Below are 72089 nucleotides of genomic sequence, written 5' to 3'. Positions count from 1 at the left end.
CCTGCCACCCCCACCCATATGGCTGATGTTGCCCATCACCCCTGCCACCCCCACACACAGGGGACCTGTTGCCCATCACCCCTGCCAACCCCACCCATAGGGGACCTGTTGCCCATCACCCCTGACACCCCCACCCATATGACTGATGTTGCCCATCACCCCTGCCACCCACACTCACAGGGGACCTGTTGCCCATCACCCCTGCCACCCCAACCCATATGGCTGATGTTGCCCATCACCCCTGCCACCCCAACTCACAGGGGACCTGTTGCCCATCACCCCTGCCACACCCACCCATAGGGGACCTGTTGCCCATCACCCCTGCCACCCCCACCCATAGGGGACCTGTTTCCCATCACCCCTGCCACTCCCACCCATAGGTCTCATGTTGTCCATCACTACTGCCACCCCCAGCCATAGGGCTTATGTTGCCAATCACTACAGCCTCCCCCACCCATAGGGGACCTGCTGTCCATCACCCCTGCCACCCCCACCCATATGGCTGATGTTGCCCATCACCCATGCCACCCCCACTCACAGGGGACCTGTTGCCCATTACCCCGCCACCCCCACCCATAGGTGACCTGTTGCCCATCACCCCTGCCACCCCCACCCATATGGCTGGTGTTGCCCATCACACCTGACACCCTCACTCACAGGGGACCTGTTGCCCATCACCCCTGCCAACCCCACCCATATGGCTGATGTTGCCCATCACCCCTGCCACCCACACTCACAGAGGACCTGTTGCCCATCACCCCTGCCACCCCAACCCATATGGCTGATGTTGCCCATCACACCTGCCACCCCAACTCACAGGGGACCTGTTGCCCATCACCCCTGCCACACCCACCCATAGGGGACCTGTTGCCCATCACCCCTGCCACCCCCACCCATAGGGGACCTGTTTCCCATCACCCCTGCCACTCCCACCCATAGGTCTCATGTTGTCCATCACTACTGCCACCCCCAGCCATAGCTCATGTTGCCAATCACTACAGCCACCCCCACCCATAGGGGACCTGCTGTCCATCACCCCTGCCACCCCTAACCCATATGGCTGATGTTGCCCATCACCCCTGCCACCCCCACTCACAGGGGACCTGTTGCACATCACCCCGCCACCCCCACCCATAGGTGACCTGTTGCCCATCACCCCTACCACCCCCACCCATATGGCTGGTGTTGCCCATCACACCTGACACCCACACTCACAGGGGACCTGTTGCCCATCACCCCTGCCAACCCAACTCATATGGCTGATGTTGCCCATCACCCCTGCCATCCCCACTCACAGGGGACCTGTTGCCCATCACCCCTGCCACCCCCACCCATATGGCTGATGTTGCGCATCACTACTGCCACCCCAAGCCATAGGGGACCTGTTGCCCATCACTACTGCCATGCCCCCCAATAGGTCTCATGTTGTCCATCACTACTGCCACCCCCAGCCATAGGGCTCATGTTGCCCATCACTACAGCCAGCCCCACCCATAGGGGACCTGTTGCCCATCACCCCTGCCACCCCCACCCGTATGGCTGATGTTGCCCATCACCCCTGCCACCCCCACCCATAGGGGACCTGTTGCCCATCACCCCTGTCACTCCCACCCATAGGGGACCTGTTGCCCATCACCCCTGCCACCCCCACCCATAGGTCTCATGTTGTCCATCACTACTGACACCCCAGCCATAGGACTCATGTTGCCCATCACTACAGCCACCCCCACCCCCACCCATAGGGGACCTGTTGCCCATCACCCCTGCCACCCCCACTCAGAGGGGACCGGTTTCCCATCGCCCCTGCCACCCCCACCCATAGGGGACTTGTTGCCCATCACCCTTGCCACCCCCAGCCATATGGCTGATGTTGCCCATCACCCCTGCCACCCACACTCACAGGGGACCTGTTGCCCATCACCCCTGCCACCCCAACCCATATGGCTGATGTTGCCCATCATCCCTGCCACCCCATCTCACAGGGGACCTGTTGCCCATCACCCCTGCCATCCCCACCTATAGGGGACCTGTTGCCCATCACCCCTGCCACCCCCACCCATAGGGGACCTGTTGCCCATCACTCCTGCCACTCCCACCCATAGGTCTCATGTTGTCCATCACTACTGCCACCCCCAGCCATAGGGCTCATGTTGCCAATCACTACAGCCACACCCACCCATAGGGGACTTGTTGCCCATCACCCCTGCCACCCCCAACCATATGGCTGATGGTGCCCATCACCCCTGCCACCCCCACTCACAGGGGACCAGTTGCCCATCACCCCTGCCACACCCACCCATAGGGGACCTGTGGCCCATCACCCCTGCCACCCCCACCCATATAGCTGATGTTGCCCATCACACCTTCCACCCACACTCACAGGGGACCTGTTGCCCATCACCCCTGCCACCCCAACCCATATGGCTGATGTTGCCCATCACCCCTGCCACCCCCACTCACATGGGACCTGTTGCCCATCACCCCTGCCACCCCCACCCATATGGCTGATGTTGCCCATCACTACTGCAACCCCAAGCCATAGGGGACCTGTTGCCCATCATCACTGCCACGCCCACCCATAGGTCTCATGTTGTCCATCACTACTGCCACCCCCAGCCATAGGGCTCATGTTGCCCATCACCCCTGCCACCCCCACTCACAGGGGACCGGTAGCCCATCACACCTGCCACCCCCACCCATAGGGGACCTGTTGCCCATCACCCCTGCCCCCCAGCCATATGGCTGATGTTGCCCATCACCCCCTGCCACTCCCACCCATAGGGGACTGTTAGAACCGGCCTTGTGGCATGGCCATCCCGGACCCCTAGCCACACACCCTGACCCGTGCACCTCATTCAGCCCCCGAGCACACGGCCTAGCCGGTCCTTCAAGCCAGAACCCACACACACCCGACCTGGACTTCCCCGTCCGTGCCCTCCATCTTCCCAGCACCACAGGGCCCGCATGCCCACTTCATGCACCTACGAAGGCCGCCCGGCTCCAGCGTGACCCAGGCCTAGAGGCGCCGCCCTGGCTGGAGGACATCGCGCTTCCATGGAGTGAGAGAGGGAGGAGCAGTTTCCATCACACCTCCGACCTCCCCTTGGGAGATGGGTTTCGATCGGCCCTCCGGCCTCCCTGAGGGCTGGCTCCACGCCTGCTGTGTGTCTGGGACTCCTCCCGATCCGGCCCTGAAAGGATCAAAGGACGACATGGCAGGAAACTCCAACAAGCGACCCCCAGGTGCTAAGACCCCTGCCTACACAGACTCCGGACATCAAAGAGGAGTTGACCTATAACAAGGGGTGCTCCGGGACTATCTGGCAGATTCGACTCTGGAATGACGAGAGCCCTGCTGACGTGGTCGCGGCTCCCTTGTAACCTTGGAACACCTGAGCCCTGCTGAGTGTCTCGCGGTTCCCCTGAAGATCGTAAGACCTCCGACCTTGTGCTTGAGCCCTGCTGAGTGACTCGCGGCTCCCCTGAAGACCGTAAGACCTCTGACCTTGTGCTTGAGCCCTGCTGAGTGACTCGCGGCTCCCCTGAAGATCGTAAGACCTCCGACCTTGTGCTTGAGCCCTGCTGAGTGACTCGCAGCTCCCCTGAAGATCGTAAGACCTCCGATCTTGTGCTTGAGCCCTGCTGAGTGACTCGCGGCTCCTAGAGACTCCCTCGGTCCGGCTGGACCCCAATGACCACCGCGTATCCCCCAGCTCGAGGATTGTGAGCTGTGCGCCGGGTACGTCCCTGCATTGATCCGTATCCCCAAAGACTGTCCCGCTACCCCCTATCCCAACCGAGACTCTTTGAGCCTGTGCTCTATTTGTACATATCCACCTTGTTGATCATAAAGATCCTACGAAGCTGATTAGATAAAGATCTGTTCCCCATAGCATACAGTGTGGTGTCTCTTTGTCCTGTGGTGCAGTGTGTACGATCCTAGATACGAGACTCTTTCCCTGAGGAGTCTCCCGCCAGTGCCTGGCTACGATACCCCGAGGGTAGGTCTCAGGGTGCTCAGGTACCCTCCCTGTCTCCTCTGAGGTCGCCTTCTAACAGGGACCTGTTGCCCACCACCCCTGCCACCCCCACCCATAGGGGACCTGTTGCCCATCACCCCTGCCACCCCCAGCCATATGGCTGATGTTGCCCATCACCCCTGCCACCCACACTCGCAGGGGACCTGTTGCCCATCACCCCTGCCACCCCCACCCATATGGCTGATGTTGCCCATCACCCCTGCCACCCTCACTCACAGGGGACCTATTGCCCATCAACCCCTGCCACCCCCACCCATATGGCTGATATTGCCCATCTCTACTGCCACCCCAGCCATAGAGGACCTGTTGCCCATCACCCCTGCCACCCCCACCCATATGGCTGATGTTGCCCATCACCCCTGTGACCCACACTCACAGGGGACCTGTTGCCCATCACCCCTGCCACCCCCACCCATATGGCTGATGTTGCCCATCACCCCTGCCACCCACACTAACAGGGGACCTGTTACCCATCACCCCTGCCACCACCACTCACAGGGGACCTTCTGCCCATCACCCCTGACACCCCCATCCCTATGGCTGATGTTGCCCATCACTACTGCCACCCCCAGCCATAGGGGACCTATTGCCCATCACTACTGCCACCCCCACCCATGGGTCTCATGTTGTCCATCACTACTGCCACCCCAGCCTTAGGGCTCATGTTGCCCATCACTACAGCCACCCCCACCCATAGGGGACCTGTTGCCCATCACCCCTGCTGCCCCCACCCATATGACTGATGTTGCCCATCACCCCTGCCACCACCACTCACAGGGGACCTGTTGCCCATCACCCCTGCCACCCCCACCCATAGGGGACCTGTTGCCCATCACCCCTGCCACCCCCACCAATAGGGGACCTGTTGCCCATCAACCCTGCCACCCCCACCCATAGGTCTCATGTTGTCCATCACTGCTGCCACCTCCAGCCATAGGGCTCATGTTGCCCATCACTACAGCCACCCCCACCCATAGGGGACCTGTTGCCCATCACCCCTGCCACCCACCCATATGGCTGATGTTGCCCATCACCCCTGCCACCCCCACTCACAGGGAACCTGTTGCCCATCACCCCTGCCACCCCCAGCCATAGGGGACCTGTTGCAGATCACCCCTGCCACCCCCACCCATATGGCTCATGTTGCCAATCACTACAGCCACCCCCACCCACAGGGGACCTGTTGCCAATCACCCCTGCCACCCCCACCCATATGGCTGATGTTGCCCATCACCCCTGCCACCCCCACTTACAGGGGACCTGTTGTCCATCCATCACCCCTGCCACCCCCACCCATAGGGGACCTGTTGCCCATCACCCCTGCCACCCCCACCCATAGTGGACCTGTTGCCCATCACCCCTGCCACTCCCACCCATAGGTCTCATGTTGTCCATCACTACTGCCACCCCCAGCCATAGGGCTCATGTTGCCAATCACTACAGCCACCCCCACCCATAGGGGACCTGTTGCCCATCACCCCTGCCACCCCCACCCATATGGCTGATGTTGCCCATCACCCCTGCCACCCCCACTCACAGGGGACCTGTTGCCCATCACCCCTGCCACCCCCACCCATAGGGGACCTGTTGCCCATCACCCCTGCCACCCCCACCCATATGGCTGATGTTGCCCATCACCCCTGCCACACCAATCCAAATGGCTGATGTTGTCCATCATCCCTGCCACCCCCACTCACAGGGGACCTGTTGCCCATTACACCTGCCACCCCCACCCATATGTCTGATGTTGCCCATCACTACTGCCACCCCCAGCCATAGGGGACCTGTTGCCCATCACTACAGCCACCCCCACTTACAGGGGACCTGTTGTCCATCCATCACCCCTGCCACCCCCACCCATAGGGGACCTGTTGCCCATCACCCCTGCCACCCCCACCCATAGTGGACCTGTTGCCCATCACCCCTGCCACTCCCACCCATAGGTCTCATGTTGTCCATCACTACTGCCACCCCCAGCCATAGGGCTCATGTTGCCAATCACTACAGCCACCCCCACCCACAGGGGACCTGTTGCCCATCACCCCTGCCACCCCCACCCATATGGCTGATGTTGCCCATCACCCCTGCCACCCCCACTCACAGGGGACCTGTTGCCCATCACCCCTGCCACCCCCACCCATAGGGGACCTGTTGCCCATCACCCCTGCCACCCCCACCCATATGGCTGATGTTGCCCATCACCCCTGCCACACCAATCCAAATGGCTGATGTTGTCCATCATCCCTGCCACCCCCACTCACAGGGGACCTGTTGCCCATTACACCTGCCACCCCCACCCATATGTCTGATGTTGCCCATCACTACTGCCACCCCCAGCCATAGGGGACCTGTTGCCCATCACTACAGCCACACCCACCCATAGGTCTCATGTTGTCCATCACTACTGCCACCCCAGCCATAGGGCTCATGTTGCCCATCACTAAAGCCACCCCCACCCATAGGGCACCTGTTGCCCATCACCCCTGCCACCCCCACCCATATGGCTGATGTTGCCCATCACCCCTGCCACCCCCACTCACAGGTGATCTGTTGCCAATCACCCCTGCCACCCCCATCCATAGGGGACCTGTTGCCCATCACCCCTGCCACTCCCACCCATAGGGGACATGTTGCCCATCATCCCTACCACCCCCACCCATAGGTCTCATGTTATCCATCACTACTGCCACCCCCAGCCATAGGACTCATGTTGCCCATCACTACAGCCACCCCAACCCACAGGGGACCTGTTGCCCATCACCCCTGCCATCCCCACACATACATCTGATGTTGCCCATCGCCCCTGCCACCCCCACTCACAGGGGACCGGTTGCCCATCACCCCTGCCACCCCCACCCATAGGGGACCTGTTGCCGATCACCCCTGCCACCCCCAGCCATATGGCTGATGTTGCCCATCACCCCTGCCACCCCCACCCATAGGGGACCTGTTGTCCATCACCCCTGCCACCCTCACTCACAGGGGACCTGTTGCCCATCACCCCTGCCACCCCCACCCATATGGGTGATGTTGCCCATCACTACTGCCACCCCCACCCATAGAGGACCTGTTGCCCATCACCCCTGCCACCCCTACCCATATGGCTGATGTTGCACATCACCTCTGTGACCCACACTCACAGGGGACCTGTTGCCCATCACCCCTGCCACCCCCACCCATATGGCTGATGTTGCCCATCACCCCTGCTACGCACACTCACAGGGGACCTGTTGCCCATCACTACTGCCACCCCCACCCATAGGATGGGTGGTGTGCAACACATCCAGTATACTCCAACATCAGGTATGTCCGCAAAATACATCCCCCCTAACATCATGTCAACAGTGTGTAGTCTGTGACAAATGCCCACAACAGTGATTATTGCTACGAGCATACAATGTAAGTAACAGCACATGTGTGACCAACACATGAGTGTGACATACCCAAGGCAAGCATCGCCATAGCACTGTGGTAATGTAAAAAGAATACCCCCTCACTGTGTAGAACACAAGTTAAGTGGGGGCTTCCAAAATGCAGCAGATGTTGAGCATTGTAGTGATGGGGACTAAAGCCCCCCTCATCACAGTGACCAAAATGTAAGTGTTATCATGGTCAAAACTGCAAATAACAAACAGCATGTATGATCCCTGCTCCCAACACATCAAACATTTCTGGGGCAAACTAGTGGTTGTGTCCCATACACACAGATATGTGGTGAGGCCAACAGTGCTGTGAAAACATAACACACTCTCGGCCATGTGCAGACAAGCACCACACATGGGTGCTGACAATGCATACAGGGTACAATAACACAACAGCAGAAGTGACCATCACCAAGCATGCACACATCTCGAAAATAGACACACCAATCAAAACAACATGTGTAGACTGGGGGTGTGAGATCCCAAACTCACATGCCATGCCAGCAATGGCACCTAACAACCAGGATGAATGAGCACAATGATGTGATATGACTCACAGGGACAGCATGCAAAATCACAGAAACAGCATCCAAACAAAGGCCCAAAACAGCAATACCAATGCACTGGTGCAGATGCACAAACACAAACAGGCAAACTCACACTGCACGTCTGACACAGCATGTGGTTGTTTGTGTGTGTGTCACAGTATCCCCAGGCAACTACACAACACATGAGGGAGGCTGAACCACAGTGACACAGATGTGGACACAGTGCCACACAAAGTAAACCATCATTGGGACACCCTCAGTGGGCAATTAGGCATTGGGAGATGAGAGGGACCACAACAGACACATGTGACACAAGCTGGAATGAATACCAACTAACACAGCAATAGACTGACACACAACACCACTACCCCCAGGGACCAGAAATTGGGATGACACAAGCATGCATGACACCTCCACTGTGATGACAAAGGCAGATGTCGTACAAACTGGGAATACCAGACATGTGTCCTTTGCCACAAACGTACATCACACATACACAAACACAAATCACTCAGCATAGCCCCTCATCCATGGACAAACGGGAGCTAGGGGACCAGCCATGCAAACATTCACATCAGTCCACCCTCAACACCACACACCCTGAACTGCAACAATGTGTATCTGTGAAGCCCACATGGACAGGTGACATTGCACATGCACCCATGACAAACACAGGAATGTTGGGAGGAACTAAGGTGCGCAGACACATCACACAAGGACAGTTCACAACCCTGGGGAATGACAGACATACTGCACAGTATGCGGTACATGGCCAGGACCTCAAAGCTCACGTAACCTTCAGAATCCCTGCCACAGTCCTAGGACAATACAGATGCCAAGGAGAACCACAAGGCACACATGCTGATACCTGCCAGCATCGCAGCCATGAACCCAACAAGTGGAAGCAGTCACACACACATACAAATGTCTCAATCACTGAAAACTACCACCTAGGGGCACCTACATAATTTAGCAAATAAACAGGTGCCTTGAGGAACCCTGACTGTGTCCCATCTGTGTCTGACAACATCATCACCACTCAGAACTGACAAATCCCAATGATGATACACCAATTAACAGTAGTGTGTCATGCACCCACACATCTGGTAGCCCATTGCAAAAGTAGTGGGATGAACCCAGTACCACTCAGCAAGCATCAACAACAGAAACATATCAAGGGAACACTGTCTGTGTATGAACAGGGATGTGGACACACACACATGCTCATACAACACACACCATGGGCCCAGGCCATGTCACTGGACAAAACACTTACTTGAGGGGAGCCCAGCTGTGCCAAACATATTCACCGCAAGTCCCACTCATGTCTGCAGAACACTTGGTCAGTCAGCCATCAGTTACCACACAATGAAGGCTCTGGTCACAACAGCCTAGGTACGTGAGTCTCCCCTAAGTCATCTGCACATACCCAAAACATATTTCTACCAAGTTGCACAGAGGCCCCAGTTGCTCCTATTACAATGATGCCTACACCTGTAGGTCCTGTGGTGATGAGCACAAAGTATGTGGAAGTGACAAACTGGACAATGTGAAGCACATCATATGTGCAGGGGTTCAAGCCACAGATGTGACCATGCAAATTAAATGCTCACAGAGAGATGTCCACAAATAGTAGATCCTGACACACCCAGGTAGCTGCAAAGGATGACATGGATACCCACCAGAATAGGATACATATCTCATGGACCACAGGGAGTACCTCACAGCAACACATCAGAATTCAACATTGTAAACAAAGCATCACAGGTGCAAGGGCATGTTAAACATCATCAACATAATGTACAGCGAAATCTAGTTCCCAGGGAGAAAGAAAAAAGCTTTATTCAGCATTTTAAAAGTTAAACATCTGTGCAAATAAAAGGCCAATGGCCAGTCCATGTCCAAATGCCAAGGAGTGAAGTAGAGTGACAACTGTCACACGTTGCTTGCCTGCACTGCTAAGGACCGGGGTCATCCCCTCGGAGGGGCATACATGGGGGCAGGCCAGGCACTGCAGGGACAGGATCAGGGCGCAGCAGAAGGAGGCAGTGAAGAGGTGGGGGATGCAGGCGAGACACTTGTAACTGCAGCGGAGCTGACTGAAGTGGTGGGTGCTGTCACAACTGTGGGGCACAAGTCAGATGGTGGGGGTGCCGGCACAACTCCAGTGGGCAGGTCAGATGGAGTGGATTGGCTCACCACTGCAGTGCCCAAGTCAGATGGGGTGGTTGTGGACTCCAAAGCAGTGCCTACATCCATCGAAGCGGAATGGGGGACAGGTGAGGTCGGCAGGGCAGGGGGAGACACGGTCCCCACATCAGTGGCACTAACTGTCTGACCAGGTATGGAGGAGCAAGTGCTAGGGGGGATGGCCTTAGCATTTTGGGTATGGTAAATCTGTGGGTGGGGGAACCCAGGGTAGGGAGTGGTGGGTGAACCTCTGGAGTGGTGGCCTGTGGGATGGAGGACGGAGACATTGCCTTGGAGCTGCGCGGTGGCGGGGGGGTCTTGCTCTTCTGGCGCCGGGGGGACTTGCGGGTGGGGGTCTCTGTCTGACTGTGCCTGGGAGAGGGTGTCCGGGTGTGAGGGGCACTCCCTTCTGTGTGTGGGATCTTCCTCTTCCCCTTGTAATCAGGATCTGCAGGGTCAGTGGGTAAGAGGCCAAGGTCACAGAGGAAGATCTTCAGGGGGGATGGGGTTGCAGGTGAGACAAGGGAAGGGGGCTGGGAGGGAGAGGTCTCGGAGGACTGCAGAGTGGTTGTGGATGACTGTGTGTGTGTCTGCAAAACAGCCCCTGTGCGTGTGGAATCAGTCCTCTGCACTTGCTTGTGTGCACGTCTAGACCTTGGTTTGGGGTTTCTGTGCTTGGGACAGGTAGGGTACTAGGAATCGTGGGTGGTGCAGGGGTAGGAGGGGTGCGGGACTGTTGGAGGAGGGACACTGCTGCCGTCAGGGAGGAGGCAACGGACTGATTGGTCTTCTGTAGGGCAGACATGCCCGAGGAAATGCCCTCCATGAATGACACCAGTTGTGTCATCAGACCTGTGTGTGCATGGAGGACCTTCAGCATCGACGTCTGCCCTACATGGATCTGTTGAAGTAAGTGCACAGACTCCTCACTCAGGGCAGCAGGGGACACAGGGGCAGGGGGTGCGGTGCCTGGCACAAAGGAGACATGGTCACGAACACGGGAGCCCACAGGGACCTCTGGGATGGGAGCCGATGGGAGGGTGGTGGTGGTGGCAGTGGCGGGGACAGCCTCACTAGCTGGGGTTTGGTGGCTGCAGACACCCGCCTCCACAAGGGAGTCATCCTCAGAGCTGCTGTGGCCCTCAGCTGAGGGGGATGGTGCTGTGTGGCTCCACTTGCCTTCCGTGCCACTGGGTCCACCCGACTCCTCTCCTTCTGTCCCTGTAAGGCTCTGTGGCTCCTCCTGGTCCATGGAGCTGTCCCCTCCTGTGGCTGTGGATGTATCTGGATAGGAATAGGAAGTAAGAGAACAACATCAGTCACCTGCACCGACTGCACACACCACAGTGAGTACATCACATCACAGGGCAAGCCCTGGCATCATCAGCTGAACACAGCTCAAAGTGCCAACACTGTTTAGGATAAGGCAATTGTCATTCTCAACATCAACCATGGCACACATATCCCTCCTTGACTTTCACCCATATGTCCGTTGCATGTTGGACGCTAACACCCCAATGTGCCAACATGCACCACCCACACATTAGTTGTACATGCACGTGAACATGTAGGAGTATGTCATAATACACACAGCACATCTCTTGCTACTTACTCAGTACAGGTGTCTGGATGGAGGGATGGGCAGAGACTCATTTCACATGCTTGGGATGCATGCCAGCAACACACACTATGATGTACTCATGTCCTGATGGGCAATGCCACAATGGGGTGCATGGTGCACACTTGAACACTTTGCAGGCTCACTCATAGCAAGATAAATGCCATGGCACCGGGATGCCCTGAAAGTCAGTCAACACTGTCTCCTGTCACAGGGGCAGGGCATCCAGACAACAATAATATATGCACTGACTCACAATCCTAGCTCAGGGGTAAAGCTAACTCTGCAGATGACGGCACACTTGCCCATCCCATGCAAACAACATATCCAGGACCCAGAAGACCCCACATCATGCAAATCATACACATGAATCTCAGAAAACACAAATCCCTGTACTTTAACACATCACAGTCTGCCCTGCATGTAACCCAGCTGCATGAAGGACACAGTTGCGTACACCATTGTGCGCTGTCAAATGATCACACACCTATATGTCACACAGGTCTTGTCTCTCACAGTCACATCGCAGATGTTATGCTGACCCTCTGAATCATGGACACCCCATTTGTACGTAGCAACAAGCCACACCCTAATGACACAGAGGCAGACACCTGAGGGCACATATCACTAAGCACAACCTGCAATTTCATACACAGGAGTGGGATTACAGAGTGTTTCTAAATGCCCTTGAGGGGGCATGACTGGCCAGGACTAAGTGAAACAGTGTTTGGCCCTGGACAGTAGTCAGGTGTCTAAGCAAGTGTGACATACTTGATATACATACTCCTGAGGCCCAAACATTGGAGTCCCCTGCTGCATGGTTTTGTTTGGAAAACCCCAGCCACATGTTGTGAGTCAGACCAGCAATTGGTACACATCTCAACGGCACACACAGATCACATGTCAGATCTCAGGCATTGTGTAGACAATTGACCCACCCATGAAACACACAACAGATTCACGGGAACTGATGCTGACCGGTACCTGAAGCATAGCTGACTGCAGGGACACAGTGCCCTAGTGACACAACCAACAGACTGGAGGGGCCACACCTGTGGAACAGATGAGGAGGGTGCATCACACAAATGAGGAACCTGAGTTTGGGACTACAAGACCTACATAATGTGGAAGTGTGACCAGGACAAAAGACAGCTATTTGCAAGTCATACATAGTACACAGATCAGACATGGACTCACCCCCTTCCTGCTGCTGTCTGGCCTTCAGCTGCCTATCCAGGTCCGGGAAGACCACCGCCAGGATACAGAGCATGTGGGGAGTCAGGGTCCGGTGTCCACCCCTCCTGCTTGGAGGTGACCGCTTCAGCTGGACTCTAGCTATCCTCCGGGTCCAGCCCCGAAGGTCCTGCCACCTCTTCTGGCAGTTGCGATTCCGGCACTTGTAGAGCCCCACAGAACGAACAGCCCGGGCGATGGTCAGCCAGATCTCCTGCTTCTGGTGTGCATCAACCTGTGAGGAGGACAAAGTGAAAAGTAAATTAACACACATGCCCCAGATTTGTGCAGCACACATTTGGATATACATGTCATCATCACAAAGGGAAATAAATTACACAGGTAGTGCAACCATGGGGATGGAAAAATCACATGCATGTCTGACATGTTAACAATGCCTGGATAGTTTAAGCTTGCAATGATGCACTTTAGCAGCAGGAAAACTATTCATTACATGTACCTACACACTTTGGGGGATGGAAGAAGTTAGTGAGAATGCTTGCCATTGGTGTACACACTGCTAGTACTGCTAGTCAGACAACATGCATAAGTAGGAAAGGCAGTGGACTGCACACTCACCTGCTCCCCTGGTGTCCCATAGAGCTTTCTGTACTCTGGAAGAAGCCCGTCCAGCAGGGCCTGGTTCTCCTCCTGAGTGAAGGCTGGGGCCCTCTCCAGAGTACGTGCTACAGCAGGAGCCAGAGAATGCAGAGACAGCAGCAGTGGTAGCAGGGATGTGGTCCAGTAGCATGTAGTGCAGACAAGTGAGCTCCCTGGGGGCCAGCCAGCCTTATATCTGTGCTTCAGAGGCAGACTCTGTGCCATGTGTTACAAGTGATAGGTCCAACACGGTTGCATTCTATGAATCTGGCCAATCCATTCAAAAGTACGACTCGTACACGCCTTCGCATCGTTCAAATCTTCACCTTCATGGAACACGTGAAATTGCAACATTGTTTGTAGGCATCCAACTGAATTTCCAATGCACAACTCGTACAAGTTTTGAATCAGCATTCATCTCCATGACAGTCCTGAGCCAATGGGTGTGGCTGGCTCGTTCAACTGACTGTACAACGTGTATTTTGAATATACACATGCACCCGTCTCCATACGATTCAATGGCCAAGGCGTACGCCTGTCTCGGACCATGCCTGCTTGACATGTATGCATGATAGTCACCCACATTGAACCTCATTGCATTCAATGACAAAGTGTACGCACGGCTCGGACAAAACCCGTGCAATGCGTACGCATTGTCACTCGCGTCGGACCTCATTAGTGTGACTATTATACGGATACAACACACATATACTGGCCAGGGACACCTGTGCACACCTACCACACAACAGCATTGGCCACACAGTGTCCCATGGCATGTAAGGCTGCATTCCCTGGGTGTTTAGGGGGGTCACATATGGTTTGTTGGGTGGCACTTTGTGCAGCCACTCCCAGGCTGTGCACATGTACATGGGGCAGAATCCTTTGTGTGTTGTGCACATTACCACTGTGATGTGCAATTGGACAGTAATGGGCATGAATCACGGACACAGTGTCAGGTTGGATATGTTTAGGACAGGTCACATACACCCTGAGTCCTGGGGGTGATGGCATGTACGTCATAGTGAGACCTGTAGCCACAATACTGATGTGCACCCGCAGTCTGTGTGCATGTTGTGTCTCAGATGTGTCTGATCAAATGTTACCAATGGGTCTCCACATCCATGTGGTATATGCATCAACCTTGATGGGGTGTGTGTCTAAGAGACGTACATATAGGGCCGGCAGGAACAACAGTGGCCAATATCTGTGGAACTTATGCTTGCCTTGTTGTGTGTGTGTGCTACGCCATGTCCATTGCTGTGTTAATGTGGCAATACAGGGAGCCTGGGTTTCTGTATGGCAAAGATCTGCGATGCCTGGGAGACATGAGGCCTCAATTGTCACAGTGGTGTGGTTTTGGAACGTTGCAGCGACACATAGGTTGGGTGACACAACCAGATGATTGGCCATTGCACTACATGGGACTCATGTGGACATGTGGAATTGAGATGTGAGGTGGTGGTCTTGTAGGTGACATATGTGTCCATGACCAACAGCACACACCTCAGTACATTGTGTAATGTCATGAACTAGCATGTGATAGTGATAGTGGTCATGGCCACATGGGTGGATGAACTGACAATCTTCTTTTGTTCATATCTGTACTGCAGGGCACCAGCTGTCCATCGTCCGTTCCCAGACCTTGCAACCATGCAGGAATGCGACTGCATCAGACGGTACCGCTTCACCAGGCTACTTATTGCGGAGTTAGCGGAGCAGTTGGAGCCACATCTGTTACCTGGCCGGCCATACCCTACAGCACTTACCCCAGAGGCGAAGGTGATGGCAGCCCTGCACTTCTTTGCTACTGGTACCTTCCAGTACACTGTGGCTACTGCTGGTGGGCTGTCGCAAACGATGTTCAGTCGGGTGCTATGCAATGTCTTGGAGGGGATGTTGCAATTCCTCGACCTGTATATCAAGTTCCCGAGCCCAGCTGAACTAAAGGATGCCTTTTATACACTGGGGAGGATGCCGAACGTCATCGTATCTATTGATGGGACACATGTTGCCCTGATACCACCACAGGCACATGAGCAGGCATACCGGAACAGGAAGCACTACCACTCGATCAATGCTCTGGTGGTCTGTCTTGCTGACATGTCGATCACACATGTGTGTGCTTGGTTCCCTGGTTCTGCGCACGATGCCTACATTATGAGAAGTAGTCGCATTGCAACGCTGATGTCACAGATGCCAGCTCAGCATGCCTAGCTTGTCGGTGTGTACTGACTGTTTCTCATTGTGTGTGTTTGTCAATGTTGTATTCCGCACTCGGACAAAACTCAGCTACTTGTTCATTTTTGTGTGTGTAGGTGACTCCGGATACCCCAACATGCTGTGGTTGCTGACACCCCTCAGGAACCCTGTGACACCAGCCGAGCTGTGCTACAATTAGGCACATGGTCGGAGCAGGAGGGTAATTGAGTGGGCATTTGGCCTCCTGAAAAGCCACTTTCGCTGCATGGACAAGACCGGAGGGGCCCTCCCATATGAGCTTGCAAAGGTGTGCAAAATAATCCTTGTCTGCTGCATGCTACACAACATGGCGGTGCAGAAGGAGGTGCCTCTCATCCAGGAAGAAGATGACGACGACCAACGTCCGGCACCTGTGGAGGATCCCGGCCTGGGCCAAGATGCCAGTGATGATGAAGATGATGGTGACGTCTGCTCCCAGCTCATCAACAACTTCTTCATCTGAATGTAAGTTTCCAGGGTTGTTATGTGAATGTATTGAGGTAGCCTGGAATGTGTTGTGCCAGCTCTGTTGCTGTCTGAGTGTGTCTGTGTGCCACTTGACTGGATGCGTGCTGAGATGTGTCCATTCAGGTTGTGTGTACTCCACAATAGGGTAGTACTGCTAACTAGTGTTTGTGTAGGTGTCTTGCAACATGTTTTGTGCATGTGTATTGCATTTTTCTCCTGTTCTTCTGTGCTTTTGACTGTATCTTGTCTGTCCTTCCCAGGGTACGTTGCCTGTTGTGTGGTCAACTCTGACCCCCAACACCCAGAAGCCAACACCAGTGTGGAAGTTGACAATTCCCATCAACTGATGTCCCACACATCCCTGGACTTCCATTCTCCAACACATTGGGAGCGTGTGTCCACTGTTACGTAGAATTACCGTGCAACTAGTGTGGAATAAACGTGTTGCTGATGTGTAATGAACCTGTGCTACGCTTTGTTATGTGCGTTGTCTGTCTTCCCACATCTGCGTGGCATCTGCTTACCTCACCTGTGGACTTGTTACCACTGACTGGGCTTGGTGTTGTGTCTGTGCATGGCAATGTGTTTCAGGTCAACATCATTGTGTGTGATGAGTAACATGGCCATGGTGAGTATGTTTTGTGTTGCCATAGTGGTGTGTCTCCCTCACATGTGTCACATCCCCATGACTCACCTTACGTTGGTCACATTGTTGCAGTATTTGGCATTCACTGTGTTGTGTAGCAGATCGACATCTCCCTGAACATGACAAGTTGGAATCACAACAGAGGCAAGTATGGTGTACTGATGAGTTTATTTACAAACATGTGTGGGGAAGTGCACAGGATGGTGGGTGCTGTACAGTGGTTTGGGAATCCAAAGTTCACATTGGAGTTGGAAGTGCTGGTAGATGAAATGTCCAGAGTAAAGTCCACAGTCATCTGATACATTGGCCCAACATGAACCCTCCATGTCATGTGGGCGAGTTGTGTGCGATTGGACAAGGTGAATGGGTTGCGCACAAAGAACATTGTACAGAACAGGTTTAGAGGCCCTGGGGGATGTGCTGGGACATCTGCCTCTCACATGTCCTTCGTCGGACGAACCCTCTTCTTCCGGGGGGGGGTCCTCATGTGCAGGCCTCTGCGGTGCAGGGGACTCTCCGCCAGAGTCCTCCTCCCTCCCTGTGGCACTGGCAGATGGTGTTGCGACAGATGTTGTGGCCACACAGGGGGGTGTGGACAGGTTGGTGTTGATCTGGCGGAGGCATTGTAGTATGTCCCGATGCACCGCAGTAATGTCATCCCACTTGGCCTCCATGCGGGCATGGTGGGCGACCTGCTCATGTTGCATGTCCTCGCGGATCCCCACTACCTGGCCAAATCCTCCGGTGCTATCCTGGTACGCATCTAAGATTATTGCCAGATGGGGGTCATCATGCAGTCCAGACCCCTCTGCAAGGCACGCCTTGTGCCTCCCACCCCTCCCAGCATGCCTCTCCACACAGGCAGGACCAGCGGCAGGACGCCCAGGTGACACTGCGACCCCTTGGGTGGTGTTGCTGGTGGTGTTGGCTGTAGCTTCCGGGGGGTCCTGTGTCCCTGTGCTGTGGGTGTTGATTGTCCTTGGTCTGTCCGTGTTGGCGGGGGTGCCCTGTCGGTGTCCAGATGCTGGAGGCCTGGGTACAGGGGGTGTAGATGTTGATGCTGCTGGTGCTGCCTGATGGCTCACACCGGAGGGGCCAGGTTGGTCGTCGTCATCTGAAGAGGACAGTGAGAGAGTCAGACCAGAGAGCTCAATGTCCACCAGAGTCTGGGACTGGGTATCCTCATCATTTGGTGCTGGGTGCCTAGCACCACCTGTGTTTGGAAGAGACACACAATGTGATTTATGTTTCTACATGCATCGTTGGTTCACAAACTTGACATTTTCTACTTTTCAAACAGATGCCTGCCTGTACTCTGCTTTTTCCCAGCTTGTCACGGACAGAGTTTGATATTGTTGTTGGCCATTTCCCAGCAAGGCCTTGTGCTCCCCACAACAGAGCCCAGTGTCAGACATCTTGTCAGTCTCTTCCCACTCCCTGTGAGGCGATAATGGTTCAGTTTGATCTTGCTGGGCCATGTGGATGGGTGTAGGTTGTCTGTGACTGCGAGTCCCATCATACTCTTGGCTACACCCACCTTCCCAGCATGCCCATACTTCCTCCCTCTTGACTCTTCTTCCCTGCGAGGGGGTGTGACAGCAATGGCAAGATGGCTGACTGTGAAATCCTGGTGTTTGTTAGGCTACAAGTCCCAAGTGAGCCCCTGTGCTTCACACAGCAGCACCCAGTACGGGGTATCTTTTGCTGATATTTCAATGAAGTGTGTGTCAATGCATTGTACACGGTGAGTTGTGTGGAGTTTGTGTTGAGGGGGGTGTCTCCCCATGCTAATTAGTATGGTCAGGGCTGTCAGTCCTCCTTCCCATCATGAAATGTGCTTCCATTGTAGGGTGTGCAAATTGTCTTTTAGGATGTCAGTCAGTGGTGTCCTGCTTCTGATTTGCACACAGGCCCTAGCAGGGCCTTGTGCTCCCCACAGCAGGACCCAGTGTCAGCCATCTTGTCAGTCATTTTCCACTCCCTGTGATGTGGGCATGTTTTAGAGAGGTCTTGATGGGCCAATCAGGAGGGGGAGCATTATCTGTGACTACAGGCCCCATCATGCTTTTGTCTACACTCACTTCACCTGCATCCCCACTATTCCTTCCTGACAGTCAGCTGCACTGTGAGGTGGTGTGTTTGTGGTGTCAAACTGTCTGGCAGGGTGTAATTGGCTTAGTGCCACTGGCTTGCTATATTTATTTGTAGGTTGGCGCATGTCATGACACAGTTCCCAGTCACTATGAGATGGCAGGTATTGTGTTTGTGTGACTGGCATACACATCTTGGGCTGATTATCTATTGGTTAGTGTAGCTTTGCTTGCGGTGCATGGTTTCACTGTCCCCTTGCCACACAATCTTGGGTATGTTGTTTTTGTACTCACCAGGCTCTGGGATGTCTGTTAGGCAATGGACGCTCTCTGGTGGTAGGATGTCCCTCACCTTCTCCTCTCAGGTCCTGAAGTAGACTGGTTTGGCAGGAGGGCCACCGCCGGTGCATGACTCAGTGCGTGATCTTTTTTGATGAGTTTCTTGACTAGGCCTGGGCAAAAATTTCGTTCCGTTCGCGGAAATTGCGATAATTTGACATTTTCGCTTTCCGCGGAGAGCGCGAAAATGTCAAAATTTCTGCTTGCCGCAGCTTGGCGATAATTTGTTTCTTGCTCGCGCTGTAAAATAATACATTCTCGCGCACGATCGCCTTACCTGAATCCCTGCGTACGCCGACAAGTTTTCTTGATCCGGTCGCGTTGTCCATAAGATGTTGGATTGTTTTTAGCCATTTGCGCTGTCTCGCGACAGTTCGCGCCCGCAGTGACGTCATGCGTCGCGCGATCACGTCTTTCTTCTCGCGATCATGCACCGCGAGACAACTCAAAACAAGATGGCCGCGCCCGCAAGCAACCACATGGGTAAGTTGGCGACCCGCAACCATGCAGAAAATCTCGCGAACATGCGGGAAAAAAATTCTGCATCTTCGCGATATTTCCGCTTGTTTGCGATAATTTTAAACATTTTCGCGATAATTTGCGAAAGTGGATTTCGCAAATTCCGCACACCCCTATTCGTGACCCTCCTGCGCACGTCATACCACCTGTTCTGGATGTCATCCTTTGTGCACCTTGCTGGTGCTTGGGCGTTCACCTTGTCCACAATCCTCGCCCACATCTTGGTTTTTTGTGAGATGGGGGTCCTTTGGACCAATGTACCAAACAAATGTGGCTCTACTCTGATGATCTCGTCTACCAGCACTTCTAACTCACTATCTGTGAACTTGGATTCTTCTTTGGAGGCATGGTGATTGGTGGTGGTGGTGAGGGATGTGTGTGTGAGGGTGCACGTGATGGTGGGTTGGTGTTGGTTTTGCTGGATGTATGTGTGTGTGCTTTTGTATGAGGTGCTGATGGTGTGTGAGTTGTGTGATGTGTGAATTGTGAGTGTGTCTGTGGTTGCTGTGTACTGGTGTTTGCTGCTGGCTGTGTCTCCTGTTTGCAAGGGATGATGGTAGTGATTGTAGTCCTTTATATAGTTGGAGTGGTGAGTGTGTCTTTGTCCCATGTTTTTTTTGTGGTATTTATTGGCTTTGTCATTGCTTGTTTGGTCCTTTTTTAGTCTTTTTTCCTTTGTGTTTTGTAGGCATGAAGGAGACGTTCATGTGACGGAAACTGACGCTGCTGTTGCCTCGTGTGGGCTTCTCCGCCTCGTTCACGCTGCCTGTCTTCTGTGTTTTGTACGCGTCGGTCTCTATTGCTTGTGTGCCGGGTTGTCTGTGCGTGTCGGTCGTACGGCTTGTTCTCCGTGCGAGTCGGTCTGGTTTTGCATGCATTGCATTGTACTGCGCAAATCATACATCACGGGTACGGGCCGGTCGGCTTCATTCCGGGTTCGTGTCGGTCAGTGATATTCGTGTTGGTTTTCCGGCTGGATCACTATTTTCCCTACTGCTCGGTTGTACGGCTTGTATTCCGTATGTGTCGGTTGTAATTCACACGCGTTGCATCGTACTGCACGGGTCATAAGGAGCTGGTCCGTGTCGGTCGGTGTTCGGTCCGGATCCGTGTCGGTCGGTTCGTTTTGCAGCCGGAATCGGAATCGGCCCCCTAATGGTAGAGTTTTAAGAGTTTTACATATTAACGCACAAAAATGGATGAATTAGAACCAAGACCCAGAATAACTCAGTATGAAGCACTAGAAGAATGGGAGACTGAGGCATTTGAGCAAGATAGACCTAGAAGTGACAGGAATTTGAGCAGATATTTTCCAAAATTTCCACGTGAAACCCGAGATAAGCTGATGAAACAGTGGAGGCATGAGGAAATTCGATTTTCGATCATGATCGAATTGACCCGCCATTTTGTGCTCCGCCGCCATTTTGTGTTGCCCTCACTCAGGCAGCACGACGATCGAAGTCTTTTCTGCTTTTCCTGCAATATTGTGTCGAAGTAGCCTTGTGCCTCTGTTTACAAAAGCTGGTGTTAGAGACTGGCCGAGTACACTAATCCCTGTCTGGTTTTTCTAATCCCTGTCTTTACTATCTGTTGGTTCACACTATTCTCTTCTGACTTAATCTTATCGTCTGGCCTTCGCTGTCCTTTGCTCGTATTCTCTTGTTTCACAACTGTCCTCCAAAACACACAAACGTATCTCGTCACCTGCAAGTCAGCTACAAGTCAGTTAATGAATTAGCTTGTGGGGAGGGGTGACAAACACAGTTAAAGGAGAGGCTTCTTCGAGTTACTTGATACTTTATTCTCAAACCTTTTCTATTGGTTCTGTTCTGTTTTCCAACTTTTCTTATTGGCTCTTTTATATGTTTTAGGTGTGTTCTTAGTTAATATATATGTCACGTATGCACTATATAAGATTGTGCGCCACGGAGTGAAGTGGCAGTCTCCTGAGAACATACCGTGTGTACTTCTAGGACAACTGTACTAGCTGCAGCTAATAAAATCTGATCTTTTACGCCGACAGAGTGTCCCCGTGTCTCTGTGTAGCTAAGCAGGAGAACCCAGGAGATTAAGACATACCCTGCGCCGCCAGGTCCAAAAGGTTCTGGTTCTTCAAATGGCACTCAACGTTGGGCGGCTTCATAGGTAGTGTTTCTGCCTGAAGGTCGTGAGGAACCCCGCAAGAAAATTCTGGAGGAATCGCGAGCCACGTCAAGCGACCCCTGTATGTCGAAGTGGTCCGAAGGTCTTTTTCAGCGCGGTTACTCCTTCCTGACGGCTACTGACGACTGCTGCCCTGACTGCCGCCCTGCCTTGGCCCTTCCTTTGGTGATGTATGGTAAGGCGAGACGATAGACGGGTCTCTGTTGGCGTAAGAAGATGTCCTTAGTTAAGTATTTGGTGGGTCGCGCCCACAATATTGGTTCTTTGTTCCTTAGTTTCTTTGGTCCTTAGATTCGACTATTGCAATAGCCGAAGCCGAGGGGTAAGTGCATTTGTGCTGCGTAAACTGAGTTTTAACCCCTTGAAGTTTGTGAACAGTCCGGTGAAATCACGAGATGTCTGGTCAGACTAAGTTTGGAAAACTTTGTTGCTTTGGTTGTAATAGGGATTCCCGGCTTGAGGACTCTTGTCCGATTCCTTCGGTTGGAACTCCCACATATGAGCTCTATTCAAAACATGGTGTTGGCCCCATTGCCTTTAACGAGGCATGGACCCAATACACGAAGAAAGATGGTGTTTTAAAATGGCCAGAAAATGGTAGTTTCGATTCTGATGTGCTAGATAATTTGGAAGCAGTTTTATTCAAAAGAAAAGCCCGGCCGGCAATGTTTGACTCTTTCCGCCTTTGGCGTAAGGAAGCCAAACAGAGAGAAATTAAACAAGCAAAACGAGATAGGAAAGCACAGGGTATGACAATTACACAGGTTGCCCAACAATTCAAAGATGACGAAATTAATAATGCGATGGAAATTTCAGAGAGACAGCATCGTATGGCGATAGATAAATGCTATCCGATGTTGCCTGTTTCCCCTTCCGATAACAAGAAAGATTTAGAAGAAGATCCCCTAATGTCTCATTTATTGAGATTGCCTCCGCCCTATGCACAAGGTGCTAATACACCCCAGTTGTTACAGCCTGTTCAGCCGCCAGCAGTACCTCCGTCTGCACCGGCTCTTCCACATTTGCCCCTTTTAGTATCTCCGCCTCTACCAGTTTTGCCTTTAACTTCAACTTCTTTACCCTCATCTCCTGATCTTCGATTTCCTTTGCCTTCTGCTCCTCCTGCAATTACCGGTTCTCCTTCCGCTTGTTCGCCTAATACCTTGTCTCCTATTCTTATGTCCAATTCTCCGTCTGTGCGTAAGCGACTCACGGACACTGTCACTGGTATTTTATCTCCTTTCTTTGAAGCGTTAAATGTGTCTCTGGATTTTGCTCGAAGACAGTCTCGTAGTCAGTTCCCAGATTCTGAAGAACGAGAAAGGTTGGACTCTCTCGCACGCAAATGGATCAAGAGGGGTCCACAGTATAATGTGCCCGATATTATGTCTACCTTCTCACAATGGAATGCGCCTACACAAAGATATGTTTTCAATGTAATGTGTGATACTCTCATTAAAGAATGGGAGGATGTGAATTTGAGTTCGGTTCCACAGGGTCTGTTAGATGTTCAGGCTGACTTCGATAAAGGACTCGTTGTGGGTTCCAAGGTTGAGAAAGCTGTAAGGACACTTATTACCTTTAGATCCTTATTGTCTTCTCAGACTTTCCTTGATTCCGATCCGTCGGTTAGACTGACACTGAAAAATTATCCCATGAGAGAGGTTCCTCCAGTGTGGAAGGAGGAAGTTGCGGCTCAAGGTAATAATCCAGCTATTCCTGCTCATTTCCAGCGTATATGGGTACATGTCCCCTGGAAGAGATCTGAAGATTTAGCACTTAAGCAGACTCTACCGGATCCTCGTAAGAATCCTGCGGGTTATTATAAAGAATTATCACAGACCGTTGATGCTTGCATCATGAATCTAGCTGATATCGATATGTTGATGGGAAATGTAGTTCCGCAAGCATTATGGGCTAAGATTCGTAGCGAGAACCATGTTCAAACATTAGGTGGTGATTGGGCTGCTATAATTGCCGCGGATGCAGCTCAAGTAGGTGGGGCTAAGCCTGATATTTTGGTTTCAGAACTCCCTGGTAGAATTATTACATTAATAAAAACGATGATGCCTGCCTTGAGAGTTAACTGGGATAAATTAGCGGCATGCAAACAAAAGAAAGATGAAAGTGTCTCCGATTTCTTTACTCGCTTTGAGGAGACATTCATCGATCACAGTGGTCAAGATGGGTACAGAGGGTGGACAGCGATTATTTGTGGACAAATTTGAATTTAATTTGCTTCCTGAGCTGTCACACAAATTGAAAGATTCTGAGAGTTCATGGGCTGTTTCTTCTTCTGCCCATATATTGGCTACTGCACAATATTATGAGAAAAGAGATAAAGAAGAAAGAGAAAAGCAAGAGAAAAAGACGAAAGAATTGAAAACGAAGGATCTCTTGCAACAAGCTTATCCTCCTCGCTATGTTCAGCCTCAGTTTCAACAGCCTCCGCAGTTTCAGAGGTTGTATCAAAAACCTGAGTCATATATTCCGCGACCTTTGTTAAGACCTAATCAATGTGCCTACTGGAGAGAGGAAGGTCATTTTAAGAATAGTTGTCCGGTTTTATTGCAGCGAAATGGAGCATTATCTGCTCCACGAGGTCGTGGTGGCCTCCAGTCAGCAAATAAAGGTAGAGGTCGAGGTGTGTTGACTCAAGAACAGCGTTCCTTTCCTCCTCCTAATTCCGTGAACTATTTTGATCAGCAAAACGTTAGGTCTACAAAGTACTACAATGAAGACCATTATATTGAAGGCAAGAATGAAAGTCTTCATGCTAACTAGGACAGCCTTGGACAAAGTAAGCAAGTTGTGTCGATTCCAGTAGATCAGAATGGACCTTATGTTAATATCACTACAATGGGTGTTTCAGAGCCATTTCTTCTAGATACTGGGGCGATGAGAAGTTCTATCATTCATTCTAAACTCCCTGGGGCACCTTTGTCTGGCTTAACGAATGTATCTGTAGGATTTTCTGGCGCCCCTGTTCGTAATCCGGTTTCTTGCCCTTTGCCTATTTCAGTTGGCCCTTATGATTTGGAAGCTCCGCTTCTTTTGACGAATGGTTGCGGTGAGAATCTGTTGGGTTTGGACTTATTGAAAAGAATGCATGCTACGATATATTGTTCTCCTTCTGGTGCACATCTTACTTTAGGACAGAAACTGACTTCTCCAATGTATTTGTCCAAAGATCAGTTTCCACCTGAATTGTTTTCTCTTCCGGCAACGCTTTGGGCCACGGGTCCAAACGATGTGGGCTGCCTTGAGAATCCACCTAATGTTGTCACTCTCAAGCCTAATGTTGAATTGTGACGTATTCCGCAGTATAGAATTTCCACTGAAGGTGAAAAAGCGCTTCTGGAAATCATTCATGATTTGATTCAGAAGGGTGTGGTTGAGGAACCGAGAGGAAACATATGCAATAGTCCTATTCTTCCTGTTCTTAAATGCACTGATCCTTCTCAGCCTCCTGTATATCGTTTCGCAATTGATCTCCGGGAGGAAAACAAAATTGTTGTACCACAATTTCCTGTTGTCCCAGATATCACTGCTTTGTTGACAATGATACCTTCCACAGAGACTTGGTTTTCTGTTATCGATCTAAAGAATGCCTTGTTTAGTATTCCCATTGCAGAAGAGAGTAGGGATATTTTTGGCTTCTCTCTTGGAGGCCGAAGCTTCCGGTTTAAGAGCGCACCTCAGGGCTATTGTGAAAGTCCCTCTATTTACAGTAAAGCTTTAAAATGTCATCTTGATGCTTTTCATTTGCCGTCTGGTGCTGCTCTTATACAATACATGGATGACTTGTTAATCGCTGCTGATTCAGAAGATATCTGCAAGAATGTGACTGTTGCATTGTTACGTCACTTGTTCGAGCTGAATCATAAGGTTTCACCTTCTAAACTACAATATGTTCGTTGAGAGGTTACCAACTTGGGTCATCTCCTATCAAAGGAGGGACGACGATTAACCCCAGAACGAATTCAGGCGATTGCGCAAATGTCTGTGCCATCCACACAAAGGGAGGTACGTGCCTTTCTGGGTATTACTTCTTATTGTAGGCAGTGGATTCCGAACTTTTCTTTGTTAGGTAACCCTCTGTTGGCACTCACTTTGAAAGATACACCTCAGCCCCTTCCACGGACTGACGAATGTCAGAAGGGTTTTACTGACTTGCGTGCTGCTCTGTGTTCTGCTCCTGTATTGGGTACTCCCGATTACAGTAAGCCGTTCACGCTCTACGTTCATGAAAGAGAAGGTTGTGCGTTGTCAGTTTTAACACAGCGTTTCGGAGACAAACAGCGGCCATGTGCCTATTTTTCGGCTACGTTAGATCCAGTGGCCAAAGCATTGCCTAGTTGTCTTAGAGCGACAGCAGCAGCAGCAATTTCTATTTCACAGTCTGCTGGAGTAGTGCTAGATAATACTCTCATTGTTATGGTGCCGCATGCAGTGTATACCTTACTAAAACAAACGAAAACACAACATCTTACGAGTGCTCGTTTGTCTGGATATGAGCTGACGCTTTTGGCTAGTCATGTGCACATCAAACGATGTAACACTTTAAATCCAGCTACTTTGTTGCCTCTTCCAGTAGACAAAGATGACCAAGAACAACATGACAGTTTCCTCCGTACTGAGGAAGAGACAAAAGGAAGAATTGACTTGAAATGTACACCGCTAGAAAATCCGGTTGGAATTCTATGGGTTCTTGTTTCAAGCTTCCTAATGGAGATACAGTTTCAGCCTATGCTGTTACTACTTTACATACAGTTGTGGAAACAGCACGCATTAGACATAATTCAGCTCAAGCAGCAGAACTGATAGCTTTGACGAGAGCCTGTGTGTTGTCCAAAGGGTGAACGTGTACACCGATAGCCAATATGCTTTTGGTGTAGCGTTCAATTTTGGGCGTCTTTGGAAAGAGAGGGGATTCCTTACTTCACATGGCACTAAAATACAACATGGTCAGTTGGTGACTGATCTTCTTGAGTCACTTTCTTTACCTGCCCAAATAGCAATTGTGAAGTGTAGTGCACACAAAAAGATTACAGGTGATGTTGGTCGAGGAAATGCATTTGCAGATGAAGTAGCGAAAAAGACAGCGAGAGATGCTACAAGTCGAATGTATGTTGCGGGTCCTGCGAATTGGGTTAGAGAGAGAGGAATGTATGAGAATACAGTAGAAAGTGTAAGGTCGATTCAGAAAGAGGCTACAGAGAAAGAATTGAGTAAGTGGAAAGAAAGTACAGGAATGTTAGATGAGATGGGATGGTGGTTGGAATTGTCTGAACACCAACGTTGGCTGTTACCAGACGCTTATGTACTACCAGTAGTTACTATGGCACATGGTCCAGCCCACTTAAGTGTGAAAGGTATATGCAATCTTCTGGCTCCAGTGTGGCAAAATGAAGGAATCCCAAAGTGTGCAGACAATGTAGTGAAACATAGTATTGTTTGTTTGATGTACAATCCGGGAAAGGGTACCCCAACTCCGGCAGGTCACTTTGCTCCTCCGACATATCCATTTGAGGTGTTGCAAATCGATTACATTCACATGGAGCGATGCAACAACCTCAAATATGTTCTGGTGGTAGTATGTGCCTTTTCTAGATGGATAGAAGCATACCCTCTGAAAGATAACACAGCCTTATCCACAGCCAAAGTTCTACTAAAAGAATTTTTCCCCAGGTTTGGTTTGCCGCGCATTGTCTGGAGTGACAATGGGAGCGAATTTGTGGGCCAAGTCATGCAAAAAGTTTGTGCGGGTCTTGGTATCAAGCAAAAGTTCCATGCGGCAAATCATCCACAGTCAGCAGGTTTAGTAGAATGTTTCAACGGTACGCTAAAACTCAAACTAGCGAAAGTGCAGGCTAGTACAGGACTTAGTTGGCCCGATGCTTTACCATTGGCTCTTCTGTCCACCAGAACAGCAGTACACTCTCGTTTGGGACTTAGCCCTTATGAAGTGGTTTTTGGACGCCCAGCTAATATATGGGGAGTCCCTCGCCCTAAGAAATACTCAGACTTGCCATATCCAATGTTGATTGATTTCTTGCATGACCTTACGACTAAATTGCGTGTTCTCCATCAACAGGTTCAGAGTGCTTTGCCGGAGGTTTCCACAGACCCAGGTCATTCCATCCGGCCAGGTGACTGGGTTTGCATAAAGAATTTCCAAAGGACGAAAAATTTGGAGCCCAGGTGGAGAGAGCCCCGAATGGTTTTGCTTACAACGAGAACAGCAGTAAAAGTCGAAGGAAAGAAAAATTGGATTCACGGCGTGCATTGCAAGAAAGTGCCTTTGCCTCTTCCGTTTGATCAGTGGGTACGTAAGGGCATTAGAGACTCTGAGAGCGAAAAGACTCCACGATTTGTAACTTTTAGTGATGCACGCCTGAATGGAACATTGTCTGAGAAAGAGGACGACGACATTCTTCAGGAAGCAATACCACCACATCATCGCTAGAATACGACAAATCCGCGAACATTGTTCCGAGACCAAACTGCACCTGATAAAGAACACTATAACCTAAGACCTAGACTAAAGAACACTTAAGATTTTCTCTCTCCTATGTAGTATTCTATCCCGGTTGCAGGGTCACGGTAGTAGTCTTGGTTGCGACCTGAGTAGTGGCAATAGGCCTGCAGGACTTGCAGTGTCATAGGACGGCAGACAATCGTGACTAAGTGATTGAGGAAGATTGCCGTGAGCATCCACTTAGAAAGATGGAGACTACATTAGGCGAAAAAGAGAGAAAGGATAAGATGAAGGAAAAACATTACAAATCAATGTACAGTCGTTGTGGTATAGCTTTATGTATTATTATATTATTGTGTATCCTTTTGGCGTGTACAAGTTGGATTATTTATGCTCTGCAGCAAAAAGTTCTCTCTCCTTCTACCTCTTCGTCTTCTTCTACTGTCTCTCCACATCTATTTCATACCCTTCCTCAACATGAATTCATTAGAAGAACCGAATATTACAACAATTCATTTGTCCAGTTGTTACATCAACATCAATTAGTGATAAATACAACAAACTGTTTGGTGTGTGGACTTATGCCACATACCGCAGGAAAAGGGATGCCGTATTTAGTTCTTCCGTTCTCTTATGAAGGTTCTGCTTGGGCTTATTTTGTTATCTTCTCCAATGCCTATCAAAGCTAATTCAGACGATCCGTTAGTTCATATATTGGTGATCCGGATTTTAGTCATAGTTCATTGATAAAAGGAATGGTAGCTATGACTAAAATCATGGAAAATAGTAAGATCTCCGTTGACGAAAGAAAACCGTACACTAACTGGACCGTCACCCATTATGTCAATAGCCTCAGTGATAAAGTTAAACAAAGAAAATCTCCACCGATTTGGACTATACCCCATCAGGGCAATTTCTGTCTACAGATAAATGGTCAGTCTGCTGACACCATACAAAGAAATAGCTGTTCCCATACATATGTCGACTCCTCTCAGAATTCGCCGCCTCTAGTACCATCTCAGAGTACATATTTCATCTGTCACGATAGGGCTTACACATGGTTGCCAACTGGTTTTTCTGGTACCTGTTATATAGCTTTCCTTCTTCCCCCTACATACACCGCTTCTGCAAATCATCATCGAAACAGATATGGCAGAGGAATTATTGATTCCAAAGACACAGCAGGACAAGAGGGAGGAGATTTCCTCAAAGGATTTCTTCCTTTTTGGGGTCCAATGGCCAACAGCAGAAATATAAGGCAATTGGTTCGTGTGGTAGAAACCACTATAGACATCACTGTAGGAGCCTTGAGTAATATCACGGCAGAACTACAGGCGGATCGTCTTATGACTTTACAAAACCGAGTTGCCTTAAACTTTTTTCTTGCAGACCGTGGTGGAGTGTGCAAATTGATCGGGTCAAGTTGCTGTATTTTCATACCTGATGACGCTCCGACAGTATACCAAGCTATCTCTAAGTTACATATAATCTCTGAGTCGATTCATCAGGACGAAGGAGATTGGTTATTATTGGAGTGGTTTTGGGGACTACTGTCTAAATGGGGTTGGAAGATATTGACGTTCCTTGGAATAGTCTTAGCCATCATTTTCTCTTGTTGCCTTTGTATGCACTGTGGCCCCGCCATCTGCGACCTTTGTGCTACTATGTGCATCCCTAAACCCAAGTCACAAAGAACAGAGAATATCAGAATGATGCTACAGCAACAGCTCGATGACCTCATGGCCATCGACATTGACTCAGATTAATGTGAGTCTGTGTATCTTGCCTGAGTTCTGGCAAAAGGAGGGTCTGAGGAAATTCGATTTTCGATCGTGATCGAATTGACCCGCCATTTTGTGCTCCGCTGCCATTTTGTGTTGCCCTCACTCAGGCAGCACGACGATCGAAGTCTTTTCTGCTTTTCCTGCAATACTGTGTCGAAGTAGCCTTGTGCCTCTGTTTACAAAAGCTGGTGTTAGAGACTGGCCGAGTACACTAATCCATGTCTGGTTTTTCTAATCCCTGTCTTTACTATCTGTTGGTTCACACTATTCTCTTCTGACTTAATCTTATCGTCTGGCCTTTGCTGTCCTTTGCTCGTTTTCTCTTGTTTCACAACTGTCCTCCAAAACACACAAACGTATCTCGTCACCTGCAAGTCAGCTACAAGTCAGTTAATGAATTAGCTTGTGGGGAGGGGTGGCAAACACAGTTAAAGGAGAGGCTTCTTCGAGTTACTCGATAATTTATTCTCAAACCTTTTCTATTGGTTCTGTTCTGTTTTCCAACTTTTCTTATTGGCTCTTTTATATGTTTTAGGTGTGTTCTTAGTTAATGTATATGTCACCTATGTACTATATAAGATTGTGCGCCACGGAGTGAATTGGCAGTCTCCTGAGAACATACCGTGTGTACTTCTAGGACAACTGTACTAGCTGCAGCTAATAAAATCTGATCTTTTACGCCGACAGAGTGTCCCCGTGTCTTTGTGTAGCTAAGCAGGAGAACCCAGGAGATTAAGGCGTACCCTGCGCCGCCAGGTCCAAAAGGTTCTGGTTCTTCAGGCAGGCCATGTTAACTGAAGGGTTATATCCTGTATTGATGGCTGAAGAACTGACAGAAGGAACATGCTCAGAAAAGAAAAAGCATTTAACACTAACAGGTTGCGGAGACTCAGAAGATGATTATTTAGAAGATATTTTAATGAAAAATCCTCAGCCTTATCAAGAAAGGCCTAATAGAACTACCCAGAGTGCTCCGATTCTAGACATACCCTTGGTACCACAAATAGTACATGAGAAAACAATGGAAAGGGTTCCTCAGGAAAGAGAAAGGGAAGCGATAAAAAAAAATAGAAGTGAATTGATGCAGAAAATTACTCAGTTAGACACGCATCCTGAAGCATTAACTATACCAGTGACTACAGGTCCTGTTGTCCCATTGTACGGGGATAAATCAAACTGCCCTAAAACACCTGTCATGACCATACCGATTATTGAGCCAAGAAAAGAGAAGATAATAGTTGATGACCAAGCTAGTGACTGCGAGTCTGTAATTTCATTAATGGACTTGCTGATAAGAGGGCAAATACATGACACACCCAGAAGGGTCACACCAGGTTGCTCAAAAGAGATACAAATAGAGACATCCAAAGGATCAAAAAGTGCTACAATAGTAACCCCAGAAGAAATAGAAAGATGGGCACAAGAAATAGAGAAACCAAACCCCTCTCCGAAAGTATATGATATTTTCAAATTAAGAGTTGAATTAGAAGAAATGATAGCTGGAAATGTAGGACAGGATAGGTTAAACACCTATAGTGAGGAAGAATTGCTGTTCATTTGCAGACACATAACCCGAAAAACAAAAACATTTTATGAGAAAATGGTAAATTTAGCATCTGAAATGGGAATAGTAATGGGGCGATCCAAAGTACTGCAAAAACCACATAGAGCAGAATTTTCTGATGAAGATTTGGAAAATATGAACATGTCAGGAAAAAAATTGCAGGTAAAAGAATTAATGACAATATTACAGAAATGGGGAGATTTAGACAGATGGAAAGTTCGGTGGACAAAGAAAAAGGAAGAAGCACAAACAAATCGATCAACATCTGAATATTTCATTAAATAAACAGAGAAGGCTGAAAGATTGCGCCCAATGAGAGTGGTTCTGGGAGGGGGATATGTACATGTCCCGTGGACAAGACAGGGTATTTTGTCATTTACAAATGATTTCCCGAAATTGAGAGAAAACCCAGTGGAATGGTATAGACAGGTTGAAAGGTTTGTGAAAGTTTCAAAAGTTTTGTTGAAGGATTTTGATGGTCTTTTTGACAAAGTGGTGCCTGCTGATTTGTGGACTGAATGTAAAATTACAGTTGATTGGCCTAATGATAAGTACCCGAGAAGTGAGAAAACAGGAGCCCCATCAGAAGAGGTTATGAAGAAATATAACCAGGTAATCACTTTCTTAAAAGGGAAAATTCCCCCCAAAAGAAACAGATTGGATAAAAATAGATAGAACAACCAGTAGAAAGATGAGTCTGTACATGCATACTATGAGCGCCTCCTACAGGTGTTCAAACGGTATAGTGGATTTGAGAGTATTGGTGATAAGGACTTGACTCATTTTCTGTATCGGTTTGTATCAGGGTTAAGAAAAGAAATGGCAAGCAAAGCCCATAGATGAAATCTTAAAATATGCAAAATACTGTGGGGATGAAATTGACAATAGACGAAAGAATTTAGAGGAGAAAGTGATGTGGGTTCAAGTGAAATTAGCAGAACAGCAAGAACTCCAGCTACAGAATCAGGCAGGAAATACAGGAAGGGGGCAAGGTGAGGGTGAAAATAATGGGGGTAAACCGAAAGGACGGTTGAGCAGAGAAGAGGCTAAGAAAAAGTTCCCTTGTTATGGGTGCGGAAAATTGGGGCATTGGAAAACGAGTGTAAAAACATACAGCATAATAATAGCCCAAATCAAAATTTAAATCCACAGACGCAGAATGAGGTGATAAAGAGTCAACCGCAGCAGGTTGTAAACCTACAGAGTCAATTGCCACCTGCCCCTTTGCCAAATTTTATGAGTCAAGCCAAGTAGAGTGCAGACACCGGATTCCAAGAAGGAAGTGGTAAGAAAAATTATGTGACATCGCAGTTTCTTTTGCAGGATACGTATTTCGAAGACCAAGATCAATGACAGTGCCTGAGAGGGGAGGAAAAGGAGTGCGTAGTTGGCGCATCCTTACCGGTAGATCAGTCAGGTCCGTATATTGATGGAAAGGTAGAAGGAAATGACATTACCTATTTGTTGGACACTGGTGCTACCCGTTCTACTGTGAGAACAGCAGACATCCCCTCTCGGGAGAAGTGATCCAAGTAGTGGGCATTTCTAATAAACAAATTAGGACCCCTATCACAAAACCAATAGAGGTGTGCATCGGAAAATTTAAAGAGATGCATATGTTTGTAGTATGCGATTCTAGTCCTGTGAAATTATTAGGAAGAGACTAGTTGTGCAAAATGAATTCACCATCTTTTGCACACCGGACAGTGTTGCCATTCAAACACCAGACGAAGATGAAATATATAAAATCATGTTAGCTAAATAAGGAACAGAAGTAGATGAATTATATTCCATGATGACCAAAGATGACTTACCAGATGAGGTCAAAACGACAGTGAATCCTGAAGTGTGGGATTTCACAGGAAAAGAAGTAGGGTTAATGACAGATGTAGACCCTGTTAAAGTGACTGTGAAAGAAGGTGCAGTTTATCCAAATACTCGACAATATAAGATGAGTCTAGAAGTAATGGTTGGTGGTGCAGCAGAAATTGATCGAATGGTCGAACAAGGTATTTTAAAGGAAATGATGAGTAGTCCCTATAATTCACCTATAATTGGAATTAAGAAACCAAACGGAAAATATAGGGTAGTTCAAGATTTAAAAAAGATAAATAAGATTGTTGTGCCTTGTTGCCCTATAGTACCCAATCCTGCAGTAATTTTGTACCAAATACCATGGAATGCAAGATGGTTTACCGTAATTGATTTATGCCATGCTTTTTTCTCCATCCCATTGCATCCTGATAGTCAGTTTTTATTTTCCTTCAAATTTGAGATTGTATTTATGTTTAGATTCGCATTCCTCAAGGGTAAACAGAGAGTCCTTCGATTTTTAACCAAATGTTGAAAAAATGTCTTGAGACATTAGTACTGTCTCGAGAGTCAGTCCTTCGACAGTATATTTATGACCTATTGGTCGCATCTAAAACAAGGAGGGACTGTGTAACTGATTCCATTGCCCTATTGAACCATCTAGCTAAAGGTGGACATAAAGTGTCCCCTGAGAAATTACAATTTTGCAGAAACAAAGCAAAATATTTGGAACACCAAATAGAACGAGGATTAAGGAGAGTGACCACTGAGAGAATAAAAATTATAAAACAAATTAAACTACCGCAGTCCCAGAAGGAAATAAGAATATTCCTTGGTGTCGTGGGATATTTCAGGCAATGGATTGTAGGGTTTTTTCTACTGGCAAAACCCTTGATACAATTGACAAAGAAACAAGCAAAAGAACCAGTAGAGGGGCCCAAAGGGGAGCGTACAGGGCAAACTCGCAAAATTTGCATGGACTAAGACCGGGGAGAACCAGGAAACGCAGCGGTTAGAGGACCACGGGTCGCCAAAAGAGTCGAGGCCACTGCCGGAACCCACCTAGCGAGACGTGCTGGAGGGCATCAGTGGAGTGAGGTCCTCTCTGGACTCTGTTACCACTGAAGTATCCCTACTACGAGCGGACTTCTGGAAAATGGACGAAAAAGTCAGACCTCAAACTGGTCACGTCGTCACTGCAGGATGACACGGCTCAACTCCAGACACAGCCAACATGTGAGGATGGCGCAACAGCTTGATGAGTATGAAGGGAGGGCCCGCAGGAACAACATACAAATTTTAGGTGTGCCGGAACAGGCGGAGGGGCCAGCAGCGGACCTCTTCGTCGAAGACCTTATAGTGAAGCATCTGCAGCCCAAAAGTCTCTCCAAGTATTTCTCAATCGAGCGAACGCACTGGGTTCCAGGGGGAAGGCCACAGCCTGGTGCTCCTCCGAGACCACTGTTAGCTCGTGTATTTAACTATAGAGACAGAGATATCATTCTGCAAACGGCACGGACCGGGCCCCCACTAAAAGTAGAGAACAGTAACATCACTTTCTTCCCAGATTTCACAGCCAAGGTCCAGGCTCAACGGCGCAGCTTTCAAGCAGTAAAGAAAGAGCTCCGTGATCGAGAGGTGAAATATGCCATGCTGTGCCCGGCAAAACTGAGAGTGGAAAAGGATGGCAAGACGTACTTCTTCAACTCGCCGGAAGACGCGTGGGATTGGATAGAGGGATGGCGCACAGTTGGAGGACACCGTCGAGACTGCACTACAGGGACACGAGTGCATAGAGAGACTGAGGGCACACTCCCGGAGGACGGCCCCGCTGGAACCAAAAACACTTAAGCGTAACTCTGGTGGAATGGAGGTATGACTGCCGGGTGCTGCTGGACCATCTACCTCCGGGAGTGATTTGAGACATTGGTGAGAACGTTCTTATTATAACAGTGACCTATTGGCCCGGAGGGCATTTGTTATAGTAATGATTACTGTTGCTAGACCTCAGTTGGGCAGGGTGTTACTTTGCTCCTCCATGGTCCGGGCTGGGAGTCACCAGGATGGGGGCATATCACTGATTACTATAAACGGGGATGGGATGACCGCACACCCTTACTGTTTGGAATTTCTGGGAGGGGGAGAGGCGCTCTGCCTAGTTGGGGAGTGGGTAGTTCTAAATCCACGGGCAGGGAGGCAGGGAGGGGGGAGGTACAGGGGTGGGGGGTCAGGTGTTCATTGTTTATAGCACTGTCTGAGTCACAAAGTCTGTTATGCTTGTTACTTCATGCTAGGTCCGCACTAGAGCTTATCTGTAGGAGGGGCGAGCCAGGTCTGGCCCTGGCTATACTACGACGGGAGATTGTCCAACACACACCTATGTTGAATTCTTGCGCTCGTACCACATCGGACGATGGGGGGTAACGTGGATTCCTCGATCTCTATAGTTTCCTGGAACGTAAACCGACTGGGAGATAAAATTAAGCGAGGCATAGTTCAGCAATACCTGAAACGGCAGGCCCCAGACATAGTATTTTTGCAGGAAACACACATGGTGGGGAACAAAAGTAAAGCCCTAACACGATGGGGGTACAAACTCCTGGTGCACGCTGACTTCACCACGGGATCTAGAGGTACTGGGATTCTAGTTAAGAGAAATCTAGCCCTCATTGTAAAGAATACCCGGGTGGACCAGGGGGGGAGATTGGCTGTCTTAGAGGCCCAGTGGGAGGGGAGAGCACTTAATATAATTTCAGTGTACTTGCCTCCTGCGTTGGGCAAAGAAGCCTTGATAGCTCTTGGGAGAATATTGACTGACCTCCCGGTGGGCGCACTGATAATGGGAGGGGACTACAACATGGTCATGGAGGAAGAAAAAGACAGATATCCCCGACGGGCAGGTGCACGTCCCAATGTACAAATGAAAGACTTCACCACAGCCATGGGTCTGGTGGATGTGGGGAGGGCCCTGAGGCCCGAGGATATCCACTTTACGTACTACTCCAATGCGCACAGAAACTCATCTCGAATAGACTATTTTCTGACGTATGCAGCCTCCATTGGGAGTTTTCGAAAACCTGTGGTTCTGCCAAGAGGCATATCAGATCATTCGCCAGTTACAGTTGAGCTTACACACTGGGAGAGACAGCCGCGATCCACAATAGTTCTCAATCCGTGGTTGTTGAAGATACCGGATATCAGAGCAGAACTCTGTCAGCAAACCTGTAATTACTTTAATGAAAATGTAGGCTCAGTGAGGTCAGCGCAAACCTTGTGGGAGGCAAGTAAAGTGGTGCTAAAGGGACATGCTCTGTCCCTGAAGGTGGGATACATAAAGAGGAAGCATAGCCAGTTAGCCAACTTGGAAGATGAGCTTCGTGAATTGGAAAGCGATAGCGTAGATGAACCCTCGGAGGAAGCAATGCACCACCTAGAGATAAAACAGGAAGAGTATAGGATCAAAGCTAGGGAACACATGGTGGCCAAACAACTTAACATACAACACCGTATATACTAATTTGGAGACAGGACTGGGAGGTCGCTGGCCTGGCTGGAAAAAAGAGAGCAAGGGGAGAGGTTGGTGTCGAGCCTGACTATGTCAGATGGCAGCACAGTAACGCATCCTAAAGATATAGCACAAGCCTTTGCGGATCACTTCGAACAGATCTACTCTCCATCCACTGTATACGGGGCGGAGGAATCTCGCCAACTTCTTTCTGATAGCAATATATCAACTCTTTCGGACTCAGCTAGAGCCGCAGTGGAGGGTGACCTGATGGATGAGGAAATCCGCAGGGCGATAAGCCAAATCCACTCAGGGAAGGCCATGGGTCTCAACGGACTCCCCATAGAATTCTTGAAGGCAACTGCCTCATACGTTACCCATCACTTGCGTGCCATGTATAACGAATGCTATGAGCAAGGGAGGCTGCCCAGAGATCAGCGGGTTGCCTCTATAGTTGTAATCCGTAAACCAGGGAAGCCTGGGGATCAATGTGGCTCTTACCGGCCGATTTCACTGATTAATGCTGAAGCTAAGATCCTAGCTAAAGTTCTGGCCACCAGATTGATCCCAGACATTTCATCGCTGGTGCATCCTGATCAGTCAGGGTTTATGCCGGGGACGCAACACAGCACTGAACATCCGCCGACTTCACAACGTGCTGGCACGGGGGGAAGTTCTGGAGGAGGATGCTGTGGTGTTGTCGTTGGATGCCTCTATGGTATTTGATTCCATTGAGTGGCCTTATTTATTTGAAGTCTTGGCCAGGATGGGATTTGTCCCGAAATTCCTAGGTTGGATTAAATTACTCTACGTAGATATAAAGGGCCAAGTGAGAGTAAATAATTATACCTCACGAGTATTCACGATGCGGAGAGGAACCCGACAGCGCTGTCCTCTGTCCCCATTAATATTTTCCTTAATGTTGGAACCATTGGCAGCCTGAATCTGGCGGGATGTGATGGTGCGGGGCTTGAAGTAGGCAGAGGGCCAGGAAGATCGAATATCCCTTTACGCAGATGATATCCTGCTGTATTTTGTCTCCCCGTATCAATCCATTCGTGGGGTGTTGGACATCTTCACGAATTTTGGAAAGTACTCTGGTTATCGAATAAACTGTAGTAAATCTGTGCTGTTTATGCTTCAGAGCGGGTTCCCTGACTACCCCCAAATTGCGAAATTAAGGTGGCAAAGGCTGGCTTTCGGTACTTGGGAATTTATGCAACATCCGACCCTTCCCTTTTTTACGTTCGTAACCTGATCCCCCCACTGGCCTGGCTCAAAACAGATCTAACACTGGAGATCCCTGCCCTTGTCACTACGTGGCCGTGCGGCCCTGTTTAAGATGATGGCACTCCCCCGGTTTTTATATATCCTCCAAAATTGCCCATATCAAGTTCCAGACACATATTTCACAGAGGTGGAGAGTGCAATTCGTACCTTGCTCTGGGATGGAAGGGCCCCCCGCATTGCCACCAATAAATTGACGAAAGGTTGGTACGACGGAGGTATAGCCCTCCCGGACCTCAGACTCTACTACTGGGCCTCGCAATTAGTGGTGATAAACCACTGGATTTACCGATCTCCTAACGATCCAGCATATATGCTAGACAGATATCAAACTGGATGGTCAGGTTACCTGGGAGCGCTGTACTCCAAAGCAAAACGAGGGCGATACCTCGGGCCTCTTTCTCATACATTGGCTATCTAGCATCGGGCTAACTCCCGATTGGGTTGGGCAAACGTCCTCACAAAGGCAACGCCACTATGGTATGCCCAACGGTTGGGTTCTCTCTGCCATCAACCCGGCTTCGATAGGTGGGATACTATCGGGATCTCCGTCGTCGGTGACTTGGTCAAAAAGGGGTCGATCCTCAGTTTCAAGGAGCTTCAGGATCAGTATGAAATGGAACAGGGGGAGCAGTTTCGATATATGCAGATTCGACACACCCTCACCACAGCGTTGCCGAACCCCGCAGAGCTACCAGAGTCGTCACCATTGGAAGATCGGCTGCTTGATGGACGACTATATTCCAAAGCCATCTCGCTGACTTATAAGAAACTGTGCAACAACATACCTGACACATTGCAGAAGCTCAGAGAAAAATGGGAGGGGGACCTTGGATCACTTGAAGATGACGATTGGCAAGCTGATGTCCCCTAAAGAGGCAGCCATCACCCTCCGCTTCCGATTAATACAATTCAAGATTCTACATAGATCATATTTAGCGGGAGTGACACTAGCAAAGATAGGTGCCAGGACTGACTCACTCTGTCTCAGGGGGTGTAACTCTACGGCTACCTTTTTCCACACGATATGGGAATGCCCTCAGCTTCTCCAGCTATGGGAGGGGGCCACGACGCATATCCAAGCGGCCTTAGGGAAAGAAATGACTCATGCCGGGGTTGGGGCTACTCAATATCTGGGCGGAACGGATCTTACAGAGGTGGAACAACAGCTAGCCACGCTTGGATATACCCTGGTCAAAAGAGAAATAGCTATGGGATGGGGGGTGGCGAGTTCTCCAACCATACGAGCATGGCTACGGGAAGTGGATAAATGCATGATTGCAGAAAAGGTTTTATAATTAGGGGATGCCCTAAAAAGTGGGACAAGAAATGGGGCAAATGGAATGTGTACCGTGGGAATCTTTGTATCTCCCCAACGAGAGAAATGGAAATGAGGCGGAATGGGGATCGAGCAATGTATGATATCTAAATGTGACCATTTTTTCTTGTTAATGTACGAATGTATCTTTTGATTGTAATAGCATTGTCTCTAATGTATGCATAACTGCAACCGAAACTACTAAAATTTATAAACAAAAAAAAACAAAAAAAGAACCAGTAGAGTGGAACGATCAGAGTATGCAATCCTTTGTGAAATTATGAAATTGTTTATGTGAAGCACCTGCTCTAGGTATGCCAGACTATTCGAAAGAATTTGCATTATTCTGTTGTGAGAGAGATAATTGTGCACTCGCAGTCTTAACACAGAGATATGGTCTAATGCAACGTCCTGTGGCATATTTTTCTGCAACCTAAGATCCTGTAGCATCCGCACTGCCAGGATGCCTAAAAGCTGTGGCTGCAACGTGCGTAAGTTTGGAACAAAGCGAGTCAATTGTGATGGGACACCCTGTAAAGGTGTACGTCCCTCATGCAGTTGTGATTCTTTTAACAAGAACTCAAACTCAGTATCTCACTCCAAGCAGATTGACAAAATATGAAGGGATCATGTTAGGAGCAGAAAATGTGACCATAATTTGATGTACTATTCTTAACCCAGCTACCTTGTTACCAGATCAATACAATGAGGAAGGGAAAGATGAAGCTGAACACGAATGTCTAGATGTAACAGAACTCAGTACTAAACCCCGTCCAGACATACAGGATGAGCCTTTGAAAGATACAAAAAGCTTTTTGTAGATGGCTCATGTATGCGCCATGAGGAAGGAGGGTTGAGTGCTGCTTATGCTGTGTGTACATTGGCTGGAATAGTTGAAGCATCCTATTTACCCGCAGTCAAGTCTGCACAAGTAGCCAAATTGATAGCTTTGATTAAAGGTTGCAAAAATGGGAATAATTGGAGAGTAACCATTTACACTGACAGTCAGTATGGTTACGGGGTTGTGCACGACTTTGGCCAGCTTTGGATGCAGCAAGACTTCCTGACTTCTTCAGGGTCTTCCATTAAAAATGGAAAATATATTAAAGAGTTGCTTGAAGCAATACAATTACCAAAAGAAGTGGCAGTGGTCAAATGTGCTGCACATCAGTCAGAAAATGACTGTGTGACTGCAGGTAATCGATATGCTGACCAAGTTGCCCAACATTGCGCAAAATTTCAAATGGCAGTAAACAGGAAAGTTGAAAATTGTGGAATCAGCTGCCAACTTATGCTATTGTCAGGATTACAAACATGGAGAGTAGTAAGAGAACTACAAGATGAAGCAGAGAGAAAAGAAAGAGAGGAGAGGGAGAAAATTGGTTGTCAGAGCAGAGCAGAAGATGGTGTATGAGTTTACTTAGATGACAGACCTGTATTGCCAGACTTTATTGTTGCCCCCATGGCTAGGATGTATCATGGAGACACCCACATAGGCAGAGATGTAATGATTAGGTTCTTCAGATGTGACTGGTTTAATCCAAGGTTCAGAAACATTGCAGAGTCTTTGCCACAGATGTTTGACATGACAACAAATGAATCCGGGCAAGAAAACAATAGTCTGTATGGGAGAAATTGGAAAAGCTGAAGGTCCCTTTATAAGACTTCAAATTGATTTCATTCAGTTGCCTGTCTGTCGAGGATTGAAATATGTACTTGTCATTGTTTGTTTATTTTCAAAGTGGGTGGAGGCATAACCCACCAGATGAAATGACAGCTTGACAGTGGCCACTCTCCTATTGAGAGATCTTATACCTTGTTTTAATAATGAAATAATTCGATTAATTTGTGAAGCATTTAAAATTGAGCAAAAGCTGCTCTGCGCATACCGACCAGAGGCATCTGGAGTGGTAGAACAATTGAATAGCACAATTAAGTGAAGGCTGGGAAAGGTGTGTGCGTCCACACCACTGGACTGGCCAGATGCTTTACCTCTTGTTCTAATAGGACTTAGAATTATTCCAGAAAGGAATACCAGATTGAGTTCCCATGAAATAATCATGGGAAGAGCAATGAGGCAGGCATGCATACCAGGACACAAGCTGTTGAATATGACGGATGATTTAGTATTGGAGTATTGCAAAGAGTTGGCTGACCAAGTGCGTTCTATATCTCACCAGGTTGGAGAAGACGCAGTCCCCAGGCAGCTGAACCAAGCGCATGATCTGAATCCCAGTGACTGGGTTGTAGTGAAGAATCACACTCAAGAATCATGCCTAGCACCAAGGTGTACAAACCACATCAGGTTATATTGGTTACAGCAACCGCAGTAAAATGTGCAGGTTTGCCTAATTGGATTCATGCAAGCCATACTAAAAGAGTTCCAGCACCTGACGAGGAAGAATCTCAACCGACTCAAACAGTTGAGGAAGCTGAAGGTTGTGCAGCTGAAGGATCCCGAATAATAGATCCTGAAGTAGCTGACAAAGAACAACCAAGCACCAGTCAGGATGATTGGATCCAAGTAGGTGACATTCCTGAAGTGATTATAAGAACCAGAAGCCAAACTAGATTAGCTAGTCAGGAAAAGAGTGAGGATCAGATAGGTACAGAAGAACATGCTCGGGAAATAGAAAACACTTTTGTTAGGGAACCTGAGCAGGACCAGATAAGGAAAGAGCAAACTAATCAGACAAAGGAAATCGAAGAGACAGCCCCAGAGTATGAGGAGGGACAGTTAGGTCTTAGAGAACACGTTCAGGCACTAGAAAATCAAGAAGCAGAAAGATGTGAGCAGGACCAGACAGGAAAAGTCAAACAAGTTCAGGTAAAAGAAGAAGAAAAAACAATAAAAACTGAACCTGAACAGGGTTAGATTAGGGAAGAAGAACGCATCCAGGCAGGTGACATTAAAATAAAAAGCCCTGGACAAGGTCATGTAGAGAGGGATTCAGAAAATCAAAATAATCAAGTTGTTCCACAAATTAGTGAAAATAAAAGATCACTTGAAGAAAGTGAAAGTGCAGTGAAAGCTAAAAGAGTCAGAAAAGGTGATAATTGGCCTGGTGTTGTCAAGAGATTGAAATTCCATTTTAAAACGATAACAGAAGAACCAGAGCAAGTAGATCAAGTATCCAGTTGATCTGGACCATCAGTTGAAACGAAGAAGCCTAAGATTGAAAATAATAAATAACAAATTCAAAGGTCCTGAACTGACGTACGTTATTCTTGAAAAGAAAAGGGAAAATCTGTCTCCATAGGTTAAAGACTGAATATAACAATGTGTTTATTGGTTCCAGTGAATGTGAACATAATTTGTTAGAAAATTGAGGAATGGGGACTAAAAGTGTGGTAATAAAGCCTATTTTAGGCTGCCAGACCATTGGTATGGGAGTTGCTATTTCGGAACAGTATTCCTTAAAGTATACCATGTAAAAGGTCTCACTGGAAGCAATGAAGATAGTAATGGACTAACACGTATAAAAAGAGCTAGTTTTTCTGAAATAGTAGGTGACATTTTTGGTGCATTGATACCTTTAGTGGGAATTCTTCTAAAGTCACGAAAAATGTGTCAGTTGTCAACAGATTCTTGATGATTAACACTGAGTTAGTTGGGGTCAGATCTATGGTTATGCAAAATTGACTTGCTCTTGACATAATATTAGCAAAAGAGGGTGGAGTCTGTAAATTATTGAAAACGCAACATTGTTGCACGTATATTCCTGATAAAAGTGTTGAAATTCGAAGATATATTAAAAATATTACGAACTTGGAAGAAGAGTTGAAACCACTGGAAGTTGAAAGTGTATGGAAAACGTTGACAAATAGCATTTCTAACTTAGGTAGTTGGCTTTCCAACACAGGTAATGGTATTTTAGGTCAAATAACACTGCCCATATTGGGAATATCACTATTAGTATTAGCAATAATGATTGGCACAAATGCTGCAAAGGGAGAAAGAGATATGAAGTAAATGAAAGGGGTAAGAAAAGAAAACTCGAAGAAATACAACTGGAAGAATTAAAAGGAGACGTTTACAAAAGAATGAGAGGATTACAATGCAAAAAGCAAAAAGAAAGAAATGAAAGGGTTGAAGAAGAAATCGAGATGTGCTAAAGTTGGCATCTGATTCAGTAGAAATTAGTGATGGCATTAAATGCCATCAGAGAGGGGATTGATGGAGAAAGATTTCGTATTAAAGAGACTTGTATGTATGCAATTCTTTCAAATATCATGTAACCACATAACCAATATGTTTTGTAAATACTAATATTGCATTAAACACGACATACTGTATCTAGGGGAAGCTTTCCTGTGTGTATTACTAACAAGTAACCTGAGTGTCTTAAAATGGCTGCCAAAAACTTGGGAACTTCATTGCACATGCGTCTATTGCATCTACGTTTTATGACGCCTTCTATGCTTGGGGGAACCTTTGCATCTGCGCAGTAGCTTTAATTTGGCTGCTTGAAACTCACATGATAATGCACATGCTATTGCTTGAACTAAACCTTATAAGTTCTACTAAAAACTAATGCAAAAGAACAAAATAAGTAAATGGGGATAGAGTAGAGATAAGTGGTATACAGTGAAATCATTTATTTTCGCATTCTAACGTGTCTCTTTCTGACTTTATTATTAGATCATATTTTGGTCTCGGAGGGAGACTGAAATCCCTACCCACCTGTCCAGCACACAAGCGCAAAGAAACTTGCCGGAAACCATGATGGCATAACTTGAAACACAGCCAAGGCCACACTGGATAGTGACACCTGAGAACTCAACCTATTGACCCGGACAAAAGAAGAAAACTCGAAAAATGTTTCAAAGTGTATTGATCATAACGTGAAATGTGGGTGGGAATAAAGCTTTGGGAAAGTAAATTAAGGGGCGGAAACATAGAACAATGGTCCAAAGAGAATATATAACTTTTAGTATGGTGTGATGAACTCACCTCCTTGCCCTGTCCAATTAGAATAGGGGAAAACACGAATATTGAAACTTTTGGGTGTGGTACTCAAACACAGAATAGTATAAGTGAGGAAAGTTAGTTAGTTAACGGGCTCACTCTCTCTTTTGAGTCAGACCTGTCATTCCGACTCGTCACCGACCCGACACGCATGCTGCCACAGACTCTGTCTGAGACGCTGTCTCAGACCCTACAGATGCTAGAGACCTTGTTCGAGAGACCAAGATACTGATCGATAATCCAATCATCTAGAAGGGGAGTTTCGAAAGGGAAGATCGAGGAGGGTAGTGCCAGAGAGGGGTGTGACGCTGGCGTTGCACTTAGAAGAGGTCACCTTCCCAGATCTGAACCTGTCCTGATCCTCAGTCTGCCACCTGTCATGGTGGACTCCATTCTGGCCCATCTTCAAGGAGTTGGGTTCATTTATCACCCTAGGTAAATATAATTCTGTGAAACCTGTCTTTGTACCTGCTCTCTTTTCCCCCCTTTTACAGGTACTGACATCATTGATCTTTTATTGTAACTAGTATTAATGAATTCTAATTTCTTCTTGAAGGAAGAAGGTGTTGACTGTAATTGATTATGACTCACAAAATTATTGATTAGATAAAGATTTTAAAACTTTTTGAGTTTGTGGTCATTTCGAAGGAAGGTAAATGTCATTTCTACCTTAAACTAACTCAGCAACCTGATTCATTGAGTAAAGGAAATTTATTGACAGGAAAATTGAGTTGGTAAGACTTGGTAAAAATGGATATCAAATTACAGGTACATTCTCAAAATTGATGACAGCGGGGTTTACTAGCTTATCTGTATGAATGTTATGGGGCCAGGTGAGTATTTGGTATGTGTGTGTAACTCGAGCTGGTAACCCGCTCCATCACCACTCACTAGACTCCAAGTCCTGCAAAACACCGCTGCTAGACTAGTACTAAATCTTCCTTCATGGTCCCCCTTGACACCCAGTCTGAAAGCTCTTCACTGGCTTCCCATCAGAAAAATAATCAATTTCTAGATCATCTGTATGGCACATTAGACCATGTGTGGAAACGTGTTGGGTTACCTTGCCAAAAAACTAAATTGGTACTTACCCAACAGAACTCTCAGGTCAGGAACTATACATCTTCTCACTCCACTCAGGATTCATACTGCAGGAATGGCGGTAGATCCTTTTCTCCTCTAGCTCCTGCTCTTTGGAATGAACTTCCATTGCAGCTTCTTTTGGTCACTGATCATAAGCAGTTCCGGAGGAGGTTTAAAATCTCGCTCTTTTGAATGCTCTCCTCTTGTTAATTGTCTTTCTTCCCCTTCACCTGTTTTCGCTAGCACTTTGAGACCCTTGGATGAAATGTGCTCTTAATAAAATCTTATGACTTATGACTTCAGGCCGACTGCAAGGGAGCACTGGTCAGATAAACAGGACAGATTGATCCCTGTCAAAATGTTACCTTATTACTTAGAACATTTTCAAGAAGGTGTACTCTTCAGTGGAGCTTGACTGCAGGCTGAATCCGATGAACGGTTAGTTGATGATGGGTTGATGAATTATGAAATCGCTTGGTGAAGCCGTCAACAAAGGCAGGAAAAGTTCAAAGTGGGAAACGTCCAGAGAAAGCACCCAGGAAGTCATTGATGTTGATCGGATGCTGCTATGCATCAGACCCAGTGAAGCTTTCTACCTTCTGACTTAGTGTATTTTCTGGACTTCAGATTTCCTCACTGGGGCAACATTGCAGGCTGTAGTCAAAGAGGGTTCAGCATCATTGGATTCTGTTCGGCTTCAGGCCTACTAAATTGGAGTTGCTGCTGAGGAGAAGAACAAAGCGGGAACTGCAGCAAAATCAGACCCACTGGCATGCACCTTTGGCAGATTGGCTGGCAGGTTTGTCCCGGTCCCACAACTGTTCTCCAGGCAAATATTTTGCGAAATGTTTCAGGTTTCTAGGTTTAGGCTGAAGGTGTGTACTCTGACAGCATCCAAGTGTTCCAGGACCTCAGGATACCACTTGGGGGTAAGGACATACTCCAACAGAAGCCAACAGCAGGACCAGAGCAGATCTTGTTGAAACTGGCCCGCTGGGCTCTTCATAGAAAGTGGAATTCTTGCATATTTTGTGTCCCTGAACAGGAGGTAAGCCAACTGACCTTTATAGTCCACATCGTTGTCCTGGTTGCAAATAGGAGCAGTTCCAGCCTATTGGGTCTCCTCACAAGTCTCAACAGCATGTGCAGCACTGCTTCTGTCTTTCACAGGTCCAATAGTGTTCTGAAGAGGGTGCCAAGGGATGACATTCATGCCTGGCACTAGCTTGTGGATAGTGGTGACTCCTGGCCCCTCGGTTACCAATAGGGAAAAGGTTTGAAGGCCTAACCCTACCCATTTTTGTTTCAACATCTCAGAACTTTTCTTCCACTGTGCAGAACACCTATGCCCACCCTAGAGATGTGGCCGGGGTAATGACAATCCTCTCTTCTGTGGTAACTAAATACCGGTTCTGGGGGTAGCTTCTCTCTCACGGGAATTCGTGCCTTGCTGGGTAGAGGGGCTAAGAAATGGGGCAGGCCCGGGTGGTTTCTACATCTGCCTGTGACAGAGTAGACCTCTTTGAAATAAAATAGGTTGCAGGCCACTGCCCAAATTTTCATCCTGTCAGAAGAACAACAACTAACCACATAAAAGGCATTTGACTCTGACCTTTTGTAAAAAATGATTTTATCTATGAATTGGGTATGTAAAGATTATTCTTAAGAGTCTAGAACTGAACAGAGTCCTCATATTCTTTATCCAACTGTATTTTGCACTCCGCCATGGCAGACAAAGCTGTCAGGACATTTGTCCAATCTTGCTGAACCCCTTGACACTTCCAAGCCAAATGCAGAGTTTCAGTGTCTGGTGCACCACACGTGGCGCAGTTTGAGTTTTCCCAAAGGCCAAGTTTATACAATGCAACGGGTGTGAAATAGGCCCCATGCAAGTATTTATGAGGAATAATATGGGGCCTACTACTCGATGAAGTCAGTCCAGTTTGCATACAGCTGAATTTCCATCTGAAAAACTCTTACCCAGCTCCGCCTTCCAGCTTTCCTTTTCCTGATGCTGCTGAAGAGGTGCCTCTTCTTGAGCTGCGTTATGGAGTTTATTGGTCAGGTGTGTGGTAGAGGTGACCTTCAGCATGGTCGATAGCACTCTGAGCGGACTTGGCTCCATCTGGATCTCCTGGAGTGCCCCACCCTTCTGTTGCATAATCTATAGTTCCAACGGTGTACACGGTTGGTCCTCCTTGTAATCCTCTAATATATTAAAACGCCCATCTCTGTAAATATCCCCCATGGCACAAGCCCTCTGTTGTGTAGCTGTGCCAAAGTGGAGGATTTGTGGGTGAGTTAGAGTAAGGGGTGGTGTGTTAAGAGAAGACATGAGCAGACATAACCAGGTCTTGCTCTCACACTCAGCCGCTCCCATGCTTGAATCGTGTATTTGGTAATGGATACATCTTGCATGTGGCAGGATGGGCATCTCCCAATAAGAAGGACTGTGGTGCGGGGTCCATGCTATCTGCTTCAACTGCTAAGTGTGGGAGGTATGGCCTCAGTTAGTGCCAATAGACACCAAAGTGAACTTGGACACACAAACAGTAAAGCTCAAAATTGGGGGCTGCAAATCCCCCCAGTGGACGGGGAGAGAAGGGTCTCACATCTGATTTGGGGTTGTGCACCTGCCCATGTCTGATTCACCAATTAAGTTTTAAAAGTGCTAAAGAAGGCCTTAGTCATAGGCATAAGAATGTTGTTGTATAAATATAGGAGTTTCATGAAGATCACCATTTTAGTAAGGCTGATACAGTCAGCTAAGGGCGGGGAAGGGAGATCCAGTGATTTATTTGTTCTGATATGGGAAAACAATCGTAACTCCATAGTTTTCCCTCATCACCACCTCTCTTTCTGTGTACCCACATACCCAGGTACTTGAGGGAACCCATACATCATGCCAGTGGAAACTCCGGTGTGAAGCGTATTATGTTATCCGTGAGTGGGAACATCTGTGACTTACTCCAGGTATTAAACACCCCAAGATAGCGATATGAGTCACGGATATACAGATTCACTTCATCTGGGTAGATTGAGCTGAGAATAGGATGACTGGTGTATCTCATTGCAAACTCCGAGTAGTACTGTTGGAGCTTTGCAGCACAGGGCTACATTGCCAGTGGCAAAAGAATGGGGGAGAGTGGACATCCCTGCCTCGTAGTTCGGGAGACCTCGAAGGGTTAGATGGGTGCCATTTATGCATACTTTGGCTACAGGACATGTATAAAGTAGACATATCTGATCAATAAACTGCCTTGGCAGGCCCACCTGAGCCAGAATGGTAAAGAGATACCCCAAGTTCATGGATTCAAATGCTTTAGAGGCATCTAGAAATACATCAGCAGCATTCAGGTCTGGGTTCACATCCTGTCAGATTGAGAATAGCATGCATATAGAGGTATAAAGACTGACTGGTCAGGCTGCACCAGATTTGGAATTATTAAAGTCAATCAATTTACAATCACTTTGGCCAAAACCTTGACACCACAATTTAAAAGGGAGAGTGAGCCATATGAATCACATCTGTGGGCTTGCTTTTCAGGTTTCAAAAGCACTATTTACACAGCTTCACATGTAGTAGGTGGTATAACTCTATGCTGCCGCTCCTCTTCAAAAACTGCTAGAAGGTACAAGCCAGCACCGTAGCATATCGTTTATAAAATTAGGTTGGTAGACCATTAGAGCCAGGAGATTTGCCTGTTTGGAGTCCCCTGAATACTTCCAATATGTTATCAACCTATATGTCATCATGAGATGTAAGAGGAGGTAAAGCAGTGTGAGGCTCGATGCCTGGCCAACAGCCTATCTGTCTGTTGTATAAGATGAGTATCTTGTAGCAGGATCACACTATCCTGGTGTCTGTCTAAGTATGCAAGAACTTGTCTTGTTTTGCATGGATTCTTGAGTCCTCTCACATTCCAAGTGATGCATCTTCAGGAAGTCTCAAACTGATGCAGTGGAGTTTAATGTCCTTCACTTTCGGTCACTGTCGTCAAGGTATATGCAATGCGGTATCTGAGTAACAGAAACCTGTTTCTTACAAATCAACCCCACCCACACAGATGGCCCAATCCCATCAGGTACATTACCCTGGCTAACATCTGCGCCAATTGGAACATAGTGAGTTGATCAGACCTCTAACTAGAAATGAATAAATTGGGGAAGGAACCACTGAGGTGCACTAAGGTAGCTCATGGCCTAGCCCTGAACACGGGGTCAAGGCTGTTGGAGGAAGAGATATGTGCCTGCAGGCCATATTTGTTCACATCCAAATAGAGACAGCTCCCCGTGTCCCATGGCTTTACATATTGATCTCCTAAGTCAGTGAGAAGAGGGCAGACAACCACATGACCCCACCAACATAAGGGAAGCCCAGTGGAAGGCCTGATAGTCAATCTGAATCGTAGTAGGAGGGAGTGTGTTCTTTTGCAGAGGAATCTCTTCAACATCTCTCTCTTTACCGGATCAATTTTTCAAAAAGTGCTTGGTTTGGTGTCTGAAATACATGTTGTTTGCCTCAGTGAAAAATTCAGAGACATGATAAATTTAACATGGCATATGGTATGTTGACTTGTATAAGTTTTTGCTTCACCAGCTGATATTTTCACAAAGCTTCCTGCACAGCCACAGCGAAGTCTGGGAACAGAGATATTTGGTTACCTTCAAATTGGAGTTTGCGTTTGTCTCATGCAAGCCAGAGTGCAATATTTTGATTAAGCCTGGGCGTAGTTCGCAGAGTTAAAAAAAACTCTGCCATGCTACGAGGAGCTCTGCGAGCAGTAAAGTACATTAGATAAATGCCATTTGCGGTTATTTTCGGTGCCAGGTGCTTGTCCGCACTGGGCAATCATCCCGAATGGCACCATGCACAGCGCAAGTGGGAGCTCTTTCCTTTTTGCAGCTCGAGTAGATTTTTACTCGAGTGGCAGCTTTCTCAACCCGAATGTACGGTTTCTCTCCGTGAGTGGCCGCGAGCATACGCGACCACTCGCAATGAGAAATCTGACCCCTGCATTGAGAAATCTCGCCAGGAGGTTGATTTTCCACGCTCGCACTCGCCAACTTGATGTTGATGATCGTGAACGAGGAAAAATATCGCCGGAAGGTGGATTTTCCTCACTTGTGCTCGCCAACTAAATTTTGATGAACACGAGCGAGGAAAAAAACTCCCCTCAGCAACGCAAAGCAGAGTAGATTGGAACTCCTCGAACTCCGCGTAAAACGGAGTGCGGAAAGCTCTGCAAACTCCGTGAGCAGAGCAGATTTCACCACCCAGACTTAATTTTGATCTCTATAGTTGAGTAGCCACACTATATTAGAGTTGGTTAGGGCTCCATGTGGGGGTCTTGTCATCAGAGACCAGTCCGCTCTGTTATAAGTCTGGAGAATGATTCTTCCCTAAATAGTGTTTGCAGCATGCACTCAACATAGACCTTCATCTTTCCCTTTTTGGCAGATTGAGGGACACACAGTATTCAAATGTTATTCAGCTTAAAGCAGGCCTCCAAATTGTTGTTACTCGCTGCTATAAGGCGGAGACCTTTGTCCATATTTTGTATGTTCTTCCCCTTGGTGGCCAGGAGGCCTCAATGGCAGGTATACATTGTTCAGACTCGGTCAGTCTGTGATTATGGCGCTCAAGCCTCCCCGCCATGCCAACTATGCACACGTTTAGAGTGTCCATTTTGGTGTCAATATAGACTAAGCACTCTTGCATAGATCTAAGGAGTGCCTTCAGTTCATCTTTTCCATCTCTGGAGTTCTGTGCATGTCATGGAGTGTGTCCATATCACCTCTATGTGCTAGAGATATTCTGGGGACCCCTGCAGGAGTTGAACAACAGTTTAGACTGGCTGACATCCACTTTCCTCATGGTAGTCACATCTCTGCAGGGAAACTTGCATTGTAGGGTCTATGATGCTCAGGTCCGAGCGGATATTCTCTCTCTGACTCTACAATCACTGGAGGGCACAATCAGCTTTGAGCCCACCACCAACCACAGGTGGCTGTGCAGGGCACCTTATGCACAGGAACCTTATGTTGCAGGGCCGGCCCCCTTGGAATAAGACAGTGTTGGCCCAACTGCCAGGGCAGTGCCCCGAGGGTACAGCAGTGTAGGACAGGCAATTCCTTTCTAGGTAGTTCCTGCCAGGGGGAGTACGATAACTGCATGAGCATGGCCTAACAGCTCTCAGGCACAATTTCAGCCACTGCTCTCCATCTCTAAAGCAAGCGGACCACCTGCTACTATCCAACCTCACCTGCCACTCCCAAGCATTCACCGGTCTGCCCCCTCCGCTCTGCTCTCAGACCCCCGGCACTGCTCATCAGGATGAATGTAGCTCCCAGTCATGGGTCCAAACCCTCCATAGCAGGTATGATCTTGGCACTTTCTCTCCATATTTTTGACTGCCTTTAGCCTACTCCAGCTCTTTAGCCTTAGAGGGCTCATAGTTTGCCCATCAGTGGCGCGCATGGTTGTGAATGTAGTCGGATAGTGCCTCAGATAGCAGGAGCCTACCAAAAGAGTGGCATCTTGCCTGAGAGCTCTCTGGCACCCCCTGGCTGAAAACTTTCAATGGACAGGAAAAGTGTGACACTGTGATGGTGGTGTGTTGAAGAAGATGCCAAATTCAAAACACAATATCAGTGTAATTGGGAATAGACAGCTTGGTGTAACAATCTTCTTTTTGAGCATTGAACCGGCAGCCGACACGTTTCGTTTCTTTTAGAAACTTTTTCAAGGCTGCAAATAATGTCAGAAAAAACTGACTTTTCATTGTTTATGCCTACAAGTTAATGAAATTCATAGGAAACAGGAAAAAGCTCCTAATTTAAAAAACGTTTTATTTGTTTACAAGTAAATTCTTTAAGAAAAAGAGAAAGCTGTGCAAATAGAAAAAGATCACCCATAGTGTCAAAAAAAGGGAAAAAAGGAAAGGAAGGAAATGTGCAGTGCTCATTTGCCCAAGATGATGCCATTCTATCTATTAGAGATTTGTTAAAGAAAAGCCCACCACACGGTATTATGGAACTTATCCAAAGAGATACCTTCAATCGTTGTATTATGCAGACGTAATGCGGTGTTTGTATCAAAAATATCCAAGTCTCTTATATGGTGCTCATCTTTCCCCTGTTAGATTTTCACGACAAGAAGAAAGCAGACGTTCTATGAGAATTCTGATTCTAATTACAATTATGGAATTCCATATATAGTAAATAATCAGTAAATTGATGATAAATTACCAAAGTATATTTGGATTCTCTTATTTAAAAAGAGAGAAGACCGCGCCACGTATTTTTTCGTATTATATCTCTCTTCCTTCTTAGTATACCTTCCGGTCGTTTGTTCTAAGAAATTGGAGCAGATATATGGTAAGTGGTCTAGATTTTGATGACCCTATTTTAATTTCCGTTTTATAAAGGTCAATATCAATAAGTTTATACTTATATATTGTAGCTCAAAAGGACAGCTATTATAGGTCCTCTATATGTCCAAAACGTAAATGTCAAAAAGAGGTGAGAGGTATACAAAAACGTAACGTATTCAATAAAGTGTTATTTTAAAACATTAGGCAACTGACTAGCCAAATCGTTTATTTTTAAAGGCTAAGCTTATTATGATCACAAATGAATTTGAAGCGGTCCACTCTAGAAACCCTGTCCTATACTAAAAGTAATAGAGAATCCAAGAGAAAAGGAGACTTACAGTTACAGTCTTCAAAAAGTTCTTGGGCTATGATATGCCCCTGAAAACCAACAAAAGAAAAAAAGAATATCAAAAAAGCTTATTATGAAGCAGAAGGGCCAATCAAAAAGCCAACATAATGGCTCCCTTGCTATGATTGGTAAAAGACATAGTTTTCTAAATGTTTCCTATTCGTGAACTTTATTGACAGAAAGGCATCGCAAGACTTATCATGACTATTCAAACAGGCGGTATACGGCCACCAAGCCATGAAGTATATTTAGTATTAACGTTAAGTCAAAACAGAAGGTACATTATTGCCTCCTGTGAATATTGCTTTCAAATAGGCATATCGTTCATTAATCGATCCAATAGTGCCGATTTCATAATAACCTGAGAGTTCACATCTATAGGTTTCAAAAGTACATTTGATAAGCGTCCTGGTCCGCATTGCAAAACATTAAGGCTTGTGCCCAGATAAATGTAGTCGCAATAGCCAAAAAAAAAAGGGGGCCGTCCCGGACAAAATTCGTCAGTGACTAACCTTTTGTATTTGGACGTGTCTCACAACGCAGTCCTTCCGAGATACGACATGTAGCACCGGTGAATATTGCCGGTGCTATGTACAGGGACATCTTAAGAATTTAGGGGGCCCAGGGCCAAACATATTTTGGGGGCCCCTGTTCAGAAAAGTTTTGAATTTATGATCCAATTTCAGCTCTCTTTCCCTCTTCGGCCAGGTTACTGACAGTGCACAGGCACACTCTTCGAAATTCAGGGATAGCGACATGTGTTTTCAATATTGTAACACAGCAGCAGCTCACTAATATTTTTACTGCAAATAATCTCTGTGATACCCACTCATTTCTCATATGTGAAGTCCAGTTTTGATCTAAAAGAAACTTTTTTAATGGATTTTGCATGAAATATACACACATTTCTCTGCAAAATGTCTGTAATAGACTCTTACGCATCACCCACATTAAAATGAAAGGAAAACGGTATCTTAAACAACAATCGGTTTAAGAATTATTCAAACAGAGCTGGCTCTACCAGGGGGCCCCCTGAAAGGCTGGGGCCCTGGGCCAGAGCCCACTTTGCCCACGCCTTAAAACGTCTCTGGCTATGTAGAGACTACGTCGACGTCACGTAATAGCGTCATATCATGTGACCGGTGAGCCAATGTTGATTCATCATAATAGAATAAGGACTGTGGAGTCTAACAGACCTTACTATTGGATCTAATCACAAGGTGGCCATATTTATATAGTACGAATAGTGCTGAGAAAACCCAGCGATATGTTGATAAGCGTGTACTCAGGGTCTATGTAGTAAATAGAATTCAGGCAATAACAAAGGCAGTGCGTCCCAGAGTCTAGTGTCCCATATTTTGTAGAGTATCTTAGAAAGTACCTGTATATTAAAAGACTAGTTAAGTGTTAGTGTGAGACCCAATTGCTTAAAGTAGAAAGGTGTAAAGATTCTATTAAATAACAGCTAGTTAAATACTAGTACGTGTAAATTAAATATACTTCTCTCATATCCTTACTCATGTGAAGGTTAGATGGTGTGTTTCATAGTATAAAACCCAACCCTCTAGATTAGTATTTAAAGTTGTTGTTTTAAGTTAACTCTTTAAAACAGAAATAGATACATAGCCAAGTAATTCTTGATATAGAAGTAAAACACTGTATCTGCTATTTTGCAGAAATACATTATAATCAGAGATATACTGCATTTGTATTGGCATGTTATACAATGTACATATCACTTGCCATACGGCCATCATATCTTCACTATGTTTTGTTAGATGATTCATTTGTGGCTATATAGGATCAACAATATGTACAATATAGGTTACAAACAAGTGTATACATCATGACCTCTAAAGTGGCATGTTTATCTCCTCTTATGGAGATGTAACAATATTGTCGGATATTCTCATTCTTATTTTTGCACATCTATACAATCTTTTTAATTGCTCAGCTCTTGATTTCTAGAGCGGGACTATTCTTAGTCCTTAAGAAAGATAAATAGCTCCTTATCAATGTTAATGCCCCTTTCTACCGCACGAAGGCATATGATCCATTGTGCTTCAGCTTTTCTTAGAATTAATGTCTTGTCTCCCCCTCTGGCATCAATTTTGATTTCAGTGATGCCATGGAATCTCAGACCTGTCAATGTTCTATTGGGGTGATCTTTATTGAAATAAACCGCTAAAGGGTAACTGCAGTCATTATTCCTGATAGCCCTTACATGCTCTTGAATTCTTTCTTTCAGGGGTCGGGTTGTACTCCCTATGTAAATTAGGCCACAAACGCATTGTAGGCAATATACAACATATCTCGTGTTGCAATTCATGAACTGACGAATCTGGTTGGTTGTGTTGGTGTTATATTTAAAATGTTTCAGTTTATTGCATGCCTATTGACACATATTGCAATGCGCACATTTGTAGAATCCATCTAGTTTTGTAGATAACCAGGTAACATCAGATTGTTTGGGGGGGTATAGCTAGAACATAAAGAGTCCCTTAATGTTCTACCTCTTCTGTATACAATGCTGGGATGCTGTGTCAGTAACTTATTCATTGTGCTATCTAGATTTAGTAGATGCCAATGTTTCTTAAAGATTTTGTAAATATGATGGCTGTGCATATTGTAGTTAGTGATCAAGCTGATCTTATCCCTGCTTTTTTTATTTTTTCGTGTGGCATTGGATTTATATAAGACAGAGTTTCTGGTTTTCTGTAGAATCCTCTTTCTTGATTTATCTAGGATATCAGAAGAGTACCCTCGACTGCGAAAACGCATTTCAAGATTTGTCAGTTCCTGTCGAAATATATTTTCCTCATTACAATTCCTCTTGAGTCGAGTCATTTCTCCAAAGGGGATTGAGTTGATCTGTATTGTAGCGTGGCCACTGGTAGCATGTAAGAGGGAATTGCAGGCCGTAGGCTTTCTATATAGACGGGACATGATTTTATTATCTTTGGCATAAATCTTAATGTCCAAAAAATCTATTTCTGTTCTGTCAAATCTAGAGGTAAAGCTTAGATTGAAAGTATTGTTGTTAAGATATTTTGTCAGTTCTTCAAATTGAGTCTTAGTACCTGCCCAGATGATAAAATATCGTCTATATATCTAGTCCAATATACTATAGATTCTGTTAGTTCTGGAGGTCCATGGAGCCATAGGTGTTGTGCCTCAAACCTTCCCATGTACAGATTTGCGTACGATGGGGAAAATTTCGACCCCATAGCCACACCCATGCATTGTTTATACCAAGAACCCTAGTAATTGTATTTAGTGGAAAATAATTTGTTTTTTCTCTAGCTTTTGTGATCCTTTCCATGTCTGAGAACGTCTCTTCAAATGCATACAATTTTTATAAAATAAGGAAAAACTCAGTGGGTGTTTTTTCAGGAACCATAACATTGATACTCAAATATTCATCATTATATGGGAACAAAAGGCTTCGATTCATCGTTGTAATCATATGCAGGATAAATAAAAGCAGTACGAACGCTCCTAGACTAAGAAAATTGCAGGAACTACCTATCTCCTGTAGTCTGTAGGGCTTAAAGTATCTTATTTGGGGGGATGCAGCCTTTACAAAAAGGAAATTTCCATGAAGTACCACTACCACACAGCTTTTACCACACATGTGTTTACAACACAGCATTTTTGTGGACTTTTACTGTGCATACCATTATCCCATTAGCACATTACCTACTGGCGGTCACCAGTAGGTAGTTATACTTAGGACCAAGTTTCCATAGGAAGAGCATTTTTTGTTTTGCTTATAACTTTGGCGTTGTTTGATGAATCTTCATGACATTTTCCAAAACTAATTCTTTGTTCATATCAGCTCCTATGTTGAAAGTTTGGGGGTGATTTGTCAAGGGGGGGCCGAGAAAAAAGGGGGTCCCAAAACATGTTTTCTCCATGTTTAATTTCCATTGGAAACTTTAGACAAGGCTACAGGTCGAACGGGTGAACAGAATTACCCAAAATTTGGCAGGGAGAAGGGTCTTGGTCTAGAAAGCACGCTTATGTTTATTAGGTGTAAATCCATTAAGTATTTTTTGAGAAATATTGAAATATACAGCTATCGATATTTGGGAATTCTGCCATCTGATTGGCTGAGGCGTTACGAGCACAAGCTTGCTGCTTATTGGCTGGGAGCGCTGCAAGCGGTTGAAACTAGGCAGTGTTGGCCACCATTTTGTTGTTCTTTTGAAGCGAGTAAGGGGAGAAAAGGGTGAAAAAAGTAGGAAAGAGGAGGGTAGGAGCACTGTAACCTCTGTGGGGTGTTTAGGGTGTGCTATAGAGGGGATGCGAAGCAAACTACTCATGAAAGTGCTGGGTACGGAACTTAAGTGAGGTATTGCGTAGAGTCTGATGCTGCTAAGGTGAGCTGCTGCGGGAGTCGGGGATGAATGCGTGAGCCTAAACTGTGTGTCTTAAGGTGTGAAGTCATGTGCCCTGGCCGCTGCAGCACACCTGTGGAAGTAGTGTCAGTATGTGTTTATACCTACTAGGACGAACTACTGACTCCTACTGCTATGAAAGTCCTGGGGTATGGAAAATATGTGAGGTATAGTCTAGAGTCTCATGGTGCTAAGCTGAGTTGCTGCCGGAGTCGGGGATGAAAGCCTGAGTCCAAACTGTGTGTCATATGCTGTGAAGTCATGTGCTCTGGCCGCTGTGCCACATCTGTCAAGTAGTGTCAGCATGTGGTTATACCTACTCGGAGGAACTTTTGTTTCGAACATTGTAACTTGTGTATGGTACTTAGGGGGTGTTATACAGGGAGTGCAAAGGTAAATTTGCGCGTATCAAATCAATACGGTATTTGTACAGCACAAACTACTCACCCCTATGGGTCTGATGGCCCTCGAGGCTGGCGTGGAAATTATGTGAGCTATTAAGTGAGCTATTGGTGCTGAGCTGAGGTGTCCAAAGGTGTCCTTCATAAGCATTTCTGTCAATGTGCCTAGGTCATTTCCACCACAATGCACAATCATGAGGTCAGGGTGTGGAAAATGAATAGAGGTTTTAACCAAAGGTAGCAATTGGTGCCACTTCAATCTTCTCTGTGCAAACCATTTAATGTCCACATTTTGTAAACCTAGGTCTAAATCAATACATCTGTGTTCTGCATACCTCTTGCACCAGGAAATATAGCTATGTCCCACAATCCACACTAGCATTTTGAAGGTATGGCTGGAAGGTATGGAAAGATGTCTGTAGCTCATGCAGTTCCTTGGTAGAATAAGAGATATGTTTAAAGATGGGGAACTACTTTTTTTGCCATACAAAACAATACGTGATTGGGAGATGAAAAGCATTCGTTTTTAAAAGTAGGGTGCACATTAGTTTTGTTGAAAAGCATCTTTGTGATTGGTTAAGAAAAAGCAGTTTCAACGTGGAGTACATATCATAGGATAACATTTGCTCAACTCAACCACACCTGCTACTTGCATTTGGAAGGCACTGTTCGAACTTAAAACAATCGTGAACTTTTAACCTGCACGTGCCGCTACATGTTCGAAAAAATGTTGCAAAAAAATATTGTTATGTTTAAAAAAATTGATGAACTTTTAACCTGCACGTGTTGTAGAATGTTCTAGAAAATGTTTTGATAGAATACGTTGCACGTCTGACTTCTATGTGTTGTTGAATATTAAAAAAAAAAATTATATGGAAAATTAAAAAGAAACCAACAGAGAGAAGTTTTGAAACCTAAAAGAATCAAGGAACTATTCTAATTTGTTCTTTACATGTATTTATGTGTGGAACAACAAAATTATAGACACAACAGCACCAGGAAGAGGAAGAAGCAGGGAGTGGGGGGGCAGGGGGAGATGGGCAGAATGGCACACATGCACAATTAAGTACAGCACAAGTATAGACAAGCAATGGCCAAAATGAAACACACCAACAAGGAGCACAACCCGCCAACCTCACACCACTGAACGAGCCTAGAAGTGTAAACCATGCTGCATTCATACAGAATGTGTAAAAAGGCCGGTCTTTGGTGTTGTGGGATGTCTGCAACCGTGGTCATCATGGATGAGATGCCCTGCACGTGGCACATGGGCGAGTTCACTGTGTGTTATGTTGCCAAGCAGCTGCTCCTCCCTCCGAAGAGCCCCCACAATTTTGTACGGTGCACTGTTATATCTCGTGCACTCGTACAGCACACCGTTGTAATGTCTATTCGCGCATGTCCTGCTACATTCCAACTACACAATCACAGTGCCGTTTGGAGGTGGTGCATGCCACTTTACAACATCAACTGCTGCAGCCCTTGTGGCAGGCCACACCAGAACACGGAGAAACACTTACCGCACTTCCTGTACATGGACATGTCCGAGACACCCCGTTCCCCTTGCCTTATAGGCACACTCCTGCGCTGACCTGTGTATCCCGGACCAGCACACACTGGTTGTGCATGCAGGAGGATGTGTGCATAGCTACATGTCCAGGCTCACTGCCAACACTGAGGTGAAAGCACACGGTGATGTTGCAGGGCTCGTGCCTATCATGCTAAGACAATGACCATAGGGACACACTTGCTCAGATGCGGGTTTGGGGGGCGTTGGCGGGCCTGGAGTTGTTGTGATGAGTCTTGTGGCCCTCATGGGTATCCCTGTATCGTGCTCATTGATTCTATGGCACCTGTGGGTTTTCTGGTGTGGGTCTTGGCTGTGTTCCCTTTCCTGGTGCAGGTAGTCGTCCTGCTTAACACCAGCAGAAAGCAGGTGTAAAATCCCTGGTGCTAACGTGGCTTATTGCCAGAATTTGTTTCGCATTGCAGTTGGTGAGAAAGTTGTGATGTAATTTTTTTCGTGTGCAGAACAATATACGAACTGAGCAGTGTATGTCGTCAAAATCCAGCACCTGACGCACTATTCCCAATCAATATAAATACAATGAGATTTCTTAATTGATTTTGTGTGTACACTGTAAGTGCAGCCACTACCTCCGTGCAATTCAATACAGGATTTTAGTATTTAGAATAAATCGCAAAGGTGCACCTTGTGTCTTTTTGCACAGGAACGGCTAGTCTGCATTTCATTATCAGCACTTTAATGGAAGTAAAGTTGAGATAAATCTAACACACTATTCAGAAGTTGGTGCAAACTACAGACATCAACAGTATTCCTGCGATAAGTGACCCAAACCATGGTAGACTCCATCAAATAACAGTAATAAGAACAAGAAAGTTAAGAGAACAACCAAAAACGTTATTAATTTTTTTTTCAAACTTTATTTTTTTATAAACATAAATATGTAAACGAGAAATTATTTTCAAACTTTATTTTTTATTAACATATATATATGAACGATAAACTAATAAACAAAATTTATCAAAAATAATACAAAACAACAAGGCGGAACACTCCTGTAGGGACCATGGATGTCGACGACAGAGCCTGGAAAACAAAGCACAAAATAAGGACGTGTGTAATGGGCATATCAAAGGAGAGAGACACAGAGAAACAGAGAAGGAAAAAAAGCCAGAGAGAAAAAGAGAGGGAAGGAAAGAAAGAAAGAAAGGGAGTGAGAAAGGGAGAAGGAAGAGAGAGAGTTAGAGAGATAGAATGAAAAGAAGGAAGAGAAAGAGCGAGAGAGAGAGAGAGAGAGATTGAGAGAGAGAGAGAGAGAGAGAGAGAGAGAGAGACAGACACTGCCGCCCCTGCGCATCCATGAGCAAATAATTACATGGTGCCACCGGAGTGTGCAGCAGTGGGCACTCCAAGTGGCCGTCAAAACTCTGTGCATCCCAGATATGTCGCTAAGTCCTGAGTCATGAATGGCAGAGACCACATCAGCTTCTCCGCGGATCTCACAGATGTCGCTGAGTCCTGAGTCATGAGTGGCATAGACCATATCATCTTCTCCATGGCCCGGCAGATCTCACACATGTCGCTGTGTCCTGAGTCATCAATGGCGGAGACCATATCAGCTTCTCCAAAGACCGGCAGATCTCACACATGTCGCTGAGTCCTGAGCCATCAATGGCGGAGACCACATCAGCTTTTGGGGCCGCTAAGCCTGTGGAACTCAAGTCCGTGCCACGTGGTGGTAGGCCCCTGATGGCCATATGAGCTTCGGGTGGCACTAACCCTGTGCATCTGAAGTCCGCGCCAAGGGGGTGGTAGGCCCCTGACGGCTATACATATCAGGGTGCGACTAACCTTCTGCGCAACTTTTCAAAGACTCTTTATGGTTGAGACACGTGGAGTGTCCACCATCTAGTCAGAACCAGCAATAAAGGATGATTCTTAGTTCTGCGTCTGTGAGTCGAGCAGACGGGCCGCAGCTGTTCCTCTGCGAGCCTTGGTGCAAACTGTTCATAACTCACACTACATAAGCATTGAAAAACCATTTTGTGATTCAGTCCGTCAGCTGGCATTTGTCCGAGGCATTTGTGAAAACATATCGGAGTTCTTCCTGTGATAGATACCCCTTTGATGCTGCCTCTCCCCACATCAGCAGGTAACGCACCCTCTTCCCACATTACCATCATACCCCCACCAGCCTTCTTGGGTCTGGAAATGTCCCTGTGCAGTTGGACAAAGAAGAATCTTAGTCATGTATAGATTTACATATAAAAAAAAAATATTTAAAGAAAAGAACAACAAATAAGACTGAAGGGAGTCTGGTGCTGTGGTCGCTGCCACGAAGTTTGGGTTACTGCCATTCAGGAATCAGGACACAGTTGCATATGTGGGATCAGCTTGTGTTAAAGAGGGTTAGTGGCACCAGAAGCATTGAGACTGTATGAGCCTGTGATGATGCTTGGTGTGGACGGGCCGCACTGGGAGCAATGTGTCTTGGCTACTAGACTGTGTCATGTGGAATCAGGACTCTATCTGAATTGTGAGGCCTGCTGACCGTAGTGTAGGCCAGAGGTAGCGGTGAGCAAGGGCCCACAGCCACGTGCATACGTTGGTGGCCTCACTGTCCTGCGTAGTACAGGTTCAGTGGCACCACGTGTCGCCGGCCTTCCATATGCAAATACCCCTCACTAATCGAACGGAGTGTGGTGCTGAGGTCACTGTCACAAAATTCGGGTCACTGACGTTCAGGACTCAGGACACAGTTACACATGTGGGATCGGCTTGTGTTGAACAGGGTTAGTGGCACCACGTGCTGTTGGCCTTGCATATGGAAATATGCCTCAGTGATCAGAGGGAGTCTGGTGCTGTGGTCGCTGCCACGGACTTGGGGTGACTGCCATTCAGGACTCAGGACACAGTTACACATGTGGGATCGGCTTGTGTTAAAGAGAGTTAGTGGGACTACGTGTTGCCGGCCTTGCAAATGGAAATATGCCTCACTGATCAGAGGGAGTCTGGTGCTGTGGTCGCTGCCAGGGACTTGGGGTGACTGCTATTCGGGACTCAGGACACAATTACACATGTGGGATCGGCTTGTGTTAAAGAGGGTTAGTGGGACTACGTGTCGCCGGCCTTGCATATGGAAATATGTCTAAATGATCAAAGAGAGTATGCTGCTGTGGTCGCTGCCATGGGCTTGGGGTCACTGCCATTCAGAACTCAGAATACAGTTACACATGTGGGATCGGCTTGTGTTCAAGAGGGTTAGTGGGACTACGTGTCGCCAGCCTTGCATATCGAAATATCCCTCACTGATCGAAGGGAGTCTGGTGCTGTGGTCGCTGTCATGGACTTGGGGTCACTGCCATTCAAGACACAGGATACACTTACACATGTGGGATTGGCTTGTGTTGGACAGTGTTAGTTGACACCACGTGTCCAAAATTCAAATTGCGAGATGTGCTGTCCGCAGTGTAGAGTGCTGAGTATTTGTTTGTACTTGAAAATGAATTTGGTGATTGTACTAAAGCTATAACTGATATAAAAAAAGTTCAAGAACAAAGGATACTAAAAGGATATTATGTAGATATGAGGCCTGTAATAGTTACTTATCTAGTGGACTCTGTAGTTAATGAATGAAGAAATAATTTTCATTGTGAGCCCTACTGGGTGCAGTGTAGGCGTATGATGAAAAGATGAAATAAGTATAGAATACAATGACGAAGTGTTGTATGCTCTGAGTGCAATCTTTTTGTTAGAAAATAGCATTTAAAATTGGAATTGCAAGCTGTACTGCCTGCAGTGTAGACTGCTATTCCATGTTAGTTTGCATTTGAAGATACATTTGGTAATTGTAGTAAAGCTATAACTGATATAAAAAAAGTTCTTGAAGCGAGGATACTAAAAGGATAATATGTAGGGTATAGGACTGTGATAGTTACTTGCCTACTGGAGTCTGTAGTTGCATATGGAAATACTCCTCACTGATCAAAGGGAGTGTGGTACTGTGGTCGCTGCCACGGACTTGGGGTGACTGCTATTCAGGACTCAGGACACAGCTACACATGTGGGATTGGCTTGTGTTAAAGAGGGTTAGTGGGACTACGTGTTGCCAGCCTTGCAAATCGAAATATGCCTCACTGATCGAAGGGAGTGTGGTGCTGTGGTCGCTGCCACAGACTTGGGTTGACTGCCATTCAGGACTCAGGACACAGTTACACATGTGGGACCGGCTTGTGTTGAACAGAGTTATTGGCACCACGTGTTGCCGCCATTGCATATGGAAATATGCCTAACTAATCAGAGGGAGTATGCTGCTGTGGTCGCTGCCATGGACTTGGGGTCACTGCCATTCAGGACTCAGGACACAGTTCCACATGTGGGATTGTTTGGCTTGTGTTGAACAGAGTTATTGGCACCACGTGTCATCGCCGTTGCATGAGGAAATATGCCTCCCTGATCGAAGGGAGTCTGGTGCTGTGGTTGTCTCACAGAGATGGGGTCACTGCAATTCAGGATTTAGGACACAGTTCCACATGTGGGATTGTTCAGCTTGTGTTGAACAGGGTTAGTGGTACCACGTGTCGCCGTCGTTGCATATGGAAATATGCCTCACTGATCAAAGGGAGTCTGGTGCTGTGGTTGACTCACGGAGTTGGGGTCACTGCCATTCAGGACTCAGGACACAGTTCCACATGTGGGATCGGCTTGTGTTGAAGACGGTTAGTGCACCATTTGTCGCCGGTCTTCCACAGTGTAGGCCAGAGGTAGCGGTGAGCAAGGGCTCACAGCCACGTGCATACGTTGGTGGCCCCACCGGCCTGTGTAGTGCAGGTTCAGTGGTACCACGTGTCGCCGGCCTTCCATATGGAAATACCCCTCACTGATTGAAGGGAGCCTGGTGCTGTGGTCGCAGCCATTCAGGACTCATGACACAGTTACACATATGGGATCATCTTGTGTTGAACAGGGTTAGTTGGCACCACATGTCACTGGTCTTCCACAGTGTAGGCCGGAGGCAGCAGTCAACAAAGGCCCACAGGCAGGTGACGTTGAGTAGAGCTGCACAGATTGGGAGCATTTGGTCTTCTTAACCCATTATAGTCTCTTACACAATTTGCGTCGCTACTAATCTTGTATTGTGAACCATGTAACCCCAGTGTAGGGCAGAGGCAGCGGTCAGGATGGGCGCACAACCAAGTGGCATTGAGTTGAGCTGCACAGTTAGTGGCACCTGGAGTACTCAGCGTGTGTGCACCCTGCGATGATACGTGGTTCCAGCAGGCCGCACTAGGAGCAATGTGTTTTGTTTAATGAATTCTGCCTTGATGAGGCCATGTAGCAATGACTCATGGTGCAGTGAGTGAGTAGCACCTGTAGCACACAGCATGTGCGCACCCTGTGATGATGTGTGGTCTGTGCGGGCTACACTGGGAGCAACGTGTCTTGTGAACTGAACTGCGATATCGGCAATCGCCACTGCATCTGAATTGTGAGCCCTGCTGTCCACAGTGTAGATCAAAGGTTGTAGTCGGTACAGACAAAAGTCTCCGGTGCTCTGCCGCTGGGTTCGCAGGGGGCCTGTGTCGAGGAGGCCCGCGGTTATGGCGGAAGCCACGTGCCAGGGTGAGGGCTGCTGCTGTGACAGACTTGTTGGTCTTCCCACAAGTGAACCACGCCTAGGGCCTGGCCTATTTATTCATACTCCTACGCTGGAGTGGCGTACATTGGAGCAGCCCACTCCGCTTCTGCTTCCAGGGGGGGACAACACAGCTACATGACCAAGATCTTCCCCACTGCCTGAGGTAACATGGTTGCATCCACTGTGCACTACACTATAAGTATTAATAGTATATCTCCACATGGAGAGGTTTGTGCTTTGCGGACTGAGCTCCAGATAGCGCGGAATAGGGGAGGTCGGGATACGTCTTTTTACAATGAGAAAACTGCTCGCTCTGCTTCTATTTTTAAGAATAGATATTGCCCGCTTCTTATTTTAGGCTGAAAGTTGATTTTACAAATTGAAAACGCTGTATTGTATTGTATTGCATCTGTTTATCGCACTTTGCACTTTCAAAATAACGAGGCATTCTCATTCAATTCCGGTGAGCCACCACTGCTTCGCAGACTAGTGGTTGGCCCCCGGAAGAATACAAATCCAGATGCTTCGCCGGACGCGCAGCGGACTGAGCTCCAGATAGCGCGGAATAGGGGAGGTCGGGATACGTTTTTTTTACAATGGGAAAACTGCTCGCTCTGCTTCTATTTTTAATAATAGATATTGCCCGCTTCTTATTTTAGGCTGAAAGTTGATTTTACAAATTGAAAACGCTGTATTGTATTGTATTGCATCTGTTTACCGCACTTTGCACTTTCAAATTAACAAGGCATTCTCACTCACTTCCGGTGAGCCACCAAAGCTTCGCAGACTAGTGGTTGGCCCCCGGAAGAATACAAATCCGGATACTTCGCCGGACGAGCAGCGGACTGAGCTCCAGATAGCGCGGAATAGGGGAGGTCGGGATACGTCTTTTTACAATGAGAAAACTGCTCGCTCTGCTTCTATTTTTAATAATAGATATTGCCCGCTTCTTATTTTAGGCTGAAAGTTGATTTTACAAATTGAAAACGCTGTATTGTATTGTATTGCATCTATTTACCGCACTTTGCATTTTCAAATTAACGAGGCATTCTCATTCACTTCTGGTGAGCCACCACAGCTTCGCCGACCAGTGGTTGGGCCCCGGAAGAATACAAATCTGGATGCTTCGCCAGACGCGCAGCAGACGCGCGCAGCGGGCGTGCCAAAGGCGCGCCAAAGGCGCGCTCAAGGCAAGCCCGTCTGCGTCCGGCATGCGGCCGAGGCAGAGAATGCTGTCGGATTTAGTCCAGGTATTCAATACACCGCCGAAGATTTGTTAAAATTAAATAATCATGGTGTGGAATGCCATGTGCAGTTCCTTGTAGATGATATGAAGGGCCCGGTTTCCTGCTCTGTGTGCAGGACCACTGTAGACATTTACGGTCGAGATGATAGATATCCTGTAACGGCAGCAAAAGAAAGGGAAACCTCCAGCTTATCCTCATATTGCGGCCTGATAAATGCAAGATCTTTGGCTAAACATGCTATTCATATCTATGACCTTCTTGATATGGAGGACTTAGACTGCCTATTCATCACGGAAACATGGATGAATGAGCGCTCTAATCCTGATATTGTACTAGCACTACCACAGGGCTATACCCTGACTAGACAGAATAGAGGCGAAAAAAGCGGAGGGGGTCTTGCAATCATATACAAGCATAACTTGAAATTAAAAAATACCAACTCCATTGCCTTTGATGGGGCAGAGAGCCTTCAGTTCTGCTTTCAATTAAACAGCAGCACTACGTGTGCAGGAGTTCTGATTTATAGACCCCCAGGACGGTCGCAGAATTTTAAAGATACACTAGGAGACAGTATTAGTCCCCTGGTGATCAGGTATTCAAATTTCACCATTTTAGGTGATTTTAATATCCATTTAGACTCTCATGATAGTCCCAATACTAGACAGTTTTAGAGACTATTAGTACGGTAGGTTTAAAACAAATGATTGAGACCTCCACACATACCGCTGGGCATATCTTGGATGGTATCTGTACTAACATGACCAATCTCGTTGTAAAGCCTCCCATTACAATTACGTGGTCAGATCATAAATATATTCCATTTAAGATTATTCCTGATAAGGATCCAACAGTGATCCCCTGGAGCCCACAAGATTCTACGAAGATTCGGAAATGGAATAATATGCTCATGCACCCAGAGCTTTTAACTAAGGCAGAGATAACTAAACCCATTCTTTCGGGTATTCCATCTATAGATAATGATAAGTTTAATGAATGGATGGTATCCCTGGCTGACAATTTAGCTCCACTTACTTATCCTGGAAAATTGCTGAGTAATAACAAAAAGCAAGCTCTATGGTTGACTCCCCGTTTAAAAGAATTGCAAATGAATTGTAGGAAACAAGAAAGAATTTGGAGGCGTAGCTATGAACCGGCTGATCTTATGTCTTTTAAAGCCGCCCTTAAACAATATCACCACAATATCAAATTGGAAAAAGCTACTTTTTACTCCAACCAAATTAAGCTAGTAGGAAACAACCAAAAAACAATCTTTGATATTGTTAAAACATTTACGAAACCTAAGATATTGGTACAAGAAATGATACCATCACAAGCCCTATGTGAAAAAATCTCAGAATATTTTGAAGAAAAAATCATGGATTTGAGGGAAGATTTCCCGGTGTCCACTCCTTCAATTAATCAGTCTATACTCTCAGGGACCACCGGAGCATTTTCCAGCTTTCAAGAAGTTAGCTTGGAACAATCAAGACAGGTTATTCTCACCTGTAAATCTGGCTCCCCGTTTGATCCCTGTCCTCCCAAAGTCTTTCAGACATTTGTAGACATCATTAATCCAGTTATCAATAAAATAATTAATTCGTCATTTGAGTCCGCTGGTGTCCCAGACATCTGGAAAATGGCAGCAGTAAAACCTCTTCAAAAAAAGAAAATTGCGGACCCTACCACACTTTCCAACCTTAGACCAATCTCACTGCTGCCTTGGCTGAGTAAGTTGGCTGAAAAACTGGCGAATAAACAATTAAATGAGTTTTTATTGAAGGAAAACATCCTCCACCCAAAACAATCTGGTTTCAGACCTGGTCATTCAGCAGAATCAGTGCTGCTCCATACATCAGAAACCTTAAAAATTGGCTTTAGATCAAGGCAGGGACGCAGTACTGGTTCTGTTGGACATATCTGCAGCGTTTGACACTATTTCTCACGCTGTCCTGCTGGATAGACTTGCTATTAATGGCATTACCAACAAGGCACTAGCATGGTTTACGTCTTTTTTAGAAAATAGACGGAGCATTGTTACCCTTGGCCTTTACAAGTCGGCAGAAAAACAGAGTTTGTCTGGGGTCCCGCAGGGTTCTTCCTTGAGCCCAACACTTTTCAATATATATATGACCCCATTACTCACTTTGATTGATTCCTTTGAGGTTGAGGCTATTACATATGCGGATGATACTCAGATCATCCTTACCTTAGACAAAAATTCCACCAGATCCGAGGAAGAATTCTATCACTGCCTAACGGCAGTTATGAATTGGATGAAATCTAATCATCTGAAATGTAATAGCCAAAGAACTGAGATTATGCTGTTTGGAAAAACTAACCTTTTTTCGCCCAGTCAGTGGTGGCCTAAAAATATGGTCCCTTCACCGAACACTGCCGACACAGCTCGGAACCTAGGAATTTTATTTGATCATTCATTATCATTTCACAGTCAAGCATTAGCCGTAGCAGGCATGTGCTTTAATGCTATAAAAATTCTGGGAAAGTTCTTGGACCTACTATCTCTTCATGCCAGGAAATCGGTTGCGGTAGCTCTAGTGCTTTCACGCCTGGACTACTGTAACAGCCTGTATGCGGGGGCAAATAATCTATTATAGAAAAGTTACAAGTGGTCCAGAACGCAGCAGCCAGGCTGGTGTTTAGGCTTCATAGGGGAGCCTCTTCTTCAACAGGACTTCAACATCTACACTGGCTGCCTATACATAAAAGAATTTTGTTCAAAATTTTAACTATCATCTATAAAGCTACTAAAGCATCAGGGCCAGCATATGCCATCATTTCCCACCACCTTGAGTGAACAGCTGTCTAACCTTTTAACGCTGCACTCCAGTTTCGCCCTTTTCGGCGACCTAAACTATTGGTTCAACGACACCAATGCTGGCCTCCATGCCACAGAGCTCTTCGAGACCCTCAATAGTCTGAATCTCACTCAACAGATCACTCATCCCACCCACAATAACGGCCATATCTTGGACCAGATCTGGACCTGTAATCTGGCCTCATCTCCACCAGACGTTTCCCCCTGTGTCTGGTCCGATCACAACCTAGTCGACACTACCATCACTGTCGCCGGTCAGATTCCTCCTCCTCTGATGGCTGGCGGCTCCTCATGGAAATGGAGTACATACGACTCTCAGGGCTTTCTCACGGCCCTGGCCGACACCCGCCCTGCCTCCCCCCCCTCAAATGACATCGACGGCATAGAACATGATCTTTGTTCCTGGCTAGAATCGGCCAGCAACCTCTTTGCTCCCCTGGTCAAATTTCCTAGTACCAGGCACCGCAGCTACCACAGGTGGTTCTCTGGTGATCTTAAGCTCCTGAAACTAAAAACACGTCAGTTAGAATGCACCTGGAGACGCGACTATTCCGACCCAGCTCGACACTCCTACCTGGCTGCGCGTAAAGAATACAAAGCTGCCATTAGCCTAGCCAAAATGGAACACTTCTCCTACAGGATCTCGTCGGCAGCCGACAAATCTAAGGAGGTGTTCAGAGTCATGGATGAACTCACTACAGATGACAGAACCCTCCCAGCCTAGACCCCTACTCAAGAGGCCTGTGACACCCTCAACTCCTTTTTTCTAGACAAAATCACGAAAATCAAAAAATCTATCCCTCCCTCTCCCCAGTCACCTTCACCGGTTTCCTGCACTAACAATTCCTCGACCTTTTCTCTTTTCCCGGCCCTAGATTCCACTTCCTTAGCGGAACTGGCAATCCGGGTAAAATCTGGTTCCCCGAATGATTGCTGCCCGCCATCTGTCCTACGGAGTATATGCCTGAACCTGCCTGACTGCATCCTACCTTTACTTAACGGGGCACTCAACAGCGGCATCGTTCCAACTTCTTTCAAGGAGGCCATTGTAGTGCCCCTCCTCAAAAAACCCGGCGCCGACCCCGCGGAGCCTTCGAATTACCGCCCCATTTCCCTCCTTCCGTACTTTTCAAAATTGATGGAGGCCCACGTCACCCGGTGCCTGTCAAATTTTATCGAATCGGCCAATTGTCTCGAGCCTAATCAAGCCGGCTTTAGACCTGCCCACTCTACTGAGCATGTCATCTTGGCAGCTCTGGACACACTCAGGAACAACGCGGATGTTGGGTCTCCCCAAGCCCTCGTCCTCCTGGATCTATCAGCCGCGTTCGACACGGTGGACCATAACATCCTTCTCCACCGTGTCGGGCAGGCTGGCATCCAGGGTACCGCTCTCAGTTGGGTCAAGTCCTTCCTTACTGGAAGAACACAGGCGGTTCGCCTGGGGCCCTACACTGCCACTAAAACCCCCACGTTTTGTGGAGTCCCTCAGGGCTCCTCTTTATCGCCGCTTTTATTTAATCTATACCTCCAGCCTCTGATCCAATCTCTTCAGAAATGGGACATCGTCGTTTATAATTACGCTGACGACCTACAGATCATTCTTCCGCTCAACTCACCTCACGCCACCAAAACGTTTCATGCAGTCATGATCCACATCCAATGTTGGATGAGCCAGAATCAATTGAAACTTAACCCCGGGAAAACTGAGCTCCTCCTTCCGGGACTCAGCTATGCTCACTGGGGCCCGCAGTTCTGGCCCCCGGAGCTAGGTTCCCCCCCAATCCCGGTGAAAGCAGTAAAGAGTCTGGGAGTGATCATTGACACTGAACTTTCTCTCAGAGCACAGGTGGGTTCGGTAATATCTTCCTGCATGTACCAGCTTCGGAAGATCCGCAAAGTCCGCAACCTACTTCCCCCCGCTGCACTTACCCAAGTTGTCATTTGACTTGTGCTCTCCCGTCTGGACTTTTCTAACTCCATCTACCACGGCCTCCCATCATCCCTGACACATCGTCTCCAAGTTGTCCAGAATCAAGCGGCCTGCTTAATTTTTAATACCCCTAGATGGCAGTCAGCCAAACCCCTACTCCACAGTCTTCATTGGCTCCCAATCGACCAAAAGGCAGCTTTCAAGGTGGCATGTCTCACTTTTAAAACCCTCCACTGCTCCGGCCCCGCGTTTGTAAAATCTCTTATTCGCCCCTACTGTCCACAGCGTGACCTTCGATCTGCCCATCGCCACCTGCTAGCCACCCCCAAAATTAGTACCAAGAAACTCGGCTGTCGCCGGTTTTCCTACCGAGCTCCTGGACTTTGGAATCTCCTCCCTCTCTTCATCAAATCCTCCTCCTCTCTCATGAACTTCAGAAAACTACTTAAGACTTATCTTTTCCCTCT

Source organism: Triturus cristatus, chromosome 1_2, assembly GCF_964204655.1.
Source record: "Triturus cristatus chromosome 1_2, aTriCri1.1, whole genome shotgun sequence".
NCBI classification, from domain to species: Eukaryota; Metazoa; Chordata; class Amphibia; order Caudata; family Salamandridae; genus Triturus; species Triturus cristatus.
Note: the sequence above shows the minus strand (reverse complement) of the source record.